Consider the following 72,089-nt stretch of genomic DNA (forward strand, 5'->3'; position numbering starts at 1 on the left):
GAAGGGTGTGCCCCTGATCTCCAGGTCATGGAAGGTTATCCATAGTGTTCTATCCTTTGAATTTGAATTCTTCCCATGTCTGACATGCCCCTGTTTGAGATTGCTTTGAGATGTGCCCCAAGTCGATTGAACCTTAGGAAGACTGCCCCTAGTTAATAGGATGTTCGATTGTATGCCCCTGTGCTCCTTGAAATTTTTGCCCCTGTTTAGGAGAACCCCCTAGATGTGGTTCCCCCGACTCCAGGGTCTTTATTAGAAATGATCACCTTTGATTAACCCATTTCGAGATTTCCTCGGTGCTAAGTGTATACTCGTAGATGGTGTTGTACTTTTTGAGAAGTAGCTCCAATGGAATGCGTATGCAAGTTTTGAAATCGAAGTCCGTTATGAATTAGGACTGGATGGTTTCGAAAAGAATGCTCGAAGAAGCATCGTTATTAGAAGTAGTTTTAACAAACATAGGAGTCAGTATAACAAATTCCTGCTTAATATGCTTTCGTAGTTAACCTTGCCTCAATTAGGACTTTTAAATGTTGTAACTTGGCCTGGTTCATGTTTTAAGAAACAATGGATATAAGGCTCAAAATTTTATTTATCCCACCCCTTTCTCCTTGATGTTCTCCAGATCCTAAAAATTCGCCTAATCCAATGGATGTGCTTTGTTTGCAAGAGAATCGTTTCAGTTTCGATGTTGAGCAGAAGCCTTAGTAGAGATCCAAACTTTGATGACATATGTTGTAAAGATCCAAGCATTGATGTGAAGCTTTGATGGTTTAGCAGTCACAAGATTATCCTTTGTATTTCGCCTTTGTTTTTATCCCTTATTTTTGCATGAACCAACTCCTTGAGTTTGATCCATCGGGATGCCCTAATTTTTGCCTAAGTCGTTCTTTTGTTTTCATGGAATTATCCATTTTGACTTAGCGGGCGTTTTTCTTTTGAAGGCTCCTTTTGCGATTTGACCATTGGATCTTGAATGTTGTAACTGCCATGTTGGTTTTGATTTGTAAGCTTCGACTTTGACACTTCCTCGATCTTGAATGATGTATTGAGGAAGAAGATTGTTGTGAATGTTATCTCCATTACTTCCTCAATCTTTGATGAATGCGAGGAGGAAAATAGGCTTGAACCTTTGCTTTGCTTGATCCTTTGCTTGGATTGAGTGATTCTCTTGACAACCAAAATACACCATTGAATTAATTGAAATCTACCCTGCCCCTGGTTGAAATCAAGGTTTATTTAAAAAGTAGAAGAAAACTCCAACTCCTGGCTCGAGGGGGTGACGAGGGATTAACATCCTTATATCTCCACTGTTTGGGAATGGAAACAATGCCTGTACATCCTCGGCTCGGTCTTACCTTGAAAGCATATATTTAGCTGGACTTAGTTTTTGTATTCGTCATTCTCCCTCAAGTTTGTTAATACTCTTAGATTTGAAATTTGAAATAGAATAGAAGTGTACGAGTGAAAACTCGTGGTAGTGAGTGAATGAATTGACTTCAAAACCTGCATGGTCATCCCATTAGAATTGCTAATCCGAAGGTACAGCTTTTTATCTTGAGTAACACTTAGCGGTTGTAAGGGTTGAGATAGTGAGCATGGTAAACACCTATTGATCCTAGGGATAATCTCCTTTGTAGATACACTGACCTTGTTTCACTCCTTAGATTCTTAAACTTGTAGAAGTGAGGGTAACCTCGAATTTTCTTTGGACATGTCAAACCTGGCGGGAATAAATCGTTAGCGGTGGGTTTTCGTCGTATCGGAACTTCATGAGTTTCCTTTGACTGAACCTCTTTTGCTTCTCCTGAGGACAGTATCACCTATGACCCTTTTTTTCTTTGGTGTGGGGCTGACATATGTCGCATTCCCTCCATTGTAGTCATGCATTTCTGCTCAGGGTATTGCCCCAGTTGGACTGACCCTTGCCCCTAGGTTATCGTAGAGCGTCCTCGAAAGTTTGATATGTTCTAAGATGAACCCCTTTATAACTAGATACATCTTAAGTGTATCTATGAGGGAACTCTTTATTGAACTAATCCTTGCTCGATGACAACCTTCATTGTATTCATAATCCTGTTATGACAAAGGCATGGACATGCGGCTGGCATGGCGAAAGGCATCTTTTTTTCTTTAGCAAGACTAAGATCTTTTATTCTCCTTGCTCCATAGTCTATGATCCTTTGATTTTTTTTTGAAGTTTCGGGAAACCGGCTAGCATGGTAAGTGTGGATGCGGGCGAAGATGCAAATGTAAATGCATGAATGCATGAAAATGAAAATGTACGCGTACGCGAGAGACTCCTTATATTGTAACTCCGTGTATGCAATGCAGACGAGTGGCATGTAATCCTAGGGATAGCCTTAGAGGCGACATTAGACCCTCTTGGAATCTTCGCAGGATAAATGTTATGACATGCTAAGGGAAATCCCTTGGATTCGAGAGTATGCGGGAGATAGCGGCTAGTGACCGTTCAAGATAGTCACTAAATCTCATGGCCGTCGAGAGGCCAATCAACATGTACCAATGAATTTGTCCCTCGTGGGAAGGTTCTCTATGCGGAACACAACCTATCTAAGGACGATATGGACGAAGAGAAATCCCTACAGGCTAGGGATGTGATGTGTAAACGGAGATCTAAACCCTACAAGTTAGAGGGTGCACGGGAATAAGCATGGAGTGACCGTTCAGGACAGTCACTAGATTTCATAGCCATCGAGAGGCCAATCGAACGCATGCTAGTGAAGTTGTCCTTCGGGGAAGGACGCGTCGTTGTGAAAACACACGGGTGTGAAAGAAAATCCCTATAAGCTAGGGAGTGCGTAGATGCGGGCGCGGAGTGACTGTTCATGACAGTCACTTAGTCTCATGGCTATCGAGAAGCCAATCGACGTGCGTAAGCGAAGATGTCCTTCGTGGGAAGGACACGTATTTGCAAGAATACGAGGATATAAAAATAAAATCCCCACAGGCTAGGGGATGCATAGATGGTGATGTCCTCCGTGGGAAAGACATGATCTTTAGAAATTAGAGTCCCTACAGGCTAGGGACCACGTGGGGATACCTGCAAAATCGAAACGCATAGATATTCGAAGTATATAAATTGCAAACACATAAAGAGCATAACAACACAAAAGTCCTAGGTTCATAGGTTCGACGTAGCGGCTCTTGGGAGCCAACCTTTTATAGGGGGGTTCTAGAAGGTCTCATGGGGTCGTTCGTAGCCTCCGAGACTTTTTGTCTCTTCGGATTTTAGAACAACTCATTTTATCCATGAGGTTCGAATTTTTGGGGTAGGTTCCCGGAGAGATCAGCTAAGTATCCAGTCCAGCCCTCCACAAAGTCAAGCTTCGTTTCGGACCTTTCCAAATACCTAACCCACTCCGAGTGGAGTTATCAGTGAGACTCGTAAGGCGATTCATGTCCCCTTTTGGTCTCAAAGTTAACCCCCACACTTAAGGTTTTAACACTACATAATATATCCAGCAGTATATAAAAATATAATAGTCAATAAAAAATATAAATATATTCACATAAGTGATCAGATATAAACATATCCTGAATAATTAAATATTTTTTAAATAAAAATGAATAAATAAACAAATTTAAAAAAAAAAGAAATAAAAAATAATTACAAACCCTGAAAAAGGCGCGTTAGCCAAACCCTAAAAAGTTGCCAAACCTAAATCCTGCCAAAGCCTAAAGCCTATAGGAGCATAGTAATTCACCGTTATAGTTATCCCCAGCAGAGTCGCCAGCTGTAGCAACCTACCTAAAAAATTTAACTTTAGAGTCGCCACCTATTCTGAAGGGCGAATAGGAAACCCTACGCAGTATAGAGATCAGGGTAAGATACTATATTCAGGTCGAGGGAAGGTGTTAGGCACCCTCAACCCTTTCCTAAAGGCTAACATTTCAAAGATAAAGGTTTATGGCAAGGTTTATAGCTAAGGAATTGAATAGGGGGGAAAATTGAGATTTTAGGGAGGGGGACTCGCCTTGTTGCCAAGTGCCTACGTATCTCCTTAGGGAGAATCAGAGTCAACGTAGTTCGGGGGACGGGTTGTACGCCCTTAAGGTTTGAAATTTGATTTGAAGGTTTGAAGGCTTTGAATAGCCTATCGTAGATAAAAATCTGTATTTTGACCTCGAAGTTTGAAAGGTGTTTGAAAAGTGTTTTGAAGTTGTTTTAGATGTTCTGGGCGTACAACCCTGATTTGGCACAATTAACCGCAATGATCAATAGGTTTGGTCACCATAGTTAAAAGATTGGGGTTTTGCATCATTACCAATTCAAATCGATTGATTCGATTATCACTAATAATGAATTAATATGTTTTATTATTGATTTATTAATTTATCGTTACCCCTCATAACCGATAGTTTCGATTACAAATAATAACGAATTGATAAGGGGAAATATGCTAATCATCATAACCAATAAGATGGTTAAAACCATTTAGCAAAATAAATTTATTTGAATTTTAATTTATAGGATTTGATTAATTAAATTAATCGATTGTTAATCATTGCGACCAATAGGTTTAGTCGGAACGAGTAACAAATTAAATCCAAAGACTTCGGCCAAGTGGCCAATGGGATTGGGCGAACCCTAATATTATGAACCTTTACAGGGTTTTTGTGATTTACAATAATTAAAATTAATTAAATAAATTAAATCGAGATGGTCGAAATAATCGGGAGAAAATTCTAAACCCTAATTAAAAGCCTAACCCTAATTTACCTAACCCTAAAATAAGTTAACTAAATTAAACTACATGTAATTTATCAATATTCAATCTAAATGATTAAACTAAATAAAAATAAAAAAACATGTTTAGAAAAACCTGGCTGGGATCGTATGTGACTGGGCTGAGCGTCCATAGTATGCATGCATCTTTCTGGAGCGCTGGATCCGGCCTTGAGAGGATCCTGAGGTCTTGATGGCAAGGCGTATGGCATTTCTCTAAAGGTGCGCAGCATGGGATTTCTGCATTGGTTGTGACAAAATACGTTAAGAAAATAATAGGAAAACAGGCGTGACCTGGGGATCGAACCCAGGTCCTTCTGCCTATCACCAAAGCGTTTCAACCACTTCGCCAAGCTATCCACGCTGATAGGGAAACGCATTCAACTCAAGAAATATGAGATAAACGTTTCCTAAAATTTAAAACGCAAGCTGCGCGCCCAGGTTCTTCATCCTCAACCTTGCGTTTCTGAAAACCTTTAAACCTATAGCCACGGTTTACTCCTGTTGCTAAAAACCCTGCAAATCCTCAATTTCACCAATACATGATATAAATCCAAAAGAGAGCCACGAATCAGATCGAAATCGCCCCCTAAGCATGAAGGAGCCCCTGGTTTTGTCCAATTTTGTCTAAATCCTAAAGCCCCAATTCGGAAGCTCTAAACCCTAACAATGGCACAAGCTTATCCCTGCATTCATTCTTCAATCAAACTATTCAGATAGCTTCAGAACACCCATAAGAACATAAATATGCAATCAAATTGGGTTAAACACGCATAATAAAACGAAATCGAGTTTGAAAAGAAAGCACTGAACCGTGAGCCTTTTCTCTAGCTTCTCGCGTCTCCGATCGATGGTGATGGCTGTGATAACTCCAGAACACTCCAACGAACCTGTTTGGATCCCTTGCTCGGCTTAAATCCCTCTGAAACTTTTTACCCGCGTCCAGCTTATTTCTTGAGTTTAATTGGAACCTGTTTACGGTTTTGGAGGCAGCCCCCTCCTCCCTCTGTGTCTGCCACTATTGTTAGTTTATATATCACTGTATTAGGTCAATGATTCTGAAGAAAACATTCTCTAATCCATCCCAAATATTGCCCATTCATGTCAAGATTTTTTATTGCAACTTCTATCAAATCTTTCCAAAAATGTTCTTTTCTTACTCTTGAAACTTGTGGACGAATTTGGCTCATTTATTTTTCTTTTTCTTATTTTAATTCTATTTTATTCTAATAGCTTAATAAAAATAATGATAATTAAAAAAAAAGCTAAAAGAATCCTAATAATAATAATGTATACATAATATAACCTTAGATAATATTAATAATAACATCACCTAATATTAATATTAATATTAATAATAAAATTAATAATATTAAATACTAATAGTTAGGAGTAATGAAAATTGCTAATAATAATCCAGAAAAACGCAAATGTTAGTAAAAGAAAATTATATTAGCAATTGATGAAACCTTTGAACACCTGTTAATCGCACCCCATTTATTTCTCAGGATATTTTATAAGAGGACGGGTTTGACAATAGGAATGTCAAACCCCATAACTCCTAATTTTGACCCTTGAAGAATTAAGAGATATAGATCTGATTGGGCAAATTTTGGGGTATGACACACGCATGCGAAGAGAATTTTGATGGTTGACTGGGCCATAAGACTGCTCCACTCGTAATCAAGCCTTCCTAGCTTCTGTTCATCATCATCCCCACGTTTCCTGCGGATTTTGTCACGATTTTGGCTGCGAGTTTACCCCTCCTGAATCCATGGGTGGTGTTCTTTTGTCCAAAAACGGCCTATATCATGAAGAACGAAGCTTATGTTCTTCAAGCCCTAATAATGGTGATTCTCCATTCACGCGCATAAACTCCGACCCAGTGGTTCTAAACTGCCCTAATGGACCTCAGGAACACATCAGACATGTTAGTTTCAATCCAAGCACCATATAATTACAAATACGAATTCAAGAAAAATATGTAAATGGTGTTTATGCATGGTGTGAATCAGAGTGTATTAACCATGGAAATTGATCCAATCTTACTCTATATTATCTCAGGAATACGATGGTAGGCTTGGAATTTCTTGGGGCAGGCTGCAAAATAGAATTTGATGGTGCAACTTTGAAGGGAACTTTTTTAGTTTCAAACCCTAATGCTATGGCCTCTTCTTTTCGTCCCCTTGCTTCTGATGTTGTTAAGTATATACAGGAGAAGGAATTAGGTCAATAACATTAGGAAAGAAATCATGTGATTGTTGATTTGTAAATATGAAAAATATTTGATTGAAAATTATGTGTAAATCTTTCTATTTTTATTCAATCTCTTTCCAATCAAGTTTGTATGATTGACTTGAGCCCCAAGAATGATCTTTGATTGAAAAATCAAATCATGCACCAATTTTGACATTTATTTTATCTTGATTTAATTTGCATAAAATCAAAAATAAACAAAAATATAAATCCAAACCATGCACCAACGAAATTCATTGGTCTCCAAGGTGATTCTTGGGCCTTCATATGACTAGTAACCAAGCCATGAAAATTGATCCATTTATTTTAGCATTTTACTTAATTTATTTAGCTTTTATTTGAATAAAATCTAAATAAATATGAATAAAAAGCACAAAAATATGAGGATGGAATTAGAGGTCTCTATTAGGCTTAGGATCATGTTTGAGATAAAAATCTTAGGCCCATTAGTTCAAAAATCCAATATTGGCCACTTTGTGTTTTATGCATTTCCTTAAAATCGCCCAACTTGTGCAAGCCATAACTCATTCAATATTTATCATATGGAGATTATCTAGGATTTTCCATTTGGATATTTTATCTTGATGATATAGCTCCTGACAAAAAACAGCTTTTTATGAGCTTCTAGAAGGACCTGTAATGTTTTGGCTCATATCTCTCAAATGAAGTATCTTTGGCCTTGGCTTTAGAGAGACAAAATTGTAGAGAATTAAATTTCCTTCAAAATAGGCTTCGGTTGGGATATTTCTGATGTTCCATGGGAAAGTTATGGCTGGTCAAAATTCAATTGACTTTTAGATCAAAAACCCTAATTTAGAAACTTTGAGTTTTGTGGATTTCTGAACTTACCTTGGTGAATGTTAGGAGTAAATTAATGGTAAATTCATGTGTTAATATAAGTGATTTCTTCTCTAAACCAATGCAAAAATGTGATGAATCCATAGGTTTTTATTAAGAATTGAACTGAATAAGTTTAGTTCGTGCGTAAAGCAAATCGAATCACTTGTGGGTGTTATTGTTGCAGGTTTTGAGCTGAATAAGAACTTAAGAAGAACATGATGAGGAAAGAAAGCTGGAAGTCTCAAAGGCTGAAGAAAAAGATGGAAAGTACAAAGGGCGCGCCGCGAGAGTTCCTAGGCGCGCCGCGAAAATACTTCTGTTTGAGGGGCGCGCCGCGCCAGCCCGTTGCCGCGCCGCGGCCTCGGCGTTAAAAGCCCAAAAGTTCTGTTTTAAAGCCCTAGTTTTCCAAGTGGTTATATACTTTTGTGGGAGCGAAATTAGGAGAGCTATCTGATTCTGAAGCTGAGAACAACAATTGAAGGTGGATTCTTTACCAATCGAAGACATTCCATTGATGAAGATGAATCCCTCCATTGATTCTTGTATGTTCTTCATGTCTATGGAGAGCTAAATCCCTCTTGTTGAGTCTAAGGTAGTAGTTAACCTATGAATATACATTACCATTGATTAATCCCTGTGAACAATTGTTTGAATTTATTATCAATAAGAAACCTTGCTTTTAATTTACATCATTGTTGAATCTTTGATCGAAAGAAAGGATTTAACTTTTGCCCTAGGTTACTATATTGATTCAATTGCAATTTGCAGAGATGGAATTGTAATTGGGTTTTCATAATTATCGTTCTTAATTACTATTATCGTTATTGTGATTTGGAGAGATCGAATCTCATACCGGTAAAAGTTATCTAATTTGATTTGCAGACATGGAATCTTATTTGAGGATAAGTGAAGATAATGATTCAAAGGATTGTTCTATTGTGAATTAATTGATAATTGTATAGGATTAGGTTGATGAACCCTAAAGACTCAACATCTTTCTTTATTTGTTAACACAAAGTCCTTTACTTGCTTTTATTTTATTATTTGCTTTTGATATTATTATTAGTATAAAACAAACCAAACCAAATTTCTTAACTCAAAATAAACAACTATAGAACGGCAGTGATATTAACCAATCCCTGTGGATACGATATATTACAGAAAATATTTACCCACAAATACTTTCAACAAATTGGCGCCGTTGCCGGGGATTGGTGTCAATATTGCACGCATTGCAATAGTTTTTTTTTTTTTGAGTTATTTCCTTATTTTTAGTTATATTATTTTTAGTTATTTACTTTAATTTTGGATTTTTAGTTTAGTTCCTTTATTTTAGATTTTTAGTTTAGTTCCTTTAATTTAGATTTTTTTTGTTTAGTTCCTTTATTTTAGATTTTTTAGTTAGTTACTTTATTTTCGATTTTGTTATTGCAATAGTTGTTTAATTTTAGTTTTTATTATTATTATTTTTTGTGTCGTGTTATTTCACTTGTTTGCTAGTTTTGTAGAATTTTCTTTGTCGACATGTTCGACCCAAATATAAACGCTGCAATTCATGCTCAAAACGAGATCCTATTTCAACAAATGGAGTATCTCATTCAAAGTATGTCACAGTTCACACCTCAAGTTAGTGAGTTTTATGATAGCAGATGGGGCACACCGGAAGATACGATAGAGTATCATATGGCTAACCATGAATATCAACAACAAGCCTTTCAACCTTACACTCAACCGTCGCCACAACAACAAGGAGGACAATCTAAGTTGGAAGAGACCATGAATCAGTTCATACAAATGTCAATGACAAATCAACAACAAGGGCCTTCACACTATAATCAAGGTTATCAAAGTGGACCCTCTGAGTTAGAGGAAACCATGAATCAATTCATGCAATTCTCTTTATCCATTCAACAAAACCGGGAAACGCAAGATGTTCAATTTACCAAATTCCTCACCGAGCAAAAAGTAAGTCATGCTTCAACTTTTCAAAATCCTATGACTTGTGTAGAAACTTGCAATGCTACTTCAATAAAGAGTGCAAAAGTGCTTGATGAGGAAGTTGAAAACAAGGATGTTGAGAAGGAAGATGATAATCGTGCAGCGGAAGATGAGGAAGATGAAATTGTTGTAACTGAGGTGAATAAAGAAGTGAAAAAAAGAGATCAATCCAAAAGGAAGAAAGCATGTGACAAGATGGCAAGCAAGGTGATACCGAGTCAACACCTCCCATACCCACATGCACCATCAAAGAAAGATAATGCTAGGCAACATGCAAGGTTTATGGACATATTTAAACAACTTCATATAAATATTCCATTTGCCGAAGCGTTGGAGCAAATGCCCAAGTATGCTAAATTCATGAAGAATATAATCACAAAGAAAAAGAAATACACAGATGAGGAGACCGTGCTGCTTGATGCCCAGTGTAGTGCCATAATCCAAAGAACTACTCCAAGAAAGGAATCCGATCCGGGACGAGTCACTTTGCCATTAAATATTGGAGGGAACTTCACTGGTGCCGGGTTGATTGATCTGGGGTCTAGCATCAACTTAATCCCTTTATCCATTGTCAAGAAATTAGGGAATATTTTGATGAAGCCTACTAGGATGACATTGCAATTAGCCGACAAGTCTATCACCTCACCATATGGAGTGGTTCAAGATTTGCTAGTAAAAGTAGACAAATTCTTTTTCCCGGTGGATTTTGTGGTAGTTGACATGGAGGAAGATCATGAGGTACCATTAATTCTTGGAAGACCATTCATGAAAACCGCCCGAATGATGATTGATATGGATGCGGGGATCATGAAAGTAAGGGTGCAAGATGAAGAGGTAAAGTTTAATCTTTTCGAAGCCAAGAAGCGTCCTAAGAACAAGAAGGATAGTTTCCAAATCGATGCCACCGAAGAAGAACTCAAAGATGCTGAAAATCAAGTTAAAAAAGACAAAATGAAAGCATCTCATGATACAAACATTAGCCACAAAGAAATTCAAGTTGGAAAAAGGGTGCTCTTGTGCAAACCAAGACTCAAGTTATTTCCGAATAAAGGGAAGTCAAAATGGTCGGGACCATTTGTGGTAAAAGAGGTATGCAATTATGGAGCCATTGTGGTAGAGAATCCTAAGACAAATGAGAGTTGGACCGTTAATGGAAAACGGTTGAAAGATTACTTCGGGGGAGTGGAGCAACATGCACAATTTTTCGTTCCTTGAAAGCATGAACCGTCGAGCCATGCGACGTTAAACGAAGCACTTTGTGGGAGGTAACCCACACTTCTAATGTTTTGTTTTGTTTAGCTTTTATTTCAGGAAATAATCAGGGAACCCGTCTGGTGAAAGCTAGGAGGCAGCAATCGATATTGCGTTACTCTCTGTAAGTCACCCTCTCGGACTTGTTACGAAACATTGAGGTCAATGTTTAGTTCAAGTTTGGGGGGTGGAGCTATTTATTTTTGAATTGTTCAAATTTTCTGTTTTTATTTAATTTTGTACTCCCAGTTAGAGTAGGTAGTCCCATAACAAAGCGGGAATCTCAAGCGAAGTATCAGCAAGGAAGCAACATGTATGAAAAGTGGTAGGAAGTGAATGTTCAAAATTTTTCAGTTTCACTTTCTTTTTCAATAAGTAACAAAGCAGGTATGAATTTTCAAACTCAAACTCTTAATGTGTGCAATGAAACTTAAGGTGTTAGTAAATACTGTCAGAAGTTCTTTATGGTACATTGTTTGTTGGATCGGCTTAGCCTTAACCATTGTGAGGAAAGCTTTCCATTGTTTACTATATGCAGGAGACCATCAATTATTTTGACGTGTTTGTATCATGCTAAACCGGTTGTTGCATCGTCTGTGGAAATCTGTGGAAGTGATTTAGGCAATTGTTTGAATTTGAGAGTTCTTTGAGCCGACTCCACCGTAAAAATTATCTTCTTCTGTGAGAGTGTGATCCTTTGCTAACCATTCTTTGAGCCTGAGGTCAAGATAAGCATCATAATATGCACCAAGGAAATACCTGGTGAGTTTGATCTCAATAAAAAGTTTTGTTTTGGACCATCAACCATAAAATTTGGTGATGTGTTTTCTCTTTGACCTTTTTTAGAAAGTAGGGGAGCATTCATATAATCTAAATACAGGTTGATCTCCAAGTTGGGGAGATTCACTCTCAAAAGAAGAGTAAGTATATGTGGTAATTGGTGAAAGGCTAAAGAATTCGTAGCTTGAAAAAAAAAGGAGAAAATTGATGGAAAAAGAACAACGTTTGAATACAATAGTTGTTGAAAAAAAAAAGTGAAAAAGAAGAATCAAGCTACGAATGAATGAGAAAAAAAAAAGATGTGGAGTTTTAGAGAAAAAGAAATAAGTTATGAATTGGATGCTTCCCTATATTAGGAACAACCCTCGATTATCTTCTTTTCTTTGAATCTAAACCACATTACAACCATAGAAAGACCTTCTGATTCTCAGATTCCACAAGACTTGATGCGAGCAATCCGGTAAACGTATGATATGGATTTTTGTTGATTTAATTGTGTGGATGAGTGTTTAACCCCTCGTTTATTCATCATGCTTTTTGATGAGAGTGATTAGTGCTGATTCAATTACAATTGTGTAGTGTTTTGAACTTCTGGAGGTGATTTGCTTTCAAAGTTTGTTTCATGTGTATGTTCTGAGTTTGCAGGTAGAAGAGGAGTATTTGACTTGGTTACTAGATTGAACCACTTGAGAAAAAACTGTTTGAAAAACTTGTTGCTTAATTGTCGGTAAACTTTGCTGGAGGTAAGTAATTTTGCTTAGGGACAAACAAAACTCTAAGTTGGGGAGAGTTTGTTAGGAGTAAATTAATGGTAAATTCATGTGTTAATATAAGTGATTTCTTCTCTAAACCAATGCAAAAATGTGATGAATCCATAGGTTTTTATTAAGAATTGAACTGAATAAGTTTAGTTCGTGCGTAAAGCAAATCGAATCACTTGTGGGTGTTATTGTTGCAGGTTTTGAGCTGAATAAGAACTTAAGAAGAACATGATGAGGAAAGAAAGCTGGAAGTCTCAAAGGCTGAAGAAAAAGATGGAAAGTACAAAGGGCGCGCCGCGAGAGTTCCTAGGCGCGCCGCGAAAATACTTCTGTTTGAGGGGCGCGCCGCGCCAGCCCGTTGCCGCGCCGCGGCCTCGGCGTTAAAAGCCCAAAAGTTCTGTTTTAAAGCCCTAGTTTTCCAAGTGGTTATATACTTTTGTGGGAGCGAAATTAGGAGAGCTATCTGATTCTGAAGCTGAGAACAACAATTGAAGGTGGATTCTTTACCAATCGAAGACATTCCATTGATGAAGATGAATCCCTCCATTGATTCTTGTATGTTCTTCATGTCTATGGAGAGCTAAATCCCTCTTGTTGAGTCTAAGGTAGTAGTTAACCTATGAATATACATTACCATTGATTAATCCCTGTGAACAATTGTTTGAATTTATTATCAATAAGAAACCTTGCTTTTAATTTACATCATTGTTGAATCTTTGATCGAAAGAAAGGATTTAACTTTTGCCCTAGGTTACTATATTGATTCAATTGCAATTTGCAGAGATGGAATTGTAATTGGGTTTTCATAATTATCGTTCTTAATTACTATTATCGTTATTGTGATTTGGAGAGATCGAATCTCATACCGGTAAAAGTTATCTAATTTGATTTGCAGACATGGAATCTTATTTGAGGATAAGTGAAGATAATGATTCAAAGGATTGTTCTATTGTGAATTAATTGATAATTGTATAGGATTAGGTTGATGAACCCTAAAGACTCAACATCTTTCTTTATTTGTTAACACAAAGTCCTTTACTTGCTTTTATTTTATTATTTGCTTTTGATATTATTATTAGTATAAAACAAACCAAACCAAATTTCTTAACTCAAAATAAACAACTATAGAACGGCAGTGATATTAACCAATCCCTGTGGATACGATATATTACAGAAAATATTTACCCACAAATACTTTCAACAGTGAATTATGATCAAACCTTGATAAAATGATGAATGTTACCTCAAAATAAGGATGTTGACAAAAAATCAGGAATTTTGACTGTATTTTGACCACAGTTGACTTTTAGGTCAAACTAGTCGACTCTTGACTTTCTGAGCTTTTGACTGAGCAATCTTGGGAATTGAGGCTTGAAACCTGTCATGGGGTTAATTTGAATCATAAGAGGTCATATGAATCCTAATTGAGACCTTGATTCACCCATCTTCCTTAAGAGATTCAAAACCCTAATTTGAAGGCCTTTGATTAGGAGAGTGTGCACTTAGTCCAACCTTGAGCCTTTGATACTTGAATGAGCTTATAGTAAAAATATGATGGGCAAATTTTGGGGTATGACATTGTCAAATGATCTTGGGGGTTTCGATGATGACAACACATAATGTCAAATGGTGTTTGGTGAAGTTCATGATGATCTATGGTCTAAGACGTAGCTAATGTCATTGAAGACACTCCAGATCCAGAATCATCAAGCTTTGTGAGTCATGGAAAGGCTAGTCCGTACTGGACTTCTGTCAACATCTCTTCAGTTACTCAAGGCGTAAGAGTGTTATGTCGGGCTAATTAAAAATAATTCCTTTTGCTCCGCCCAAGGCACAAGTGAACCTATGTAGGGCTTTGGTTCAGATTATTAATAAAAAGCGGTTTTGCTTCCATTTTGTTTATCTTTTATTATTTTTAGAAAAATGGTAACACATAAAGAACCCAATAATAAAAATAATCAAAAACAGTTCTTCAAAATATGCGCATACACTCTTGCATTTCTATCTATTTCTAAAACAAAGCACAAATCATGTGCAAATTGCCTCTTGTTAAACCCGTTGAAAACAATGATCATAGATCTTCTCCCAACTTTGAATACCCTGTGTATGAAGCTGAAGGACAAAGTGATGAAGAAATCCTTGATGAGATCAACCGTCTACTTGAGCACGAATAAAAGATCATTGAGTTGTACAAAGAGCCTTTGAAAATAATCAATTTGGGTATTGAAGAAGAGATAAGATAAGTGTGAATTGGGGCATTACTTGATACAAGTGTCAAAGAAAGAATGGTTGAACTGCTTAAAGAATATGTGGATGTCTTTGCTTGAAGATATCAAGATATGCCCGGGTTGGATACCAGTATTGTAGAGCACAGATTACCGTTAAAACCAGAATGTCCGTCAGTCAAGAAGGAGTTGAGAAGAACTCACCCAGATATGGCAGATAAGATTAAAGAAGAGATGCAGAAGCATATCAATGCTAGTTTCCTAGTAACTTTAGAATATCCTCAGTGGTTGGCCAACATAGTTCCTGTTCCCAAGAAGGACGGTAAAGTCATAATGTGTGTTGACTATCAAGACTTAAACAGAGATAGTCCAAGAGATGATTTTCCATTACCACATATTAATATGTTGGTTGATAGTACTGCTAAGTTTAATGTCTTATCATTTATGGATGGATTCTCTTGCTATAATCAAATCATGATGACACCAGAAAGACATGGAGAAACTAACATTTATCACACCATAGGACACATTTTATTACCGTGTGATGCCTTTTGGTTTGGAGAATGCTGGGATAACCTATCAAAGGGCTATGACTACTCTCTTCCATGATATAATATACAAATAGATTGAGGTATACGTGAATGACATGATTTCAATTTCTACAACTGAAGAAGAGCACGTGGAGTACTTCTTGAACTTATTCCAATGTCTGAGAAAGTATAAACTTCATCTAAATCCTAGCAAGTGCACATTTGGTGTCCGCTCTGGAAAACTCTTAGGTTTCATCGTCAGCCAAAGATGTATTAAAGTTGATCATAATAAAGTCAAAGCTATTCAAGAAATCCATCCACCAAGAACAGAGAAACAAGTCAAGGGATTTCTTGGACGGTTGAATTACATCTTCAGATTCATCTCTCATATGACTGCAACTCATGGGTCGATCTTCAAACTTCTCCGCAAGGACCAAGATTTTAAATGGACGGAATAATGTCAGAAAGCTTTTGATAGTATCAAATAATACCTGCTGGAACCTCTAATTTTGATCCCTCTAATAGAAGGAAGACCATTGATCATGTATTTGATCGTGCTTGAAGATTCTATGAGATGTGTCCTGGGTCAGCAAGACGAGTTTTGTAAAAAGAGTATGATGTTTATTACTTGAGCAAAAAGTTTACCGACTGTTAAATAAGATACTCACTAGAAAGATGATGGATAAACACGAAGAATCATGTCAAGTTGCAACTCCTTCATCTTCATGAACTTCTTGCATTAACAAGTCTGCTTCATCCATCTCTCTAGCTATGACATACCCAAAAAGAATCATTACTGATAATGGTTTCAACTTGAACAATAAGATGATGAAGGAGTTGTGTGATGACTTCAAGATTGAGCATCATAATTCTTCTCCCTATCGACCAAAAATGAATGGTGCAGTAGAGGCAGCTAACAAGAATATTAAGAAGATCGTCCAGAAGATGGTTGTGACTTATAAAGACTGGCATGAAATATTCCCACTTGCTCTGCATGGGTATCGTACATCCGTTCGCACTTCAACAGGGGCAACTGCCTTCTCCTTGGTATACAACATAGAAGTTGTACTGCCTATAGAGGTTGAAATTCCCTCTATAAAGATTTTAATGGAATCCAAGTTATCAGAAGCTGAATGGTGTCAAGCCAGATACGCTCAGCTAAATCTTATTGAAGAAAAGAGAATGGTCACTTTGTGTCATAGTCAACTATACCAAGAAAGGATGAAGAGAGCGTTTTACGAGAAGGTTAGAATTTAAAGATTCAGAGAAGGTGATCTCGTGCTCAAGAAGATATTATCTTTCAACTAGATTCTAGGGGTAAATAGACTCCCAATTATGAAGGCACATATGTTGTTAAGAGAGCCTTCTCAGGCGGTGCTATGACTCTTATGACTATGGACGGTGAAAATTTCCTGCGTCCTGTGAATGCCGATATGGTCAAGAAATACTTCTCCTAAAGAAAAAGAGAGAAAAAACTCGCTAAGTTGAAAACTCAAAAAAGGCGACTTAGGCAAAAATGAGCGTCTCAAGGGACTGAAAACTTGAAAGGGAGGTCCAGGCACAAATTAGAGACGTAAAAAGAAATAAATATCCCGATAGATCGAAAACCTACAAAGGAAATCTATGCAAGAGTTAGGGATTATGGCAAGTAACCACATCTGATATGACCTGACGATCCTGAAGATGCATTTCGAATACTTTCAAGTGATGTCAGTGTACGCTCGATATTTAAAGTTGTTAGGGAGAACATTGATCATTATATTTTGATGCAACCTTTCTCTTTAAGTTACCATTTTCTAAACTTTGTAATACTCCATGGAGTCATGTCGTTCGCATCTACTATTTCATTAATAAAATTTGAGCCTTATCTCAATTTGTTGGAATTCTTATCTTATATTCTATCCTGCAAAATTGCTTTTAAAATTAAAAAGATTTGAAACAAAGTTAAAGTCACACTTTCAAAATGAAAAAAAGACAACATTTTCTTAAAACTCATGAATACGAAAGGAAGTGTTGACCTTTGTCCCCAGGGAAATTAGTCCTCGAAGTGTGAAACCAAGCATTGACAAATGTTATCCCCCGTGAATCAGCTAAGTCTTGATGCAAGTGTCTCTGACTAGGTGCAATTTTTATTCTCAGAATGTGTTCCTTTCAACAGGGTTTCTTCTCGAAATGAATCCCTTTGATTTTAAAGATTGATTTTGAGAGTTTTATCTCTCCCCAATGAGGTCTATGCCTCCATAAAAGATGATACTGACAATTGGCCGAGTACCTGGTTATACCCTGATGTTGTCATCCCTAGTGTTGTCATCTCTATTATATATGTCTATTTTGTTAGCATATGCATAACATTCATTCATCCATTCATATTTTCTCTACATACATGCACATTTGTTGCCATCTTTTGATATGAGAAACCTTGTTATGATTATTCCCCAAGTGATGTCTTTACTCCCTCCATTTAAGCGTCAGATTTAGGCAGAAAGACCCGTATCCTTGTGTTTCCTTAAAGAGTTTCTTTCTCATGGGAGGATTTTGTTTAGCTCATACATTAATCTCAAGATCGGATGAACCCCCAATTGATCTTATTTCTCATTGGGAAGTGTCTTGTTTGGACATCTCTCTCCAACTCAGTCTTGGATTGAACTTTGTCTCCAACAAATATGATTATTTGGATAAGCGAATCTTGGATTAGAAGTGCATTTATTTGCATAGTCGAAGACTTTGTCTCCTTAACAAGAACTTGTTTGTGGTTCCCTAGAAAGTTGGATTTATTCTCAAAGATGGTTATTGCACATACTTTCAGATTTTTGTTACCCGACAACAAGTGGTGGTCTCTTTATTTGAGAAGCTTGTATGTCCCATAATTCCTTCTTGGAAAAAGATGACAGTCTCTATGAAGCAGTATGTTAATTCCCAATGAAGAAGCTTGTGAATGGTGAGTCTCTCTAGCGATAGAGATAGTTTATGGTTAAGCTTATTCTTTTCCAATGGATGGTGTGTTTTCTAAAAAATGATGAAGACATTTTTCGTTGAGAAATATGATGTTTATTCATTATGAATGGCGAGTCTTTCCAACGACAGAGACAATCCATGAAGGAGCTTATGAATGATGAGTCTCTCCAGCGAATGAGATAGTTCATGACAAAGATTATCTTATCCCTTATGAACGACGAGTCTCTCCAGTGACAGAGACAGTTCATAATGAAGTTTGCTTTTTCCCAATGAATGGTTTGTCTTCTCAAGATGATGAAGACAGGTCGTTGTGAAGCCCAATGTTTATTCCTTATGAATGATTTGTCTCTCCAACGATAGAGACAATTCATAATGAAGTTTGTTTATACTTGTGAATGGTTTTTCTCTCCTTTTTAGTGGTAGAAAACTTCAAAAAGTTGATTTCCATTACATAGTTGATCAATTAGCCATGAAGTTTAATAGCGGGAAGAAAAACTGTCTTTCCTTGGCAGGTAGAATCACTCTTGCTAAGAATGTGATTGAAGCTATACCTTTGTATTTAATGATGACAAATATGCTCCCTAAATCACGCATCGATGAAATTCATATGTTGCAAAGGAAGTTCATTTGGGGAGAGAGTAATGAGTAGAGAAGAATTCATGCTATAGGGTGGGAAACATTAAAAAAGCTAAAGAACACGAGAGGAAATGGTTTGAGAAATCTCCATAATTTGAATTTTATTTGCCTGATGAAGCTGGGTTGGAAGCTTTGTACAAACTCGAAGGATCTTTGGTGCTAAATTTTGAAAAGCAAGTATCAGGTGCATGAAGGAATGAATCTTATGAAGGCCAAAGTTATTGATTTTAGTCTTTGGAAAGATATCACAAGAACGATTCCGATGATGCTTGACACGGGTATGTTGACTGTTAGTGTTGGTAAAAGCATTAGTGCATGGGAAGAGAATTGGTTTACGAAGGATTATTGTTTGAATATCCAAGACATAACCATTCTAGAAGATCTATGTGGGGCTCGAGTGTGTGACTTAGTAGATCAGTATGATGAATGGAATATGCAAATTCTTCAAGATTGGTTACCCGCACATTGGATTGACAAACTCTGTTTCTTGTGTGCCTCCTTGCACATGACAAACTCCTGACGCATTTTATTTTACAAGTACTAACTCTGGAAATTTTTTCAGTGCGTCACATGTTTTGAGAGGTCAAAGGGTACAATAGCCAGGATGAAGATGAAGAGTGGAGTTTGATTTATAAGCTGGACATGCTGGAGCGATGATTGAGTTTCTCATGGTTGCTCAAGCATGACCGCCTACTTACAAACTATAGTAAGAGTAAGAAAGGCTTAGGTGATGCTAGTTGTGTGCTATGTGGATCAGTCTGCGAAACAAATTTACATGCAATACATGACTGTTCCAAATGCATGCAAGTGTGGAGGAGTTTGGTTCCTAGTGCAATTATGGAAGAATTATTTACTTTGGATCTTCAAGGATGGATAGTTCTCAATCTTAAGTTTTGTGGTTTCGGGAATGAGAACTGGAGTATAGTGTGGGCTATAACTTATCATACTTTATGAGGTTGGCGAAACAAGGAAACTCATGTCGATGGTTTTGAGCGTCCTTATGAGCCGATAATGCATATTCTCCAATGAAAGCATGAGTATGCGAAAGCTCGAAAATTGTATCTTACTTTGAAAGGAGGAATGAGGGAGTTTAAGATGACAACCTCTAGTGTCAAACATGGCGAAGTTAAATACAGATGGAACGAGCAAAATTAACAAGGTAGCTGGATGTAGAGGGTTTGTTAGCGATCACTTAGGCGTTTGGAGGATAGATTTTTCAAAATTTTTAGGGTTGTGTAATGCATTACTTGCGGAGTTATGGGGTGTGTTTGAAGGTTTCAAGTTAACAAAATCTTTGGGTTTAAGAAGGGTGGAGGTGAATATGGACTCTACTTTGGTGATCATGGCAATTGAAGAAGGTACGATAGATATAAACTGTGTTGCCATTCTTCGAAGTATCAAACAACTTATTAATGATCATGAGGTTGTGATAGTCTCCAATACTTATAGAGACTCTAATAAATGTAGTGATGGTGAATCATGGATGCATGATAAAAATTTCTTCTATTTTTAAAGAAGCCCCGGGTTTTTTAAACCAATTCTAAATGATGATATTTTAAAAATCTTGAACTCTAAAGACTTTATTTTATAGTTTTCTTATTTTTTTTTAGGCCTAGGCTATCTTTTTAATAAAAAAAGCTTAAATTTATTTTTTAAAATTATAAAAATAAAACTCATCACAAAATTATTATATTGTAGATATATAAATATTCAAACTACAAAACAAAGACATAAACTTAACTAGAAAAAATCAAATTAAAAAGTATGAGTATTATTAACACGTGTTTTAAAGGCTGAAATCAAAGAATTCAAACGTAAACTTTATTATTAAAAGAAATATTAATTTACTTTTGAAAATTCAAATTTTTAAGATGAACGTTTGTACATTAAATTACTTACAAGTTGACATCATCCAAATAATATTATGAGAATCAACGGATATAATAAATCATAAACATTTATATCATATCTTTTATTAATACTTAGAGACTAGTATTTTAGTAAAGTCTTAATTTTCAAACCATTTTTTTGGAAATTTTATTCTAACATACCCATGTTTTTATAAGCTTATCTTATTGTTCTTAAATTTTAAAGATACTACTTACCATTTTATTATCATAAAAATCTAAAATAATTTACATTGTTAATTTTTTATATTAAATAAGTTAATAATTTATCATATAATATTTGATAAAAAAGAATTTAATTAATTAATGTGTTCTCCATGCTTAGATGCAAATAGGAATGGAGGCATTAACCAACCACCAATCATTCATTCATATATGAATATATGAATATCTTTCCTTTCCCTTTTACCTTTTTCTTCTTACTTATTACCCTTCACATCCCACTTGTGTTTATCAAAAGCACGCGCCTACCCTAACTTTCTTTCTCTCTCTCTTTCTTTCTTCAAAGATATTTTTATTTATTTTTATTTATTTTATTAATTACTGTAATATTTATTTTATGGTGGTAATAATTTTCTCTCACCTCAATACTCCGTACTTGAGAAAGCGACCGGTGAAGGATGGTGGCACATGCTTGGTGTCACATCAAGTAAAACCAACGGTCAAGATATTCACGTACGGATAATCCAACGGCTGAGATGAATTCACCGTCCCATATCTCTCAAACATGAGTTTTCTCTCTCCTACTCTTTCTCTCTCTACTGTGCCCATGTCCAGCTTGGTCGGGGCCCCCTTATATATGCAAAGAAAAGAAATGACCCCTTCTTTTAATTCTCTCTTTCTCTCTCTTCTGTCATCACACTCACTCTGACTCTCTCTTTCTCTCTCTTTCTTTCTCTCTCACCTTCAATCGAAAGTGATAGGCCACAAAACAGGCCCTTTCGTTTTGTTTGGTTTGGTTTTCATAACATAAAACACTTTCATGGCGATCTTGAACAACGTGTCACTCCTGCAGGTTGTTTCCAACTGGGTCATGTTTCTGGGCCATGAAGGCTTTGCTTGAAATTCTCAAAACTCGAGTAAAAAACATAACTTTACTTCTTTCTTCTCGGTTTACTATCAAGGGTTGCTTTAGGGGCTATTTGTTTGGGATGTTTTGGCGGTGTGTGGATTTTGGTTTTGTTTGATTCTGTTTTTTTTTGTTTTTGTTTTGTTTGTTTGTTGGTTTTGAGTGTATGGAGTAGTGTTGTAGTGCATTGGTTAGGTAGAAGAAATGATTGGAGAATGCAAATTGAAATGGCTTGAAGTGAATTGAAGTTATTGAGTTTGACGAGTTAGATGAGTTAGGGTTTCATTTTTCGTTGCTAAATTTGTACTACTGTGTATTTGAATGAAAGAGAGAAATAAAGGGAAAAGGATAAAGCTTTGATGATATGAAGCTTTCAACATCAGGGTTGGGTCATCAGGGACATGAAGGTTTCCATTTCAATTCTCTCTTTTTGCTTTATTAACGATTCTTAGTATTAGTTTTGGCTTTTAGTAGTATATGTTTATAATAAACACTGTGTCCCTATCATAGTACTCCTTTTGTGTTGGTTCAACAACAACAGCAACAACCTTAGTAAGATTTTTTTTCTTTCCTTTTCTCTTTTTTGATTATGGTAGGAGGAGGAGGGGAGAAGAAGTGTCTGAATTCTGAGCTATGGCATGCGTGTGCGGGGCCCTTAGTGTCCCTACCAACTGCAGGAACTCGTGTGGTTTACTTCCCTCAGGGTCATAGTGAGCAGGTTTTTTGCTTATTTAATCTCTAGTATTCTATTCCTGATTGTTTCAATTTCCTCACCATAGACAATAATGCAAAGTTTGTTTTGGAAACAATTCAATAGATTCTATGAATGGACATTGATTGAGCTGAACATTTATATTGATTTCAGGTATCTGCCACAACAAACCGCGAAATCGATGGGCACATACCGAATTATCCTAGCTTGCCACCTCAGTTGGTTTGCCAGCTTCACAATGTCACTATGCATGTGAGTACGTTTGTAATTTTTTGCTTATGATTGTCATTAGCGTAAACTCGGGGAAGAAATTGAGCTTGTTTTGATTTTCAGGCGGATGTTGAAACAGATGAAGTATATGCTCAAATGACACTACAGCCGTTGACTCCGGTATCGTGATGTTTTCTTTGACATGTTTGAATTCTGTGTTATAAATCTCTCTTTAGAATTGAAATTTTCTTTTTTGACGATGCATGTAGGAAGAGCAAAAGGATACGTTTCTTCCTATGGAATTGGGAATTCCAAGTAAGCAGCCCTCAAACTATTTTTGCAAGACTTTAACAGCCAGTGACACCAGCACACATGGAGGATTCTCTGTTCCGCGTCGTGCAGCTGAGAAAGTTTTTCCTCCGCTGGTAATGATTATATTTTGCTGTTATGGTTAGTTCTGGTTTGTTATAGATGCATTTCTCATCAAATTTGGGTTACACAGGATTTCTCTCAGCAACCACCAGCACAAGAACTAATTGCTAGGGATCTCCATGACGCTGAATGGAAGTTTCGACACATTTTTCGAGGTAAGAATCTAATTTATGATCTTGTTATTTATACCAGGGTTTTAAATAGTATTCAACAATATTTCGGCGAAGTATGTATTTATTTTGAAACACATGCCTTTTGTGCCTTTGGCTTGTGCATATTTATTTCATAGGATAGCTTAAGTTAAGATTCTTCTGTTTAGAGGGAGGGAGACTTGCATGGAACTAAGGTATTTAGTAGTCAGAACTGTCTGGTTTTTCGGGTCCCTATATTTGTATGTATCTTTAACATGTTTTTATAAGTTAAAGGCTATAAGCGAGTCCCTATAACTTTTTTAATAATCAATGGCAATTTTTAAATAATTTGTTGCACAGGGCAAGATAGAATTATTGTCAATATCAATTTAAGAGAAAGTCGGGTTATCTCCCATTGTAAAAATGATGGTAGAGTTGGGTCTTTTATGGTTTTGGACATGCATGGAGAAGACCCGCATACACTACGGGAAATAAGGCTTACTAGATGGAATGGCATTCATAGTTAGAGAGATCCTAGGAAAACAATAGGTCTAAATATTGAGAGATTTAGATTTAAATGGTCTATCACTAGATAGATTAATCATAAGATACTATGGAATTGCTCAACTCATGTTGCCGGCATCATAATGAGAAAAAGCATTGTTTGGTATTGTTGTTGTTGTACATTAAATTGCAAATCAAAGGTACCTATCATAAATGACCATCATTTGGGAAGTCTCCTGTTTGTAAATGCACTGGATATATTTTGCTAACTACTCACCAGCATTTGTCTTTTGTTGCTTTCATGAGTATCATCAATATGTATGGAAATTCACCTACTTCTAGATTAGACCCCAAACCCTGAAATGAACTAGCAAGAATTGTTGAATTTGCATCGGCGCCCTACATTGTCAAGGTTCCTAGGTTGTTAGATGTACTTATGTGGTTGGACACTGTCATCCTTTGAGCTAGTTATTGATAGTGAGATCCAAGCTCATTATTTAACACGGTCTCAGAGCCGGGTTAAGGATGCCAATCCGAGAACAGGACTTGGGACACCCGCTAGACGTGAGGGTGGATAGTGAAATTGTATTGGAGTCCTATATTTTCAAGATTCCCGGACTGTTAGATGTATATATGTGGTTGGACACTCTCATCCTTTGAGCTAGCTTTTGAGAGTGATATCCAAGTTCATTTATCAAGAATAAAATCAGCTAACCTTTAAACTTCTGACTGTCTCCTATAGTAGCCATCCTTGTTGTATGAGGAGCTTGAATAATACTTTAACTTGAGCGATTTGACCATGGATTGTGAGTGATGATGGTTGCCTGAATAGGAGGGATCAGGATCGGCTGCAGTAAAATAATGACGCAGTTTCATAGTTTCTATTTCATCCTTTAGATTGTTAAAGAGCGGTCTTGATCTCAACTTTGTCAAACCACCATCTCACAGTATAAATTGATCCAACGATTCAAATCAAAACAGCCTTAAAAATAACTCCATCGAATCCATTTCCAAATAGGAGCTTGTGTTAGAGAAGCTTATGCATCAACCCTCTTCCATTATTTCATAGTTATATCATTTAAGTGAAAAATGAGCCAGTAAATGTAGTAACTGTACTTTCGAATGGTTCAATTCCTTTACTTTACCTGCTGTTTTCAGTTAATCTCACACGATTACTTATTTATGTTTTGGTTTCAGAACCATTCTTTCTGCTACAACAGAAGCACAAACTTTTACCCCTGCTAATACGTTTGTTGCTTACATGTCATTTCAGGACAGCCAAAACGACACCTTCTTACTACAGGCTGGAGCATATTTGTTAGTGCCAAGAGACTGGTTGCTGGAGATTCCGTGCTTTTCATATGGTGCTTGTTTCCCTTTTCTCTTTCAATTACCTTTTCTTGCCCATGAAAGCTGAACATTGATTCTTTTATGTTTGTCTCATGTATTTTTCACTTTTAGGAATGAAAAGAATCAGCTTCTTTTGGGAATTCGTCGAGCCAGTCGACCTCAAACTGTTATGCCATCATCAGTTTTGTCCAGTGACAGTATGCATATTGGACTTCTTGCAGCTGCTGCTCATGCTGCAGCAACTAATAGCTGTTTTACCGTGTTCTATAATCCAAGGTTGTCAATATTGTCTTAATTGCCATATATTAACCCGTTATGAGAAATTATAATGCTTCTTTTGACAGTTACGTAAATTGGCAGGGCTAGTCCGTCTGAGTTTGTCATACCACTTTCGAAATATATCAAAGCCGTGTACCATACACGCATTTCTGTTGGTATGCGCTTCAGGATGCTTTTCGAGACTGAAGAATCAAGTGTCCGCAGGTACATGTAGACATCAGATACTATTTTTTCTTGAGCTACTTGCTGAAGAATCAAGTGTCTGCAGGAAAATTACTTGTACTGCACCATATTATTTTGCATTTACTTAATCAATGTCTTGCTTTTGTTTTGCAGGTACATGGGTACAATAACTGGGATAAGTGATCTGGATGCTGTTCGGTGGCCGAATTCTCATTGGCGCTCTGTTAAAGTAAGTAAAAATCACAATGCAATGTGTTATAAAAATTAGATACCAGTATCTATGATGCCTATTGTTTTTGTGCAAACTTCACTGCCACTTTTATGTAATGTATATAATGTAGATAGGTTGACATGCTTGATAAATGCACCTTTTTAGACTAATATAATCCTCTGGTATTTGATATTTACTTTTATCTGCCAAACCATTAGATTTGTTGCTGCTGTCTTAGAGTTAAGCATATCAAATTATAAATCGTAACTAATCAATATTCCTTCAACAATTTTCTCCTTGTGCGTTGCCTGGTTTTCAATGCTAGTAATAATGTATACATATGCCTTCAATCAATGTAACTTTGCAGGATTTTTGTATTTATACCTTCTAGTCCTAATTATTTTTCCAACATATTCTGTTTTGTATCGTTTATAAATCTAAACCAACCCTGGGAAGAAAATTAACTTCCATAATTCTATATGATTTTTGAAATCATAGGTAAAATTGCATATATAGTTTTATAGATTTATTTATTTATTTTGGGTCTACTTGTGATTGTACCAAAAGATACTGAAGCAACATTTTAATCTTTCAATAGGCATTTTTATGACTTGCTCTTACTGTCTTTTTATCCGCCGTAAATAGGTCGGTTGGGATGAATCAACAGCAGGAGAGAGACAGCCACGGGTTTCATTATGGGAAATTGAGCCATTAACAACATTCCCAATGTATCCATCATTGTTTCCCCTCAGATTGAAACGTCCGTGGCATCCCGGCACCTCGTCTTTGCTAGGTACATTTTTCTCTATCGTTCAATCTGTGCAACTTGATTTACAAATTTCATCTGTAAGTTTGTTGTTTTACTGTTAGTCGTGCTTTGAGGTATGACGTGTTATATAATCGAAAGCAGTTGACAGTTTGTGAAATACTGCATAATTTTTTTTGAGGGCTTCTTGTTTATATCCTTTACTTACTACATAGAATGTTGTTACAGATGGAAGAGATGACGTTGCAAATGGTCTAATGTGGATGAGAGGTGGACCTGCAGACCAAGGTCTCAATTCTCTTAATTTTCAAGGTGCTGGTGGCATGTTACCATGGATGCAGCAGAGACTAGATCCAACTTTGCTCGGAAACGATCAGAATCAACAATACCAAGCCATGTTGGCGGCAGCTGGAATGCAGAACATGGGTAGTGGTTATCTCATGAGGCCACAACAAATGATGAATTTTCAACAACAGCCTATCAATTACCTTCAGTCAGGAAACAATAATTCGCCTTTGCAACTTCAGCAGCCACACGCAATTCCGCAATCGGTGTCTTCTAATATGATGCAACCACAAGGTCAAGTGCTTACTGAAAATCTGTCTCAGCACCTCCTTCAGAAAACAAATAACAATCAAGAAGTCCAAGGTCAACAGCAGCAACATGGTTATCAAGATTCACTTCTTATTCAAAATGATCAACTCCATCAGCGTCAACAACAACAGTCCAATGTGCCATCACCATCGTACTCAAAACAAGATTTCCTGGATTCAAACTTGAAGTTTCCTGCTTCGGCTTCCTCCGGACAAAACATGCTTGGTTCGCTTTGCAATGAAGGAACTGGCAATCTCTTGAATCTGTCAAGTTTATCCAGAAGCGGTCAGTCGTTGATGACCGAACAGTTACCTCAACAATCATGGACTCAGAAGTATGGGAATATGCAGGTCAATGCATTTAGCAACCCAATGTCGCATGCACAATTTTCTGGAAAAGATTTGGCGATGGTGCCACATTGTGATTCAGATACCCAAAACCATACTCTCTCGGGTGTCAATATCGATTCATCTGGCCTTCTACTCCCCACCACTGTCCCAGGTTACACCACTTCATCCGCCGACACTGGTGCGTCTACAATGCAATTAGGGGAGTCGGGATTCCAGAGTTCTCTATACGCCTGCATGCAAGATTCGTCTTCATTTTTGCAAAATGCAGAGCAAAGCGACCCACAAAACCAGAACCCAACATTTGTGAAGGTATGATTCTCAAGTAATTCGCACAGCTTTTTTTGTCCTTCAATTGAATTTAGTAGTGTAACTTGTCTTTTCACAGGTTTACAAATCGGGTTCGGTTGGGCGTTCACTTGACATCTCTCGGTTCAACAGCTATCGTGAGCTGCGAGAGGAGTTGGGACAGATGTTTGGAATTGAGGGGAAGTTAGAAGACCCTCTTAGATCAGGCTGGCAGCTTGTGTTCGTCGACCGGGAGAATGATGTGCTTCTCCTTGGCGACGATCCGTGGGAGTAAGTACTAGACTTTTGTTACATTCGCGACCAAAAATTCCTTAGCCATTGATTTTTAATTCATCTAACATGCTGTCTTTGTTCATTCGCTGTAGATCATTCGTGAATAACGTTTGGTATATCAAAATACTTTCACCGGAAGATATTCAGAAGATGGGAGAAGAGGCGGTAGAAACGCTTGCTCTAGGTTCAGGACAAAGGCTTAACGGCACTGGTGAATCTCACCACATTGTTTCTGGACAACCACCATCAATTGGCTCACTTGAATACTGAGAATCGGATGATTCCAAAATTTACCTTTCAAGTTCCACGTTAAGACGATTTCTGTGTATTATTATTTTCATGGGATTGTACTGTTAATCTATTCCACGTATCATGTTTAGTGTTTATGTCGGGATTGAGAAGAAAGCATACATTTATGATAAGTTATTTAGGACAAGCTTGTGTGTCAATCTGAAGTTGGAACACTGAAAGCTAGAATTAGTGTTACTACTATTTTAGTATTTGATTAACTTATTGCATGTACTTCTGTACTCTAGATAGACAACTAGAGAAGTCTCTTTAAGCTTAAGCTGTCGTTGAAGTCTACATCATTTGAGCAATAGATGACTCTGTTATGAAAAATCACAACTATCCATTCATGAATAAGTATCTCAGAATTGCTAATATCTTATTTTGTTTTTGTTGAAATTAAATTTCAGAAGTTAGGTATAAGGTGGTTAAACATTTATAACTAACTTTATATAACTAACTTCATATGTAATTATAATTAACTACACATGTGGTTACTAATAGTAGCATGTGATTACTATTAATTAAGTATGTGTTTATTAATTAGAAATTAGTTAGTAAGTTAGTAGTATGATCATATATAAATGTATAGTATATAAATGTATATAATGTAACACATGTTTGTAAAAACAATTAAAGAAAATCAATTGGAAAAATAAACTCTCTCTTCTCTACTTTCATTCTAAGCTTCTCTAAATTCATCTATTCCCTTTATGTGTCAAGTTATCACAACAAATTGGTATCAAGAGTACTTGTTTGATTTTCTCTAAATTCATCTATTCTCTTTATGTGTCAAGTTATCACAACAAATTGGTATCAAGAGTACTTGTTTGATTTTAGCAAATGCTACTATGGTGTGCGAAAAATGAAGGTCAGTCGGATTTTAAGATGTGCTTAAAATTGTGAAGGATGGGCTTTTAACATTGCAAGTCAATGCAACAGATGCACAAAAGATTGCTCATCGCAAATTAAGCAAGGAAGACGGAAAAAATATGTTCTTAATATTGAATTCAAACATCTTTGAGAAGATCATAGAGGAAGAGATGACTAAGTGCGCATGGGATACACAAAAAGTTGTATGAAAGGTGATGAGAAATTAAAGAAGGTAAAATTGTAATTTTTGAGGAAGTAATATGAGAACATGTTAATGAATGATGTCAAGATAGTTGTAGAATTCTTTTCAAGATTCGTGTTGCTAACCAATCAAATGCAATCTTGTGGTGAAAAGAAAGATGAACTGCAAAAAATTGAGAACATGTTGAGAGCTCTAATTGCGAAATTCGATCACATAGTCGTGATAATTGAAGAATCAATAGACCTAATTGAGATGAAGCTTGAGGAATTGTAAGCACCATTGGAGGACCATGAGTTAAAGTTCCAATAAAGGAATTCTGAGAAGGTCATTGAACCAGCTCGACAAGCAAAGTTCTTCAAAAAGATGATATAATAACTCTTTACACACCTCAACACAATGAAATTGCTGAGAGAAACAAAATAAATATATTGAATATGGCAAGAAACACGCTCTTAAGGCAAGAAAATTGCCAAACTATTTATGGGGGGAAGCAACATCAACTAGAATTTACATCATTAATAGATGTCCAACAAAGAAGATGAGTAGAAAGACACCATATGAAGCATGGAATGTCTTAAAACCAAGTGTTCGACACTTCAGGATATTTGGCTCACTCTGCTACAAACACATATCTGACAAACTCAATAGAAAACTATAAGATAGAAGTTAAGTTATGATTTTAATAGGCTTTCACTCAACATGTGCAAACAAAACATTCTTATCAATTTAGAATAAGGCGATGAATACTAGGGATGTGTAATTTAATGATATCAATGGATGGAACTAGTTGAAAGTTTCAAACAATCCAATACAAAACAGTGTCAGCACTATTTTACAAGATGACCAAGGCACAATCTCAGGAGGTGAGAAGATCAACAAGGGCCAAAATTCTATCAGTTAGGTTAATTGACAATGAACGATTTCCTAATCAAGCCATATATGAAAATGGTGGAATGATTGAAGAAGCCATGACAATTGAATTTAAGCTAACCGACCTCAATCAAGCTCTGAAAGATGAAAATTAGAAATAAGCTTTGAAGGAAGAACTTAAGTCAATTGAGAATAATCACACATGGGAGTTGTCAATTATTCAAGCAAGAGAGCTATAGATGTAAATTGGGTCTATAATTGTAAGCTCAACTCAAATGGTGAGATAACTAAGTACAATTATTCAAGCAAGAGAGCTATAGATGTAAAGTGGGTTTATAATCGTAAGCTCAACTCAAATGGTGAGATAACTAAGTACAAGACAAAGGCTAGTAAGAAGGGGTTTCTTCGAAGACCTGAAATTGATTTTAATGAGGTTTATGCACTAGTCACAAACCTTAAAACAATAATAATTTTAATGGCCACTGCATCATACAAAGGGTGCAAGATGCATTAGTTGGATGTGAAGCCGGCTTTTCTCAATGGACCACTAGAATAAGAGGTGTATGTCAAGAAATCACCAGGTTTTGAGATCAAAGGGTAAGAAAAGAAGGAGTACAAGCTGAGAAAGACATTGTATGGATTGAAGCAGGAACCTAGAACATGGAACAATAGAATTGACAACTTTCTAATAAAGCTAGGATTCAAGAAATGCGCATAAGAACATGGAATGTATGTGAAAGGTTCCAATGAGCAAATCATATCATACTATGCCTCTATGTTGATCATTTATTGGCCACAGGTTCAAAAGAGACTGAATTAAATTTTTTCAAAACAACCATGAAGAATGATTTTGAAATGTTATATATAGGAAACTTGACCTATTTCTGAAGAATGAAATTTGTGAACACAAAGTTTGGGATTTTCTTGCACTAGTAGAAATATGCTGAAGACATATTGAAGAAATTCAAGAAGAGTAATTACAATCCTACAATCATTCCCAAGTAAACAGGTACAATCCAGAAGAAAGATTGTAAATGCAATTTAGTACAAGAAAATGATAGGATCACTATGATACCTATGCAACACTTGGCCTGATATTTTCAAAAGTGTTGATTTTGTAAGCATATTCATGGAGAAGCCAAGGACATGACACCTACAAGCAGCTAAAAGGATCCTCGGTTAAATTAAAGGCAAGACACACTATGGAGTACTCATGCCAAATCAGAAGAATTCAAGAAGGAAAGTATTATGGACCGACCACATCGAATCTGATCCACCACCAAGCAGAGGTCCCACTTCTTCCATAATCTTCCTAGCACACAAAGATTATCATCTTAATGATTATAAAAGATCTCAACTGCAAGTGCATCCAGCGACTCTCTGCAAATCACAAATAACAAATAGTTATCATTATTTCCTTATATATATATATATATATATATATATATATATATATATATATATATATATATAGAGAGAGAGAGAGAGAGAGAGAGAGAGAGAGAGAGGGCGCCAAATTAAGGTAACAAGTTTCAAATTCAATTTCATTTCAGTCTTCTTCTTCACACACTGACTTGAGCATTGGATGCTAACCTTGCAGCCCCCCCACTCCACCGCATCGGAAGCAGCAATCCGCCATCATCGTCGTTCCTCTTCTCATTTCTGGTTCTAGAACAGAATAGTAATGCCATATGTGGGGCTCGACTTATGATTCCTATGATTTCCACGGATTCATATTCTCTCCCAAAATTTGTTATTTATAACCTCCTCTGATTACCGGAGCGAAAGCATTTGTGGCCAAATGCGAAGATCCATTACGTCTTGATTCAAAAAGCATAACCTCAATTTTATTTCCTTAGATTTTCATATCTTCAGTTCTTGCAGTTTTTGGTGATGGTTGGATCTTAGGCTATCAGATCTGCCGCTGCGCGCGAAGCTGTTGTCGCTACTCTAGCAGCGAACAATCCTCCACCTCTCCCTCCATAGAAAATCATCGTAGATCCTCATACGACTGTTCCACTACATCCATATTTGATTTGAGCTTCATTGTTAGCCAGAAAGTCACCTTTTCTCAATGGACCATTAGAAGATGAGGTCTATGTCAAGCAATCAGGAGTACAAGTTGAGAAAGACATTGTATGGATTGAAGCAAGAATCTAGAACATGGAACAAAAAAATTGGCAACTTTCTAATAAATCTAGGATTCAAGAAATGCACATAAGAACCTGGAGTGTATGGTGGAAATTTTGAAGATGAAGATGAAATATATCATATTGCACAAGTTGAAGATGAACTTGCCATGTATGGTGGATATTTTGATTATTCTTATGATCTTCTTGACATGACAAACAACAATATAAAATGATTTTAATATTGATTTTCAAAAGCTTCTACGTAAAAGATTTGATGTTTGTGATAAAAAAAATTCATTGACAATTTCAACAAGACTTGATAAAATATATATATATGAGTGTTTTTGGTCAGAAGAATAATCACAATTAAAAATTTATTTAAATTTATATTTTCCATGTAGTTTGTGCTAAGATTTTATTTCTAAGTGTATCTATTTATAATGTATTTGTGTCATGTTTGTATTATTTTTAATATTTTTAAATTTACTTTAATATATTTAAATGTTATTTCATTTTTTTTATATATTTAATTTTTTTTTCAATTACATATGTTTATAGATTAATGTAAAATATAAGTGTGTGTGGTTCTATGGTGACAATAATTGATTATGATTGAATTGATTTTGTATTAGTTTTAATTAAAAATGAGTTGAATATAAAATGATTTATGTTTGGATACATTAACAATGAATTGAATAACAAATTTGAATGTACAAATTACGTTAAACTCAAAAACTACAAATTATAACTTCAAGTAGAATCAAATTCTGAAGGCAGAATCAATTATACTTTAGAAAAATCAAACACCTCAAAATTATTTCAAAATCAATTTTACACCTTTAAAATTGTTTTTGTCTTTTTCAAAAGATAAACGAAACTCATTGATGAGATTTACCCTATTTGCCACAACGCATGCTTGGATACTTTTGGAGAACATGCTATTCATTACAAAGAGTTTCCAGAATTCAAATACCGACATAATTTTGTTAGGAATGAACTATTTGATATATTTAGGCGTGTATGAAGAAAGATGCGCTTGTGAATTTCTTGACTGACCCACGGGAGGGGAGATCCACTCTTAGGCTAGCGGATGTTCTGGTGTATGAATGGGTAGGAGAGAAACATGCATGTGTAGATTTGATTAGAGTTTCTTCACTTGTGGAACTGAAGATTGGAGGATTCAATGTGGGACAAGCAGCTCTCAAAGCCGCTTCCAGTAAAGTGACCAAACATGAAAAAACATGTTCTGACAATCAACATGCTTTTATATTCTGATACTTTTGATTTACTAGCACTAGAAGTGGTGGATCTCTTATAATTATAAAGTGTAAAGATTCATGCATAACAATGTTGTGTCACCTAAGACAATGAATATAGTTTTTAAGAAAATTAATTTTACCATTAAAAAAATGAAATAGTGACACAATTTGTTGCCCGTTTGTTTACTATTTCTGTATAATCTTAATTTTACCTAAGTAATATAATGATTACTAAAAAAATACACAAATTATTTAAATAATTAAAAAAAATGAAGTAAGATTAAAAAATATAGTGGAGTGCATTTAACAAAAAAATAAATGAATATAATAAATGTGGGTGCTGATAACATAGTACTGTATTTGTGAAGCTAGAAGATAAGATTGTAATATCATATGTGTTTCCAACTTTCATACTTTTGGCTTGTAAATATCGAATCAATGAAATTTGAAACGGTTATGTATTGCAGCTATCCTAAGATTTGGAAGTTTTCAAAACGAGCTGCAATAATCGAAAAGCTGTTTTCAAACAAACAAAATACTAAAATAGGACAACTTTTGAGTTTTGACGCGTGACAACTGACATCCAACTCATTAAGCAACAATTTTACCATTGTGCTACAGTAACTGCAGATAGAAGTATTCATTTTCTATAAATAAATAAATAAATAAAAATGGAATTTAGAAAGAATTTGCCATCTTCTATTGTTAGTATTATGTGCGGATGTTTAAGCTGAAAAAACTAATGCAAAATGCTACCAGCTTTGCTCCAGAAGTCTGAGGTGGAAAGAATGATATCGCAAATTCTTGAAATGTGTATCTTTACACACCTAAATGAGGGAGAACAGCGCGAATCTCAACCCTTGAAGCTCTTTCTCCACTTTACTGCCAAAGTAGTATCGTTTATTCATTTGCTCACTAAATATTTCGATAACGTTTACCATCTAATTTAACTATCTTATACTATACAAAAACAAAAATTCCGGTTATATACGATTTTTTTGTAAAAATAAGCAGAGTTTAATTTTCAATTCTATGTTTTTTTATTTATATATCGGAATCTTAAATCATTATTTTTGGTTTATACGGTCATAGGTATGACACATCCATTAGTTGTTTGTGTCAACTAAGACCATTTACAATGGTTGTAAAACTCAACACCCACTTTTTCAACTCCCAACACTCCACATCATTTTCTCTTTCTTCCACCTAATAACTCAACACCCATTCAACTTTTACCCTCTCCAATGGTTTTTCACTCAACACCCTACCCCACCACTTTTTATTTTCATATTCTTATTTAAATTTTATTTTTATTTTTATGATTACATAAAATTACAATTATCGATTAAAATTAAATTAAAATAATAAATACTTAATAATTTATTTTTTAATTTTTTTGTAATAAAAACAAAATTTATTTAAATAATTGGATACGATACAAATCATGCCACCAATAGTTAGTTGTGTTGAAAACTCGGGAAATTCAGGTACACCACCACTTGAAAAATTTGCATTTGCCATTGTCACATAACCATTAAACGGGGGTGTTTGAGATGGATTTCTCGGCATAGATCCATAATATGTTTGAAAGTTTGGAACAGAGGATGACTGGTTGAAATTTGGTAGAAAACCAAAATTAGGTATGTTTTGAGGATGTTGGTTGGAAAATTGATTTGGATTTTGATAATAGTTGGGATTTTGATAATTGTTGGGATTTGGAAAATTGTTGGGATTTTGGTTAAATGGAAAATTAGCAGAATTTTGAGTGTTAAAATGATTATTGGGATCCATTTCACTAAAAAAAGACACTTAACTTCAAAATAAACACTAATAATAAAATTAAGATAGTGAAAAACTTGGTTTTTTTTTCGGTGTCCAAATCAAATGAACCAAGTCTCTATTTATAGAGAAAAAAAAATCATGAATTTTGGTAAAAAAAAATAAAAAATAAAAAATTAATTTGCAACGAAATAATTGATTTCAAAGTATTAAATGGATAAAAATCTGGCCAGCCAATCAAACACAGCCACGTGGCTCCACTTATCCCTTTTCTCTTTCTCTCTCTGCGTGGATTAAGCCCCACTCTCACACCAGGCGAGTGGACTGCACGCTCCTGAGGCAGACCAATGGAGCGCTGCCACGTCAGCCCCTCGGTCAGATTCATTGGTGTTGAGTTTTCTCAACATCTCTCTCCTCCAACACACACTCAACACTATACTACACACCCCATTGCACATGTTTTTGTAGTGTTGACTTTAAATAAAGAGATATGCTATGTGTACACCGGTTTTTGTACACCGTATGATATTTACACCGTAGGCATGTAATTATTCAGTGCTGCACAAAAACCAAAGCATGCAAAAAAATTATTAAAAAAACAAAATGTATGTCTAATAGTATTTTTATACGGTGTTAGTGTATAGTTTAGTGTACACTTAGCATTTCTGTTAAATAAATGATCCATTGCACATGGTCTAAGGGGTTGTGCGTCATTTTCAAGTGAGCGTTCAATAATGCTTGAAGTGTCAATGTATGTATGTGACTCGTTAAATGTATAACTTGATATACAAAATAAATTAAATTTATAAGACTAAAATGAGTACAAGATACCAAAACAGTTCTTCAAAAACAGTAAACTGAGTAGTTTTCTTCATGAATACGCTTGTATTTATCTTTTCCATAATATCAGTATAAATTATAAACAGAATAATGGAGGAGCAACAAATAGAGAGAAAATACCACTCTACACATCACTCAGATACATAGGACGAAAACCTATGAGGAATTTCAATACTGAACTTTTTTCCGAGAGTCTTATAAATGAATTTTCCTCAGAATCTCACCCTTTAAACACTATCATCTCTTTCTGCTATTATCGACCAGTCCTGCTACCTTAACATTGCACAGGAAAGTTGGAATGGGGTCCCAGAGCATATATTATTGTATCCACAAGATTTTGCACTTTTATCATTTTTCCCCACTTTTATTATCTTTATTCTGCTGCTGATGATAATGTAGCCTTTTCAAACAAGTGTATAGTGTGGTATCATTTAAGATATAAAAGTGCCCTGATTGGGAGATACTAACATGAAGGTTTAGTCTACAAACAAAGAAATGGATCTCCCATAAAGGCCTACATAAATCTTTCTGTCTCTTATCCTATTTAAGTCTACAAGACTGCAAACCCAGAGAACTAATGGAAACAATTTACCATCAAATACAGTTTACTTGAAGTTACTATTAATCTAAACGAGAAGCGGGGGTGATTCTTTGCTATCACAAATCTATCCTACTGAACCACTAATCTAAACGAGAAAAGGGGAGATTCTTTGCTATCACAAATCTATCCTACTGAACCATTAAATCAAAATTACCTCACACAATACAGTTGTGTTCACAGATAACTAATAGTTCCTTACCAGTCACCCCTTTTTAAAATAATATAATTCATATCACTGGTTAATTCAAAATCTGAAAGAAAACCCAGAGACAGCATCTAGAAATATGCCTCTTTAGCGCAAGGCTTTAACAAATTCCCAAATCCCTGGAAAGGATATTAGAAGAATACTTGATCTTCAGTACAACCTCAACAGGCAATCATGAACATTCACTTTAACAAATTCCCAAATCCCTGGAAAGGATATTAGAAGAATACTTGATTTTCAGTACAACTTCAACAGGCAATCATGAACATTCACTTATACCGTTTAAATCTCCTTGATTGTAATAATACTATAGTACATGGTGAATGTGTCGCATACATTACAGTTTCTATTTGCATAAAAGTATCTGTTTACCCCATTCAAGTTTTAAGAAATTGCTCAGACAAGAAAAGCAATATAACAATTAGGCGTAGAATATGATTCAAACAAATAAAAAAGATAGAATAATTTAACAAGCAGCAGATCATGGTGTATGTGAGACAGGAAAGGTAAAGCCCACACCTATGAACCACAGACACTGGGACACGTCACGGACACTCTGACACCAATAATGTCAGAAACATAGGACACCAACACCGCGCTATATATGAGCTTATTTGAACTTCATTGATCCATTTATTATTAAAAGAGTTAAAAATATCTTAATAATAAATATTGTCTTTAATTTTCATTGATAATTTTGCTTCAATACATGTTGAATTTTTTTAGATGTGACATTTGTTTTAAAAAATTGTATAAGGTGGTTAAAGGAAATGAAAAAACAATATTCTTTTTAAAACACTTCTCTAAATTGTCCGACACATGTTGTTTTAGTGTCATACGGGTGTTGGACACCGATTAAAAGAGTGTCGAAGCAAAGAAAATAAATAATTTATTCACTTATCTGACTTTTCCGACACTACATACAAGTGTCGGACACTGCGACACATCAAGTCTTAGAGGTGTCCGTGCTTCATAGGCCCACACAAAACCCCGATCTCTCACTAACTTGATAATTGGATCATAGGAGTATAGATTCTTTTCATTTAAAAAGAAAAACAAACTTCATTGCTATAGCTTTGAGTGCATGTAAGTCTTACTATCATAAATTCTTGAAATGTGTATCTGAACACACTTAAAATTATAGTAAATGAGTGGAGTCATCAACAGACCTAAAATTATAGTAAATGATAGTAACATTGTCTTTCTAAGAAAAGGAAACTAGACTTGATAGAATTTGTTAAAGGTCCATCATTATCATTTGTACTATGAATCAAAATTAATCATAGAAACCTTAATCTGCATATAATACAGAGATGAACAAAAAAAATCTTCAAAATAAAACCAAGCTGTAACAAACTACTACCATAATTTATCATATATCACAATTACTTCCATTTGTAAGTTTAACATTAACATATACATATCACACATAATAATTTAAGGCTTCATCATTGAAACCATCAACACAGAAATCCAACATCACCAACACTAGGGTTTTGCAAGTAATAATCCTAAAACATTGCAAATACATAGAGTTCAAAAGTAAACATGTAATAAAGGAACAATCAAAGGTACATAGAAGAGTTTGCACCTTAAGGTGTTTCTTTTACATTAAAATTCGACTATAATTATTAACAACACATAAACCACACGATAATACTACGAATTACTAAATATCCATTTATAAATTCTCATACCGATTCCTTAGCCGGCGGTGCGGGAGCAGCAGCAGCGACTTCAGCCGCCGGAATCTTGACGTAACCAACTTTCTTAGGGCTTTCAATCTCGTCGTCGGAGAATTCTCCGTAAGCGGCGGAGCGGAATTCATGGCGGGCGGTGAAGACGGACCAGACCAAGTACATGGTGGCGGCGGTGAGGGCCCCACATCCAACTCCGAAAAGCAAGGCAAGTGCGACGCTGAGGATATCCTTAGTACGATCGCGGAGGGAAGAGAAATCGGCGTCGGTTGAAAACCCTAGAGGGCCGCGTGGATGCGACGCGTGAGAGTGAGATTCTAGGTTCTGGTGTTGGATCGGGCGATCCAGGAAGATTCCGTAGGGTTTGTCGTTGGTGATGAGAGGGGAGATGGATCGGATCTCGGTGATGGTGGCGAAGGTGTTGGAGGAAGGGTTGCGGAAGGAGTAGGAGGAGATTATGAAGGTACGGCAAGGGCGAGCGGAGACGGTGGCGGCGGAGAGAGCGAGGAGGAAGATCACGGCGGCGGCGACGGGGAGACGGAGGAGAGAAGCCATGGCTGAGAGAGACGGAGGAAATTGAAATTGAAATTGAACAGATGTATTGTTTATTTTTGTTGGTGTGAAGAAAAAGAGAGAATAAAAGGGAAAAATAAGAAAATTAATGGAAGACGACAAATGCTGACGTGGATTCCCAAAAATCTAGTCTACGTCAACAGCTGAATATGAAAAATACCGTTCAAAAAGCAATCTCCTTTTTATAAAAAAAAAAAACTTTCCTCCGCTTAGTAAGGGATTTTTTTATTTTAATATGGAGTAGAATAATATAAACAAAGATTGTTATAAAACGGATAGGGAACATAAACCAAAATCTTATCTAGGAGAAACAAATTTAAAGAAAGGCAAACCAAGCCTATTCTTTACAAAATCAGCCCTTAAACAAACAGGGACGAAGAAAAAGTAAGTAGTATCATTAAGACTAAGCCCTATGTTAGCAACACTATCTGCACAAGTATTCCCTTCCCGAAAAATATGGAAAACCACAAAATTTCAATTAGCAACTATATTTATACAATTCACCCATCTATTTCTAATAGTCCACGGCACAACAAAAGGGGACTTGAACGCTTTAACCACCATCGTTGAATCCGTCTCTAACCAAACAAAATTCCAATTATTCTCATAAGCGAACTCAATAGCAATCATTGCACCCGAGAGTTCGGCCATGAGCGAATTGGAAATTCCCACAGAAGAAGCAAAGGCTCCCAAAAACATTCCATCACTATTTCTCACAATACCACCGCAAGCTGACAAACCCGGAGAAGAAGACGAAACACCGTCACAGTTAATTTTTATCCAATTTCTTGGAGGCGGCTTCCAAATAACCTCCATAATAACAGGAGCTTTAGGAGGACGGATAGAGACTTTGAAGCTTTTGAGAATGATGAAATCATGCACATTCAAGTGCTTCGCCGTCGAAGAAGCACTACCAGCCAACGAAACCGCATCCATAATGTAAGAAGTGGCAGCAGAAAAATTCATCCCAGCATTATGGAATCTAAACTTATTTCTGGTCAGCCAAATAACATTTAAGACATAAATGACGGCAGCCCCAACAACCGATTTGCATTGACCAGCCCCATATTTATTGCAAAGACTCCAAACATCATTCCAGCTAAGAATAGGATAGGAGAAATTAAGTTTTAAACCTAACCAATTCCAAAGTTGAGAGGAGTAGTTACAGCCAAAGAAAAGGTGGGATATCGTTTCTTCTGCCTCATTGCAAAGATCGCACCGAGAAGGGAAAGCAAAATTTCTTTACCGCCATTGTTCGTCTGTAGGGACTTTGTTGTGTAAGAGCTTCCAAACAAAACACGACTTCAAGGGTGGAATTGATTTGGACCAAAGCCACTGCCACCAAGCCTTATGCAGCCCTTTCGGTCTCTTAAAGTCATAAGCGATTTTAGCAAAGAATTCTCCAGTAACAGAATGCATCCAAACTTTCGAATCGGGCCGAAGGTCGAAAGGTATGTGGCAGCTTAAAATTCTCTCCTTCAGCGCAATTGGAATACAAGAAACAAATTTAGAAAAATCCCATCTGCCATCTGTTATAATACTGCTGACTTTTTGATCGATGATAGCAGCCGCATACGCCAACTCAGTATGCAACGGGCTGCCACACCAAGCATCATACCACAAACTAATGCTAGTACCGCAACCCATAATCCAAGAGGTATTGTTCTCCATTGTCGACATTTCCGCTATAATGCTGGCCCAAATGGAAGAATAAATATGATGCTTGATGATTTTCTGATTTCTGAAGACTCTCTGCCTAAGCAACTTTGCCCAAGGTTCAACATAATTATGTAAATCCCAAGCCATCTTAAGGTTGTATGCATCATTTAAACTGATGAGAGACCGAATTCCAAGCCCGCTTCGGCTAAAGGGAAACACATATTCTTCCAAGCCACCATTATGATTTTATTCTTAGTAGTTTCGCCGCTCCATATGAATCTTTTCACCGCACGCTCAACATCCCGGATAAGATAAATCAGCCATGAATAAATAGCCATGGAATGAATGAGCATACATTGGATGACAAATTTCACAAGCTCCACGCTACTGGCGAATGATAAAAGAGCACCTTTCCAAGAAGCTGCATTTGAATGATTTTATCCGCAATAGGACGAAGATGAACCACTTTAGGTTTACCTTTAAAGATAGGAACTCCAAGATAAACAAACGGAGAAGTGCCAATTTTGAACCCCGACATGTTCGCCAAAATATTCAATCTGGAGACAGACAAAGAACCACCATAAAGGAAGGACTTATTACAGTTCACATGCTGCCCCGACACAGTAGCATATTCTTCAAAAGCATAGATTAGGTTCTTAATGTTTGAGAACTTGCCTCTACAAAATATGAAGGCGTTGTCCGCGTAAAGGATATGAGAAGGTACAATAATATTGTTAGGACCCTTGATAAGATCTAGCTTCTCCGATGAAACAAGAAGCAGAATTTTCTACTAATCACCTCTTCTACAAGACAGAAAAGCAGCGGCGAAAGTGGGTCCTCTTGCCGGACACCACGAGAACAATTCGAATAACCATACAACACTTCGTTGATATTAACTGACAGGTGGGCAGATTTCAGAATTTTGTCAATCCACAAGCAAAACTTCCCATTGAAATCGAATTTGTGCAACACTTTCATACGGAAACTCCAATCCAGGGTATCAAACGCTTTTGCAATGTCTACCTTAAGCGTCACATTTCCGCACCAAGCCTTAGAGTCTAACAAATTAAACGCCTCCGACGCCAAACCAATGAAATCATGAATATGCCTACCTTGGATAAAGCCTCTCTGCTCCTTTGAAATAAGAAAAGGCATAATGGAAGCCAAACGGTCTGCCAAAATCTTTGTAATAATTTTGAACTTGAAATTCGACACCAGAATAGGTTTGAAAAGATCCAATGAATCTGATCCTTTGACTTTAGGGATAAGAATAATACTGTTTGCGTTAAATCCAGGGAGCAACCAGTCGGAGATGAAGAACTGAATCACCGCATTTGACACATCTTGCTTGATAATATCTCAATAAGACTGAAAGAACACCGCTCTGAAACCATCAGGGCCTAGGGCACTACCTCTATTGAGATTGAAGACATCATCAGTAATCTCTTCTTCCGAAGGAATAGTAGTCAGAATTCGATTTGTTTTGTCATCCATTAATGAAGGAATAGCATCATCAATCATTTTAGAGTCTTGCAAAATAGAATGGTTAGCAGAAAACATCGATTTGAAATAGTTAACAGTGAAATTTGCAATATCCTTTGAGTCAGTAATAATGGTGTCTCCATTTCTAAGCATAGAAATCGGCCTAAATTGTTGCTTGATTTTAGTGACACGGTGAAATACGCCGTATTGCGGTCTCCCTCAAGATGCCAATTAACTCTGGATTTGTCCCTCCAAAATTGCTCCTCCACATCCATAGCTTTATTGAGAGAAGCTTGAGCATCAAATTCCTGCTGCTTCAGAGAGGCAGAAATACCATCTGTTTGGATGCACTCTTGAATCCTAATCAAATTATCTTCCGAATTTCTAACATTTTATGTGACATTACCAAACACAAATTTATTCCACCCTTTGAGATCTTTCTTAAGTAGCTGTAGCTTCTTATTCAAAACATACATGGGACAACCAACGATATTTTGCGACCAGGCCGAGAAGATCAATTCCTTGCAATTATCATGAAGCGACCAGGTGCGGAGGAACTTGATTTGGGATGTGACTTTAATAGAATGAATATGAAAATCCAGCAGGAGCGGATAATGATCAGAACAAATCTTTGGAAGCGTGGAAACAACAATGCTGCTACAAATATCCAGCCACAGAGAATTACCTATGCACCGATCGAGTCTTCTCTCTATAAAGAAGGGTGGGTCCCTTTTATTAGACCAAGTAAACTTGGCACCAATAGTAGGGAAGTGAAAGAGATTATTGCAATCAGTCCAACTAATGAAATCAGCCATCGGCTGCTTAGCCGGATTGTTTCGGCCCCGATGCTCAAACGCTCCCATAATAGCATTGAAATCCCCAAAGAAGGCCCAAGGAAGAGGATTAGAAACCTGAATATTATTAAGATCCTTCCATAACTCCATTCTTTTAATCATGCTGGTAGAAGCATAAACGGCAGCAATGGCCATCGAGCGGTTATCCAAGCAAACCGAAAAACCAACAAACCGATCTGTTATGGCAATAATGCTTAGAGTAATAGAGTCGTTGCAAAGGCACCGCATAGACGGCAGAGTTGTCGTACTCGAAGCAAAAAGATTAAAACCCAACCTAGAAAACCAATGTTGAGGGAAATTGGCGAAATCAATTTTAGGTTCCGCAATTATTAGAAAATATGGCTTGTGAATATTGATTATTATCTTCAAGGCTAATCTAGAAGAAGCATTAGCCACACCCCTTATGTTCCAGTAAACACACTTCATGAGGACACTATCTTTGGTCCTGCTTGAGACCTTGATGGCTGTTTCTTTTTTACTCTAGTTGAGTGCTTCTTTTTGTTGAGAACGGAGACCGCATGTGTGAAAGCTCCTTCTACATGTTCATCTTCCTCTACAAGGTTAGCCCGGGATTTCTGAAGGAACTCGACTCCTTCATTAGAGTTGGGAACAAAATCCTGTGTTGCATCTACAAAGTCTGAGAGTTGAGAATCGTTTTGCCGCGAGGGGTGCGTAACAAAGTTGAGAGAGTTATTAGGGACCAAAATAGGATCACCATCAACCAATCCATTCTTCAATGTTTTAGCTTCAGATACAACAACCACCAGATCCTGATTCTTCAAACTATTTTTAGGAGTATTTTCACCATCATCCGCTACAACATCTAAGCGAACATCCTTATCATGTTGGGAAACACCCTTGTCAAAATGAGTTGACTCCGGGGCATTCTTTTTCTGCAAAGGAGGTTCCTGCGGATTTGGAGCAGAGTGGTTGTTGGGGGATCTTAGCATTTTGCAATTTTGCACCACATGACCCGTTTTTCTGCAATGACTGTAGAACTCGGGTAGGTTTTCATATTCAATGTCCGAAAAAAACGTGAAGCCTTCTCTTTCAACTAAAACATTGTGATTCAATGTACGTGTCAGATCCATATCTATCAAAACTCGAACAAATTTCCCAAAGGTACGGTCCATTCTAGACTTAGATGCTGCAACATCCATACAAATCGGTGTACATACGCAGCTAGCAATAGCAAAGAGAATCAGCAGCCTCCAATATTCCTGAGCCAACCTATAAAATCTAACCCACACTTGAGCAGAAGTGTTGTTTTGGACGGATGGATTGAAATCCCTAGTCCAAGCAAACAACTTTAAAGAGCCTGGATTTAAGCTGATAGCTCCCAGTGTTCTAACCTTGCGCATATCTTCTACACCTGAGAAAGTAAATTCCTAGTATCCTTTGCCTAGTGACTGGACACCCCAGTTATTCACATCTGACCAAATAAGAGCAAGCTTTTTTCTGAGCTCAACAACAGTAAGTGGTGTAGTTCCCTTTGGCCATAAAACTCTCCCATGGAGATTGTTCTTGCATTCATCTATACCTGCTTTATACTCTTCCCCCAGAATGGTAATAGAAGAGCGGTCCTCTTTGACAACAGGTTGAGGTAGCTGTGATATGGGGATATCACAAACCCCTTTCAAAGCTTGAGCGAAAGACTTCACTGGATGAGGTGTCAGGGTGTTCGAGGGAGAAGGAGAAGTAGCATGTACCGCTTTAGGGTTGGGGATTGATTTGGTTTCTAGAAACAAAAAATCAAGATCCATGGCGAAATATGGGCAATAGAGCAGTGCCTTTGGCTAGGTCATTCTCGCTTGCAGTTCTGGCGAGAGTTTGTGTGGTCCACCTTCTTAACTTCCAATTAACTACAAATTCTCACTTTCCAAAATAATGAATTCACACCACAGTAGTAAGGGATTTCGATCCCCTCATTTAATTTTTTCTCTCAAACTATTTTCTTTATAATTTTATCTATGTCTCACTTTAGCATTTTCACTTTCTTTTTCTTTTTTTTATTCTTAATTTTATATATTCTATTACATTTGTTTTATTGGAGGAGAAAGAAGCATAAAAGATGATTCATGATCCTTTATAAGACATGTAGTTTTTTTTTTATAAAATAGGGTGTAGAGGTGTTATATACTACAACATCTTATTCATATATACAAAAAAAAAATTAAAAGGAGGGAAATAATTGTCAACACTTCAAGAAAAGATAAAACAATACTAGTAAAAAGAAAGATAAAAATAAACTTCCTAAAAAAATGGAAATGGATTCACTGACGTTTACGCGCGAACTACACAGTGCAATTTATTAGTTTTGGTCTGTTAGATAAATCTAAACATCTAAATAATTCCACGTGTCCACCTTGTAATTAGAAAATTGAAACACATCCGTCTCTCACCTCTCTTTCATGGTTGAAGACTCTTTTTTTTACCACCATATGAAATTGCTCGTCTTGAACGATTGGTTTTGCATCTTCATACTGTAACACCCTTATAAACCCCCGATAAATTAAATAATATTTTCAGAGTAAACATGTAATTAAGAGCGTTACAATTATCTCATATAAAATAAAACATCTGTCATGCTGTTCTGAGGAACATAAACAATTGCAAACATGTTTAAAACACAGTGGAATACTTTATTAGTTGAATATTCAAAACCATCATCTACCACGTTCAAGGCATAAACAACATTATTCAACAACAAAACCAAAACTAGAGTTATCATCCAACTCTAAACGCAAACGTCCCCCAGTGTTACAAGACCAGAGCATGACACCGACACAACCGAACTAAACGAAGTAACTCTATGAGTTATCCCCACCCAACACAAGCCGCTAATCCTTAATGTGAAAAATAATCAACAGTAAGGGTGAGTCTCATTCGCAATTAAACAATGTTATTAGTTCATAAACGATAAAACATCAACAGTATAATATTCATCCAACATCGACATATATTTAGGCTATACACATATACATCAAACACACAACATTATAACATTGGACAACTTCCATTCATGTTATAATGAATTAAACACCTAATGCAATGCAACTACATGCATGTGGTACCAATCATGGGTTTAACCCATCTCACCGATCCACCACCGTCAAGGATACAACTACTTCTCTCACTAATTCCACACAGTGGGAATTAGCTATCACTGATCCCTCTCCATCTGGATACAGTCTACATATGATTCAAACAAATGCATGTCTCATCTATCACATGCAAATCACCAATTTAATCATATGCACAACATTGTCATAATTCAACTCATCACACTGCATAATGACAATCACACAATCCACAATCGAGTACCAAGTACAACAAACCAACACAACAACAAGGAGGTACGTCATCACCATATCACGTAAACACACATGGAATAATCAATTCACAACCAAATGATACTCATCACAACATAATATATTCTCAGCACCTCAATATATTATCACCACAGTAATACCGATTAAGATGAACAACATCATCAAAACTAACTCACCAACATACACCGAATAGTGAATTCATATTTTAATATCATTCAACAATCATGTAATACTTACATCACACCAAACACAACATCAACATAGCAAATACATTGCTGCAACGCCACCGCATAAATGCAATTATCACTTATGCGTACAAGTATAATTCACCACCAAAAATACCGGGTTTTTAAAATAAAATCGAGTTAATGCTCTTTAATATATTTTATTAGATAGGAAATGAAATTATCGACCCAACGCCGAAAACGGCACCCAAAACGGATTTACGGTTCAAAAGATACGAATTTTTGAAAATAAATATTTTTCGTAAAAGCTGCAGTGTAACGGGTTACGAAAAAGTGTAACGGGTTATGAAAAACAAAATTTCAAAAACAGTTTCAGCCGTATCGGGTTACAGAAAAAGCGTAACGGGTTACGAAGAACAAAATTTCAAAAACAGTTTCAGCCGTAACGGGTTACAGAAAAAGCGTAACGGGTTACGAAGAACAAAATGGGTTACGAAGAACAAAATTTCAAAAACAGTTTCAGCCGTAGCCGGTTACGAACAATACCATAACCGGTTACGAACTCGTAACCAGCCCAAAAACCCCATTTTTCACAACCGTAACCGGTTACAAGCCCGACCGTAACCGGATACATCACCTGTAACAGCAAAAAAAAGCACTTTTAACAGCAACTTATTTCCATCCAACACAAACCAAATCGAATCATTTCGATCATACATGAAAAACAGAATCAATTCACAATCATTACATGTTATTTCATGCCTCAACAACACATCTAAACATAATCAAACATCACAACAAACATTTACACATAATTTATCAATTTGAACCTGAATGTCAAAACCCCAACCTAGAACGTACCTCTCTATTGAGTCAATACCATACAAATCTTAATCCTATCATCTACAACCCGATAATAGAGGTTAATCGGAAGAGTCACTCCTTACCTTAGCCAAGAATCTGGACTTTTCCCCTTCTTCTCCATCAAACCCGTAAGCCTTTTTTCTCCAAATTCAGCAAGAATCTCCAATCTTCAAACTCTCTTATCTCCCTTATCAAGAACTTCCCTGACACAAATTAATATATCAAATCGAAGGAAATTTCGTGTAGAATCCGAATCTTCAAGAATTACCTGATTTGAAGCTACGAGCAGAAAGTTATGACTCATTTTGTGAGGGCTGCACCATGAATACGAAAATGGCTTTTGTATATGAGTTCTTCTTCTCTCCCTCTTAGGTTTTCCTCCTCTCTTTCTCAATTTCCTCTTATTTCCTTGTTTTATGAAAACATAACATAATTTAGTAATGGGCTCAACAATTTAACACCCTCTCATTACTAAATATCACACTTGCCTCAAAGACCAATATTCCATAATTCCTCCAATTAGTTCAACGAAAATACTAAATAATTCCAAATAATAATTTAATTTCCAATTAAATTAGAATTAGAAAATATGGGGCGTTACACATACTCACCGTTAGTCCAATTTTTTTTTTGAAAATTTAATATCTTGAAGGACCATAACAACAAAATTTGAAACAACAACTAAAGGTTGCTCATTTTTTTATGTTGCATCTACATACTCAGAATCTTGTGAAAGTATCTTCATCTGTGAATTTTTCAATATCATTGTGTTCCTTGTTAAAATGTTGAACAAAAACCATCATATTTTGAGACACATTTCTATTAAGTTCAACCTAAATAATCTCATTTGTATTTTCATAGTTGATATTATCATTCTCAAAGATATTAATTTCATTCAGATTTATCCATAATGGATTCTATGTTACTTGTCACATTATTCCTTGCATCATACTTAGACTTTTGTTTTTAAATCGCTTATATCCCCTTTTCTAATTTTTTGAACTCAATTTTTTTCTAACATTCAACTGATTGCACTGTGTGATATGATGTCATATAGTGTGGCAGTGATTGCGAAAATTGAGAAGATTATCATATACAACACCTACATGGAATGCATAACCTTCCCCATTTCTCTCTTTCTCCTACTCTCGAACTGGTACTTAGCTTTTTATTAATATTTCAAGACTCTCTAATCAGATTCTGACCATAAAATCTAGAATCTGATTTAAGGTAAGTAACTTGAAGTAGATAAAAGAAATATCAAATTTAGAGAGTAAGAGAAAGAGAGAAACAAGCGATATATTTTGATTCCTCCCATAAATCAAGAGTAGTCATGTCCCCTTGCACTTCCAAGGGCTTCACTATAATCACAACTGATTACAAATGTTCAAGCATACAAGCAAGAGATTTTCTATGCTCAAGCACGCAAGCAAGAGACTTCAAATAAGCACATAAGAAAGAGACTTCTGATGCTCAAGCACAAAAGAAAGAGACTTCTTACAATCTAACTTAGATATGAGAGATTGTTTAAGAGCTACACTTGATATACAATTAGAGGTGTAAAAAGAATACAAAACAAAAGACTCTTTAGACCTAAGAATTTCTATAATATACAAGTGTTAAGAAATTCTAAGTTAAACTTGTGATTTTTATTTGACAGAGTAATAGCTCTTAGTCTTCACTAGCTTGTGATTGATTTTTTCATTGGAATTGTGACTTATTTTAAAACAATAAATGTGATTGGAAGTGTTTTGTTTATGACTGCGGTGATTGGTTGTGGGATGTCGACTTCCAAGGTATAGATGTCGATTTCTAGGAAAAAGTTGCACTGGGTAGTAATTAGGCGAGAAGTTGTAAATTAGGACTGTTTAGCTTTGAACTAATACTGCTGATAGTGGATTTCCTTCCTGGCTTGGTAGCCCCCAGATTCGGTGTTGTTGCACTGAACTGAGTTAACAATTCTTATGTGTTATTTACCATTCTGCAAGTGTTTTCTGCATATCTTTCTGTTTGGTAAATATGTGTCATGTCATCAGATAATGTCAAGACATTTGTCCTAGCATTGTAGGTTGAGTTGAGACATTGATCTTATCTTGTGATTTATGCTGGCTATTATTCTGAGATGTCTCTGTATGCAAAACTTCATATGAATGCTATTATTATGTATCATGAGAAGATGCCATAACATCTGTGTTGATGTCATGTTCTGATGTTGAAACATCAGTATTAACATGCGGTGACCCTGTACCAGAGAAATTTCAATTCCTGAGAAGGTTACTTCTCTGCCATTTCAAGTAGTAACAAAAGCGAGGAAGACGACACTTTGTGTTCATATGAAGATCTGGATACTTACCCTTAGATCTGTGGAAAATTCTTCTCCTCTTCCCCTTTTCATTTAGAATTTGTTGTTCGTGGCACTACTACAAAAAGTGCTTTTAACCTCGGACGCGAAATGGATATAATCTCGGTTACACATGCGAAGTAACGAATGGCAACATGAAAAGTTGTCATTTATCACCTCGGTGATTTAAAAACCGAGGGGAAAAGTGGCACTAGTTATGAGTTCGATTCCTAGCAACTGCATTTTTTGGATTTTCAAACTTGCGCTATGTTTTACCTCGATTTTTAACAATAACCGAGGGGTAAAGTCATGTTTACAAAATTTTAATTTTAACCTTTTTTTTACGTTTTAATCTGCAAAGCACTAATATTTTTGACAACTTCTAAATCTTCCTCACCATCATCAACAACACCTATAACAACAACAAAAATAAAATCAATAGAATCCTTAAACATTAAATCTCACAACAACAAAAATAAAATCAATAGAATCCTTAAACATTAAATCTCACAACAAAAACAACAATAACAAAATCCATGAAATCTTTAAATGTTAAATCTCAACAACAACAACAAATAAACAGAATCAATAGAATACTTAAACATTAAATCTCAACAACATAAGTAACAACAACAACAATAATAATAACAACAACAAAATTCATGAAATCCTTAAACATTAAATCTTAACAACATTAACAACAACGACAAATGAACAAAATCAATAAAATCGTTAAATACTAAATTTCTATAACAACAACAATATTACACATTTTACTTGATACAACTACAACTAACATTAAACAATTTTAACAAGGAAATACTAGATAAAAGATTACATTAAGAAACTAACCTTGAAATATTTTTCGTTCTCTTGCTTCCATTATCATTGTTTTCAATATGTTAAGTTTAAATTTCCAGCACTTTGCATCCAAGATGGATAGTTGTGGCATACACGTTTTGATAGGCTAGTGAGAGTTTCACGCGGATCACTAATGTTTCACGTGGAATGATAAGTTGGCAATGTCTTGACCATTGTTACTTTATAAATGGTCTGCAAAGATTCGTTACTTAATTTTTCATCAAATTGGTCATACATAAAAAAATAATAAAACACGCTACTTTACCCCTCAGTTTTTAGAAAATCCGAGGTAATATGCCATAAAAAATTAAAAAAAAATTAAAGGTGATATTGGTTACGAGCTCAATCCCTAGCAACGACATTTTTTGAATTTTTAAAACTACGCTACTTTTTACCTCGGTTTTTAACAAAAATCGAGAGGTAAAGTCATGTTAAAAAAATTAAAAGGTGATAAAGTTTAGTTGTTGGGATTCAAAGAGATGTCCTCTAAATACTTTACCCCTCGGTTTTCACAAAACCGAGGTAATAGATCATACAAAATTTAAAAAAAAATTAAAAGGTGATAAAATGTATTTGCTGGGATTCGAAGACGCGTCCTCTAAATAGTTTTCCCCTCGGTTTCCAGCAAAATCTAGGGACTATATGGTATTTTTTTAATTAAAAAAATTAAAATGTGACGCGTCTATGATTTACACTTCAAATTTTTGTTGGGTGAGGTGAAATATTCCGTCATCAAATGTATTATTTGTTATAGTGTGGGTTGTTGAACTTGAGTTGCGATATTTGTTGAGTTATTGTTGCTGGGTTGTTGTTAAGAATGATTGTTGAAGGTTTTTGTTAAAGATGAAGATGTGTGGTTTGAATGTTGTTGAAGGTTTAGGTTAAAGAAGAAATTTAGTTTGAAGGTTGTTGAATGGAGATTTGTGTTAAGGGAGAAAAATATAATTTTTTGTATGAATGGCTGTCATTGATGCCCATTTTTGAAGCTTCTAGATCTATGAAAAAGATGAAGATATAATGTACTATTTATTTTAAAAGACACAAAACAACTCATGCCACGCGAGGTCTTTCTTTCTCCCTATAATTTGTTTTTGCTCTCTATTTTTTTCAGTTGGATAATCAATAGTTACAAAAAGCAGTGGATAATGCAAGATAAAATTGTATTGGATGTTTGCATATTAAGAATGTTTTGTAAAATTCTTGTATTTTTTCCGTACAAATATGAAATTTGTTAACTTTACCCTCTATGCTTACTCTTTTTTTTCTTAATTCATAGTGTATTTAGCTTGAAAATGAATGAGATATATAGAATTTTTTTGAAGAGAATATATGAATTTTAATGAGAAAGATAGAGTTAGAAGAGGGTGGGTGAAGATAAAATTTCTAAAGCATACAACAACATAGAAAACTCATAGTTTAATTATTTTGTTCCTCATCATCACCATAAAATAAATTAGTTTAATCAGAGCATAATTATCAAATAAATTAGTTTAATTAGAGCATAAATATCGGTGCCTAGTCATCGTTCCTACTCATATACCAATGCCAATGCCTTAGAAAATAATGGATATTTGGTTAAAAGTCATATAAGGACACTAAAAACATACACCTTGATCCTACACCATAGCAACTATGTTAGTGTTTTAGTATATCCTATATTTGTACTTATTTCAAAAAACCAATAAAATATTAAACAAAGCTAAAACACCGTATATTATACCGTGCAGTATTACAATTCAATCAATTTAGCATTCTTTTATATATATATATATATATATATATATATATATATATATATATATATATATATATATATATAGTGTATTTAGCTTAAAAATGAATGAGATATATAGAATTTTTTTGAAGAGAATATATGAATTTTAATGAGAAAGATAGAGTTAGAAGAGGGTGGGTGAAGATAAAATTTCTAAAGCATACAACAACATAGAAAACTCATAGTTTAATTATTTTGTTCCTCATCATCACCATAAAATAAATTAGTTTAATTAGAGCATAATTATCAAATAAATTAGTTTAATTAGAGCATAAATATCGGTGCCTAGTCATCGTTCCTACTCATATACCAATGCCAATGCCTTAGAAAATAATGGATATTTGGTTAAAAGTCATATAAGGACACTAAAAACATACACCTTGATCCTACACCATAGCAACTATGTTAGTGTTTTAGTATATCCTATATTTGTACTTATTTCAAAAAAACCAATAAAATATTAAACAAAGCTAAAACACCGTATATTATACCGTGCAGTATTACAATTCAATCAATTTAGCATTCTTTTATATATATATATATATATATATATATATATATATATATATATATATATATATATATATATATATATATATATATATATATATATATATATATTGAGGTATATTATAGTGTTTAATGAACTCCATTTTAAAGTTATCAATAGAGTGTATGGATATTTATAAAATTTTGATGATGTTTAAATTATTAAGAAATGTATAGTATAAATATTTGATGGAGTCTATTTAGAACATCTTTAGCGCATGATGCTTTATGATAAAATTTTGTATAGCTCACGTTAGTTATAAGGAACTTGCAATGCAATAAGTATGACATGACATCTATTATAATATATAAAAAGTAAAGTACCTGATAATTACACTTTAAGCCCTCTGATTAAATAACTAAAACCGTTCAAATTCCATGGGTAAATTTGTCCTTTTGATAGATAAAGCCACCATATTCATTTGACATTAAATGCTATCTATTGTGTCACTTTTTGATTGGTTGATTTCATTTTTATTTATTTGGTTTTTCCTTTTTTTAATCTATTTTATATAATATTATTTTATATTATAGGTGAAATAATGTCAAAAGTTGCATTGAGAATATAATTGGGTTTAAATATCTAAGCAACTTAATGATGCATTGAGGACTGAAAGGTCTCATTGAGCTGAAAAGTTACACGGGTAATTGAACTATTCTACAATTTTAAGAAGCAAAATTTTATTAACCACAAAGCACCAGAACTATTCTCTCTCTTTGTGATCCTCCCCTTTTCTCTCTGAACCCCTTTATTAACCACAAATTTGTTTTAAGCTTTGAAGCTCTGAATCCATAACCCATGGCTAATCGAGAAAGGTGAAGGATGGGACACAAACCCTAACGCAAAAACACGAAACCGCGCTGATTCCATCACCAACTTCGAAAGCGAAGCCGTTGCAAGGTACTACACCATATTTCACTCTACTTCTCTTCTTTACCATAGTCACCGATTCCTTTTCTCTTTCCATCCCAAATCATCACTCTTAGATTCACACTCACACTCTTATTCTCAATTACAAACACAACAACAACCTTTCTCTTTTGCAAAATCAGTATTTCTTTGACACCTCTGTTTCAAACCACCACCGTCGGAGCCGCCACTGTAAAAAATAACACCTATGCCTCCGTCGCCAACATATGCGCGTCAACTGCCGCTGACCATATGCATCAAGGCCCCTCCAATAAAATGCAAGGTTTGTGTTGTGAAAGCTACAACCAGATCTGAAACCACAGAGTATAAGTTTGCCATTTTTTATCGTTTCTACACATAAGTATAAGTTTTCCGTTTCAGCACATGAGTATAAGTTTGCCATTTTTTTTTATCATTTATACACATGAGTAGAAGTTTTTAATTTAAATGTGAATCTAATATCTATCTTGATTTGTATGAGTTTTATGATTTTCTTAACAAGTTTCTCTTTTGGAGGCTCACACAAAGATATTTGTTTATGCAGTTGGAAAGGGCTTATTATGATGGATTGCTCAATCGCCTCCGTAAACACGCATTAACACCGCGTGACTCTAACCAAACTGTTAGAAAATTTATAGGCTGAAAAGTTTTTGTCAGGTTCTATTTAGCTGCATAATTCTAACTTGGATTATTGCATGGTACATGTTTGTATTTTTGCTTCAACGAGTCTCTTGCAGGAAAATTATACCCTGTCCATCTACTAATCCGGGTTGCATATCTATAAATCCAAAGTCATTGTCTCCATACAAATCCTGTGTTTTTGGGACCAAGAACAGGTAACCATATTCTTATATTCATTTCATATAAAAAAAAGTTTTGATCGTTACACTTCTCATGTTTTGGTCACACAATTTTTTACCTAAAGTTGTGGTTTTTACTTTCTGAATTATTAATTTGAAGTAGTATTTATTTGATTAATTAGTTGATTTAATATGTTGAGGTTAATTTGTGGTTTGTGATTGTAGTCAATTCTTGCAGGGAGTAGCTGTCTTTGTAATAATCTGATAAAATGAAAGTGATTCAATGGGTAGCAAGAACGAAGTTGGTCAGAAAATGGACAAAGAGTTATACCAATCTACTCGCACCTGGCAGAAAAATGTATATATATTTGTATTTATTAACTTATCTATGTTGTTGTCTCTAACAGAACTGTAGTTACTGTTAGTAATAAACCATTGTATCACATTTCCATTAGTAATAAAATTTTATGCGACAGTTAGTCTGTTCTTTATGCAGATTGATTTTTATTTCAACTGATGTTTGATTAAAAATGATGTTTTTATTTGATGGAGATTTGATTGTGTCTCTTATTGATACATGAAACAAAGGCATATTTTACCTGCAAAAAGTTTATTCTTTTGTTATGTTTCAAAAGCTTTTAAAGTTTGTTGATTGAGAGTTAATTTATGGGTTTTTGATTAGTTTGAAGGTATGTCTTATACATTTGCTGATGCAGTTTTTCTTTTAAGAAGTGTGATAATGTTTGAGTCAATAGCAAATGTTGGTCTTTTATATTTTCTATTCTTGGTTGGAGTATGGATGGATGCATCTACAATAAGAATGAAAGGTAGAAAGTCACTGTAGCAGTTTATGGTATGGTGTTACCATTCAGAACGAGAGCGCTATTCTCGACCGTTTCTTTTGTGTTAATTCTTGGTGATGTTCTTTAGTCACTGAATGTCCTGTTCTTTCTGGAATCCTTGCAGAGTTAAAAGCGGACAACTCAAAGTTGGGAAGGGTTGCTCTTTCAGCTGCAATCATTAACGATGTTCTGTCATGGATGCTTTTGGCTATAGCTATTGCTTTGACAGTATATGGAATAATCTATGTGGCTTCTATAATGGTTGTTTTGTTTTTGTTGCCTTTAATGATTTTGTTGTGCTTTTATTGTAAGACCTATAATCATGGGATAATAAGGAAAACACCTAAAGTCAAAAATCGTATGGTGATTTCTACTTATGTTTAATACATTGTTCAACTTTTAACTTTGTTTTCATTTTTGTATACATGGGACATCTTTTGATTCTATTTTGATTATTTTTAACTTTGTTTTCATTTTTGTATACATGGGACATCTTTTCATTCTATTTTGATTCTTTATACGATTTTTCCTCATTATTTAGAATATTCATGCTGTAATTAATTGAATGAATAAATATTGATCCATTGTAATTGATACACTATTGATTGATATGACTCAATTGTAACTGTTTTCTATTGAAGAGCATTGAGTGAAGAACCAATTAAATGTAAAGTGGCAAACCAAAAAGTGGCAGACCAACCAAATAGCACATATAGCTTTCTAATAATCAACATACTTAGTGGTGCTAATGTTTAATAATTTGATAATGAAATCTGCAGATGTTTGTGATAATAATTAATTTGATAAATATTTGATAATAAATAATCGACCTATATAGCTTAGTTTTTTTATATATTTGGCTTAATTTCAATGTTTTTATTGAATCAAAATGTTGAATAAGGAAATCTTCAATTTTTTGTTATTTTTAATTATACATTTTGTTCTTTAATTAAATTAAAAAATTTAATCTAATAAAAAAATTTAAAATTATGGGTTAAATATATTTTTGCTTCCTATAAATATCTCAACTTTCATTTTCAGTCTCTATTAAAAAAATAATATATTTTAGTTGCTATAAAATTTTTATGCATGTAATTTTAGTCCATCATGTTAAACCAAGGTGTATTTTTGAATGATTATTTTGAAGACATGTGTAGAACGTTATAAAAAGTTCCTCAAAAAAACTCAAAATTTGATTTCTAAGTCGAGGTTTTCATTATTTTTATTATTATCTTTTAAAATTTAAAAAATTTATATTTAATTCTTCTTAATTTAAAAAATTCTAAAATTTATATTATTAAAAAAATTTAAATAAATTTTAAAAAATTTTAAACAAATTTCAAATATAAGCAAATTAGTTGTATTATAAATAAATTTTAAATTAATAATTATGAAAAATTATTTAGTTTTCAATTCAATAATAATAATTTAAGATTTAAAAAAGTCTACCTTTTAAATTCAATTGAATGAAATTATTATTATTGAATTGAAAACTAAATAATTTTACATAATTATTAATTTAAAATTTATTTATAATACAACTAATTTGCTTATACTACTAATTTATGTTTTTATTTAAGTTTTTTATTAATATTAAAAGTTCTAAATTGACATAAAATATATTTTGTAATCATTTAGATTTTAGAAAAATGTTAATAAAAACAAATCAAAATCAATAGAGATAAAATTTATTACTTTTTACTACAACTTATAATTATTTTATACCAAAGTTAAATATTTAGTTTTTCATTATAAAAATATAAAAATAAGAATTATTTTGTAATTATTTAGATCCTTATTTGAGATAAAATTTATTTTGAAATTATTTAGACTTTTATAGAAAGGTTAATAAAACAAAACAAAATCAATTGAGATTCTGTAAACTTGTGAAATAACTAAAACTTCTCAGAATTTTTTCAAATTAACTTCATAATTGTAATCATGTTAAAAATATGTTAATGGGTAGTCATGAAAATTTAATGATAAATGATAATCATAAAAAATAAAAGATAAAATTTAATGTGATTATTTTAAATATATGAGAATAAATATATATTATTTATCATACATAGGTTTTAAATTTCTATTTTTTTTTATAATTCTACATATTCAAGATCTAATTACTCTATTAACATATTCACATTTTTATTATTTGTTTAATTTTTAAATATTTTAACTTTTAATATTTGACGGGAGATGTCATACATTTTAGGTTTGAAAAAAATGAGCTAATATCTCAAATAGGTTTAATAAATTTTATTCTCTAACTATGTTTAATTTCTTAATTAAAATTATATTTTTAAAACTTATACAATTATATTTTTTATATTATAATAATATACTTTAAATGTAGAAACTCTTAAGCATTTGACAGGAGTTGTGATACATTTTAGGTTTGAAAAAATGGACTAATATCTCACATAGGTTTAATAAATTTTTAGAATTAACTCATTTGGATTTAACTGGAATTGGTAAACTCATCTGAATTGACGGGTAGATGTGGACGTATCTATGAGATATCTGCTATTGACTGATCATTTTAATATTTATCTTTTAACTATTTCTTTTGTTACTGTTTTATAAAATTGAAGCAGGCCACATGTCAAAAAAATGTACTTGCAAAATTTGGAAGTGTAAACAATAATTTAGTTTTTCAATTTAAAATATTTTTTCTAAAGTAATTTAAGAGTTGTATTTTTAACTTAATGTAATAATACTTACTAAGGTTAAATATTTAGTTTATTATTATATTTAATAATACTTACAATGTAATTATTTAGATCCTTATTTGAGATATAATATATTTTGAAATTATTTAAATTTTTATATAAAGGTTAATAAAACAAAATAAAATCAATTGAGATTTTGTAATTTTTGTAAACTTATGAAATAACTAAAACTTCTCAGAATTTTTTCAAATTAACTTCATTATTGTAATCATGTTAAAATATGTTAACCGATAGTCATGAAAATTTAATGATAAATGGTAATCATAAAAAATAATGATAAAAGATAAAGATTTATTAATACAGTTAGTTTTATAAATTGAATAATCTACGATTGTTTTTATAAACGGAAATAAGTTACAAAGTATTTTAAATTTGAGATTTTATATTTATTACACTATCCAATTGAGACTAGTGATTATTTTAAATATATGAGAATAAATATATATTATTTACCATACATAGATTTTAAATTTCTATTTTTTTATAATTGTACATATTCAAGATCTAATTACTCTATTAACATACTCATATTTTTATTATTTGTTTAATTTTTAAATATTTTAAGTATACATTAAACGTAGAAACTTTTAATGTATAAATATATTAATATTATCTAACTGAAAATATGATGTCATATTTAATAATTTAGTCATTGATACGTGTAATATGAATCCATATGTTTATTCTTTATACTTAAAGAGATAAAAAATTTGATATATTATTAGCTCTTTCATTGTTAACTATTATGTTTTTTTGGGATTAACATTGACTAAAATTTGTTTGCATTTTGGTTAAATATATATGGTTGATTTATATAGATGAACTTTACAAGTGATATTTGGATACATGTAATGTGAAACCTCGACCAGACCCGTGCAAAAATTATTTCTGGCAAGAACATAGGTAGCCTTTTTTACATTTCTCGAATGTTTATGTCACCTTCTGAGTCACCGTGGCCATTTAAGTTGATTATGAGACAATTTCTGATTATTGTCTCTTACGCAATGACAATTAATAAGTCTCAAGGCCAGTCTCTTGATAGTGATAGTGTTGGTTTGTATTTGCCTTTTTTTCGTGTTTAGTCATGGACAACTTTATGTTGCAATCCCAAGAGTTACTACAAAAAGTGGTCTTAAAATCTTAATACACGACAAAGAGAATGTTCCGTGCTCCACTACCACAAATGTTGTATACAAGGAGGTTTTCCAATCACTTTGTTAGATGGTAAACTTATTCTTCTTTTCTATCTTTGTATCTGTATATGTAACACACAATATTTATATGCCTTAAAAGTTTATTCTGAATCATATATTGTTTTATACATTTTATAATGTAGGTATACGATGCATGTTGTTGGCTGGTTGCAATCATACAAGAAGATAGCATCTGATATTTATACCAGCAAATATGTTTATTGTTTTTATTTAAAGACATAAAAATTGAATGTATTAATAGTTTTTTCATTGTTTTACCGTTGTGTATGATGTGTTTAACATTTATTAATATTTACTAAAACTTGGAAAACACTTAGGCTAAATATATGTCGTTAATTTATATAAGGGAACATTACAAGTGATAGACTGATTCATGTAATATCATCCCGACCAGACCCGTGCGATAGCACGGGTTTCCTACTAGTTAAATGAATTAAAATTTAGTTTCCATCATCTATTGAAGCAACGTAAACTATTCAATTTCAAACATAAAATATTATTACTTTATTTCATTAATTGTAAAATTACTCAAATCAAAATTAATTACAAATAAAATATATAAAATTTGAGATCAAGTTTTGGTTCCTTATAAACAACCACCATTAAAGTAAAAACTACTCAAATCAACTATATGTATTTTTTAAATCTTATAAATCACTTTGGCCCCACAAAAAGTATTTTAGTTTATCCACTTAGTTTACTTCCACTAAAGATGCTCTTTTAAAGAATTCAAATGGATTCTTTAAAGTAGATCAACATGAATAGAAGTTGTTATTCACATTGGATTGGATGAAAATGACCAATATAATATGTTTGAAATTTTGAGAAATTCAATTAGTTTTTTTGAATAAGGCTCATTCATATAAAAGAAAAGGAATTACAAAAAGAGCCCAATAAAAGAGATGGGGAACAAGGAAAGCCCCATCAAAACCTATCAAATCTAAAGAAAGGTAATCCTAACCTATTCTTTACAAAATCTCCCCTTATCCCTATGGGAATGGAGTCAAAGAAAACGGTGGAACTTGTGCCAAGCGCTAAGTTAGCCAAAAAATCAGCACAAGAATTCCCCTCCCTATGAATATGAGTGACAATGATGTTAGAAAAATTACAAGAGTTAAAGCTTCTATTCCATCTATGCAGAATCTTCAACGGAACCAAAGCAGGATTGGTGACGGCGCTAACAACCATTTTACAATCTGTTTCAATCCAAATCCTCCGCCAACCCCTGAAAATAGCTATGTCCAGAGCAGTGAGAATAGCAGAAAATTCTGCTAACACCGACGACCCCTCGTTAAGATTTTCAGCAAAAGCAAGGATAAAATTGCCCAAGTGATTTCGAAAAATGCCACCACAGCCTGTCGCCTTCGAAACAGGATTGAAGGAGCCATCACAGTTGCATTTTATCCAACCCGAAATAGGAGGACACCAAAGTACCTCACGAATGTTAGGCGCACGGGCGGGGGGGGGGGGGGGGGGGGGGGCGGATAGTTGTTTTAAAATTTAAGGGATCAAATTGGATCTTAAAGTAAAATTAAAAGTCAAAAAATAATGTTTTGACAAAAAAAAAATGGTTTACATATGCTGTGTAACCTGAAAAAGAAAAACAAATGAAGAAGAAATTTTTTTATACGTGAATAAAATGTGAGTAAAAATATATTAAATTTTTACTTATTCATATAAAAGTTGGATAAAATTTCTATTAATTAAAATATGATAAAAATTTTAAAATTTAAACTAGTTAATAATTTAATATATATGGTAAATTAAAATGGAAATAATTGATTGATTAGGTATTTAACTTTTTTTTATGGATAGAAAACTTTTACCCAAAAAAATAGTTTGAAATAAGTGAACCAGTGGCATATAGCTGTAAAGACTGTTTTATTCAACTAGTGCTGTAAAAATTGTACAAGCAAGTACTCTCATAGCAGACTTTTTTTGTCAGTAAAATAAACTAAAATTCAGATTAAAAAAAGTGAAAGTAAAATGAATCATCACTTTTAAGATTTTTAAATAGAAATAATATTTAAAAAATATATATATTTTAAAAATTAATTATTTTAACTTCCAATACATTGAATATAAATATTTAAAAAAACCTTATATATATTTTTAAAAATAAATTATTTTTCATTTTGAATACATTGAATACAACTATTTTTTAAAAAATTCCTATTTTAAACTTTTAACTATTGCTTCTTAGCACTCGTTGGCATTTACCCTATTTAATTTCTTCATCTCTTTCACTCTTCATCTTGGCAAAACATTAAGATGGGAGTTATTTCCAATAAGATCGATAGGAAACAATTGAAACCAGGCGATCACATTTACTCTTGGAGGCAGGCTTACCTCTATGCGCATCATGGTCATTTCTGATTCTCTCTCTTCTATCGATCTTTGATTTGCTTTGATGTCACATTTTTTTGTGTTAATTTATATGTTCTTCTAAGATAACAGGAATATATGTTGGTGAGGGAACGGTAATCCACTTCACAGCTGGAAGAGGAACACAAACAGGAACAGGAACAGGAACACCAACTATTGTTGACAAGCTCTTTACAAGTTCAGCTCCTTCTTTTGATACCGACATCCCATGCCCAGGATGCGGTGCTTGCAATCAAACAATGACTGACGGTGTCATCTCATCTTGCTTAGACTGTTTTCTTTCTGGAGGTGAACTCCATCTCTTTGAGTATGGTGTCTCCAAAGTTCATTTTCTAGCACAAGCTAGAGGAGGCACCTGCACTCTTGCTTCTTCGGATCCAACTGAAGAAGTCCTTTACCGTGCTTTTTATCTTCGTAAAAAAGGATTTGGTGCCTACCATTACTTCAAGAATAACTGTGAGGATTTCGCCGTTTATTGCAAAACAGGCCTGCTTGTAACGAGCAGTGTAGGTGGTGGCGGAAGTGGACAGGTTGCATCTTACGCGGCTGCTGTCAATTCTATAGCTTCTATATCGCTTCGAGTTGTGAACAAAAGTTTTTACGGTATGGTATTAGTTAGTTGTGGAATGTACTGCTATAGAAGAGTGGTTTCTGATATTGGATTTCGCAGTGGGGTAACTAAAGTTCCTGTTGAAAAAATTGCTGAGATGGCTAGGTGGGAATACTAGTGTGGTTTCAAAAAAAAAAAAACTCTCTTGTAGAAGGTCTTTGTTAAGTTTCAATTATGTTCTTCATAGTTATATGCTTTTAATGTTGTCTTTGTTCAATATTAAATTTGAGTTGTAATAAATATGGACTTGTGTTGTATTTTCTGATATTGTATGTCACTAAGAATAGTTGTAATCCTCGATAGGGTTAAACCCTATTTTGCCCCCTGCCATTTGGGGCGAATCCGACAAACAACTCTGTAAAAAAAAAATACAGATTCCGTCTCTGCCATTTGTAGATTTTTATATTTTACTCCCTCATTGAATTTGGTCAACAAAAATGATTATGTGACACTATTTTTTTAATTATTTAATTATTATATTATGACGTGGAATGCTATAGGCTGACGTGGAATTTAATTTTTTTTATTTTAAATTCTTTTTAATTCCACATAGTAACTAGGGGTGGGAATAGGCTAGGCTGGACTAGGCTTTATAAGGCCTGGGCCTGGCCTACGATAAACTTACAAGGCCTGAGCCTGGCCTATGGCCTACTATAGGCTCGTTTTTTCAGCCTGGCCTTTTTAAAAGCCTGTCCTGGCCTGAAAGCCTATTTAAAAGCCTCTTTCTTATTAATGTTTTTAATTCATTCATATTACTTAAGATGCCTTATAGGTCGCATATATATGAACATTTAGACCGACCTACTTAGAATTTTTTTCTAATATATATGCATATATAGACCAATCTATTTAACACTTTTTCTAATACATATGTATATATAGGCCAACCTATTTAGACTAATTTTAATATATGAAAATATAGGCCGGCCTACAAGGCTTTATAGGCTTTTTTAATAGCCTAGGATTGGCCTATTTTATTAAATAGGCTTTTAAAAAAGCCCAAGCCTGGCCTTTTTATCAAATAGGCCTGGCCTGACCTGGCCTTAAGAAGGCTAGGCTATAGGCCCCTGTATGCCGGTCTGGCCTATTCCCACCCCTAATAGTAACCCTTTATTTTTTATTTATTTATTTACTATTATTGTTACATTGTTAACATTCAAAATATATATATTTAATAATTCTTAAAAAATTGTCTCATGTGTGGCTTGAACCCAAGACCTCCCACACCATCCTACAACATCCTTGTCAACTAAGCTATTTATTTTCCTTATCTATTAAATGCATCAATATCTATATCTTACATATATATTATTCAACCATATATTAAACTGAAAGTATTTTTTCAACCATAAGTATTATTCAACCCAAATTTATTATTTAACCATATATTAAACTGAAAGTATTATTTCTATAAATAAATATAATTTTCAAATATATTATATATAAACGTTATTAAACAAACAATTTTAATATTTACTATTTAAATACTAAAAATAATAAAATAATAATAAATTGAAAATAATTGAAATATAATTTCAGTTTATTAATTAAACGTAAATATAATAAACTGAAATATTTAAATATAATACTTTTACGTTTAATATATTAATTATTTTAAATTGAAATATTAAAAACAATTAAAATTTTAAGAGATAATAAATAATATTTTAAAAACAATTAAAAAGTTAATAATGCTACAGGAAAATTAATTCCAGTTTAATTTTAGTTTATTATTATAGTACACTAAAAATTAATTAACATTATTATATTAAACTGGAAATAAATATATTTTAATATTTTAATATTTATTCACCACTTTGTCTTTTTATGTTTTTTTATATTTAATTTATATATTTTAGTTTCTTAATATTTCCTTTTATTTGAACGTAAATAAAACTAATATTAAATATATTAAACTAAAAAATAAATATATTTTAATATTTATTAATAATAAACTGAAAATAGAAATATGTCTTATTAATGATTGAAAGTAAATATTAAATATATCTAATTAATATATCAATTTTATATTTAATTAAATTTTTATGTTTTACAATATAACATATAAATACAAGTGGAGATATTATTCATATATAGCTTGTGGCCTAGCAGTTTAGTTACTTGTAATGAGGTGGGTAACCTGGGTTCAACTCTTCCCTCTTGCATAAATTATGATGTCTTAATATTTAAATGTTTCAAACTTACAAATATGAAATAATTGTATTCTTAATAATTTAATAATAATAATAATAAAAATTAATTTGGCCAAATACGTGAAAATAAAAAAAATAATTAATATTTAAAAAATAAATAAATTAAAAAAATTAAAATAGTCTAGTTGGCAGCCACATCAGCAATAAAAAAATCAAAAAACTCCAACACAACACGCCACATCATCATTTTTGTTGACCAAATTCAATGAGGGGGCAAAATAGAGGAATCTACAAATGGCAGGGACGGAATCTGTGTTTTTTTTTACAGGGTTGTTTTTCGAATTCGCCCCAAATGGCAGGGGGAGAAATAGGGTTTAACCCTTCTCAATATCTCGCAAAAGAGATTCAAGTGTATGTATGTCTTTCTCATGTGCATGATGCAACTTAGGTTAATTTGTTTCTTATGATTGAGAGGCTTTCACTCAAAGTTTGTGGAATGGAAGCGTCAATGAAGTTGTTTTAATGTTGCTTCATCTTGTTATAAGGATATAAAATCAGGTTGCAACTAAGCACAAGAACCAAAATCTTTTGGCAACCAAGTAGAGTTGCTTCTTCAATATGTGCAAGTGTGACAATGAAAACCAACAAAAGAATGTCAAATTGTAATTGTAAATACAATAAAGGGAGGGGCTTGGTATATGTTGAATCTGTCAAAATTAGTGATTGAATCCTTTAACATTTGTAACTCGAATATTTCCATCCTTTTGGATGTGTATGTTTTATTCTGAATACTAAAGATCATCTTGGTAAGTTTGATTCTAAAGCACAAAAGTGTTTCCTTCTTGGATATTCTGAACGCTCTAAAGGCTACAGAGTATACAATACTGAAACATTGATTGTAGAAGAATCAATCAATATCAGGTTTGATGATAAGCTTGGTCTTGAAAAACCAAAGCAGTTTGAGAATTTTGCAGATATTGATATTGATATCTCAGAAGCTGTAGAACCAAGAAGCAAAGCTGCAGAAGCTGATAGTCTCAGAAGCAATGGATTAGAAGATCAAGTTGCTGCATCTTTAGAGAATCTCAGGATTTCTGAAGAGCCAACAGTCAGAAGATCACCTAGACTTGCTTCAGCTCATTCAGAAGATGTGATCCTTGGGAAGAAAGATGATCCCATCAGAACAAGGGCATTCCTTAAGAACAATGCAGAATGTCAATTAGGTCTTGTTTCTTTGATCGAGCCAACTTCTGTTGATCAAGCTCTAGAAGATCCAGACTGGATAATTGCCATGCAAGAAGAACTCAATCAGTTTACAAGGAATGATGTATGGGACTTGGTTCCTAGACCAAAAGGATTTAACATCATCGGCACTAAATGGGTATTCAGAAACAAGCTAAGCGAGAAGGGAGAAGTGGTAAGAAACAAAGCCAGACTGGTTGCTCAAGGTTATAGTCAGCAAGAAGGGATTGACTACACAGAAACCTTTGCACCAGTGGCCAGGTTAGAATCTATTCGTCTATTAATTTCTTTTGCCACTCAACATAACATCACTCTTTATCAGATGGATGTCAAGAGTGCCTTCTTAAATGGTTATATAGATGAAGAAGTTTATGTCCATCAACCTCCTGGTTTTGAAGACTCCAAGTCTCCAAATCATGTTTTTAAATTAAAGAAATCATTATACGGATTGAAGCAAGCTCCTAGAGCTTGGTATGAACGCTTAAGTTCTTTCCTTCTGGAAAATGGTTTCACTAGAGGAAAAGTGGACACTACTCTCTTTTGTAAAACATTTAAAAAGGATATTTTAATATGTCAAATATATGTTGATGATATCATCTTTGGAACATCTAATGCTACACTTGGAAAGGAGTTTGCTGAGTCTATGCAGGCTGAATTTGAAATGAGCATGATGGGAGAACTCAAGTATTTCCTTGGGATTCAAATCAACCAAACTTCTGATGGAACATATGTTCATCAAACGAAGTATGTGAAAGAACTTCTGAAGAAGTTTAATCTTTCTGAAAGTAAAGAAGCCAAAACTCCTATGCATCCAACATGTGTCCTAGGTAAGGATGAGGTAAGTAAGAAGGTAGATCAGAAGTTGTACAGAGGTATGATTGGATCTCTTCTATACCTAACTGCTTCTAGACCTGACATTCTCTTCAGTGTTTGTTTGTGTGCTAGATTCCAATCAGATCCGAGAGAATCTTATTTAACTGCGGTTAAGAGAATTCTGAGGTATCTGAAAGGTACTACTAATGTTGGTTTAGTTTACAGAAAATCCAAAGACTACAACTTAGTAGGATTCTGTGATGCTGACTATGCTGGAGATAGAATTGAAAGGAAGAGCACTTCTGGAAGTTGTCAATTTCTTGGAAGTCATCTGATCTCATGGTATAGCAAGAAGCAAGCTACTATTGCCCTCTCAACAACAGAAGCAGAATATGTTGCTGCTGCTGGTTGTAGCACACAAATGCTCTGGATGAGAAGTCAGCTAGAAGATTATCAGATATATGAGAGTAACATTCCTATTTTCTGTGATAATACTTCTGCTATATATTTATCTAAGAATCCTATCTTACATTCAAAAGCTAAACATATTGAGGTTAAACATCATTTCATAAGGGACTATGTTCAGAAGGGTGTTATATCTTTAAACTTTGTGGATACAGACCATCAATGGGCTGATATCTTTACAAAACCCCTTGCTGAAGATAGGTTTAAGTTCATTCTGAAGAATATCAGTATGGATTTATGCCCAGAATGAGAAGATGAGAAGATCTTATGTATGAGTGTCCTTTGAAATGAGATTGGATTAGTCTTTTATAAGAAGTTCTGATTGTGATCAATTAGAAGTAGTGATTCTGTTATTACTAACGTTTCATTGTCTAAGTTGACTCAGAATCTCTTTAAAAGTAAAACAGCTGTAACTGGCTATCCAGATGGTAAACACGTGTTCACTATCTCTGGACAAGCGTGCGTGCAGTTGAGGGGACGCCTACTTAGGAATTGAAGATTATCTTTAAAGATCAACATGAGAAGCAACAAGATGAATCAAGCTCCTGGATTCATGAAGCAAGCTGAGTGCAATGAAGCTTCAGAATCAGAATCAGAAGCAAGAAGGAAGAATGTTCAGATATTCTGATGATAGAATATGATCTGAAACATTATGTCTATTTGTTCTGATACATTCTATATGGCTCTGATACATATTATGTGTTCTGAAACATATTCTATGTTCTGACTCATTCATGCTGACTGTTGTCGTTTAGTTTTGTTCTGTAACATTTCAGGATGTAGAGATGCTCTGATGATGCTATGGTACATTCAACAATGTTCTGATACAATCTAGCATGAAGTGATGTAAGAAGAAATTCAAGCTCTGAAGCTGTCCAAATGGAAGCAAGAATCAGAAGATGTGGATGTTCTGAAGATCTAAAGAAATTCAAGTTCTGAAGCTGTCCGATGGAAGCAGAAGTCAGAAGCTGTGAATGTTCTGAAGATCAAAGAAATTCATGTTCTGAAGCTGTCCGATGGAAGCAGGAATCAGAAGCTGTGAATGTTCTGAGGATCTAAAGAAATTCAATGTTCTGAAGCTGTCCTATGGAAGCGGAAATCAGAAGTCATGAATGTTCTGAAGATCAGGCACTGTGAACGTCTCTACTGAAATACTCAGGGAAGTCTTTTATTTATAAAATTCTTCTAGTATTAATTTCAGGGGGAGATTATTCATCTCAGGGGGAGATTGTTAATCTCAGGGGGAGACATATTCACATGCTTATGTTTTTGTCATCATCAAAAAGGGGGAGATTGTTAGAACAAGATTTGTTCTGATCAATATTCTTAGTTTTGATGATAACAAGGATATGAATTTTGTGTGAGATAATGTGGTACTCTAATACATTGCAATTTCCCTTTCAGGAAATATATAAAGAGTATTGTCATACCCCAAATTTGTCCTACCCCTAACTTCTAACTGGCTTATGCATTTCATAATCTCATGTACATACCTCCACTTAGGGCATCTAACTCATAGTGCATTCTTTCATTAAGAATAATCTTGGTTCATTTAAATTAGAAGAAGATGGCACGAAGATATTAACTGGATTAGGGTTTATTTCCCAATAATTGAGTTAGAAAGATCAGCTGGAGTTTGGTCCTACAATCATCGTGTGCTCTTTCTCAATGACCGAGCATGGTCGTCGTACAAGGATTGGTTCATGTTGTTACTTGTGTTGCAAGACATTCACTTTGGATTGTGTGCAAGGTGAAACTTGGAAGATTGATTTTTGGGCCAAGGTTTTTCTTAAACCTTCTTGGGCTTCATATCATGGCTCATTCAAAAGCACACACGAAAAAATACAAGTGGAGGAAAGAGGAAATTCAAAAGAGATTTGAGAGATTTCATTCTAAGAGATTACCACACCACATCAACTCATTTTTAATCTCATTCAAAAGGGAGACAAGGAAAATCAAAGCTACATGGGAATCAATATTCATATGGGGAAATCAACACTTGCATTCAAAAGTCAAACTACATTGATACCATCATCAAATTTCATTATATTTTCAAAACCTGATTCAACTCCATCACATACATTCAAATCCCATGCAAAATATACTTCCCATTATACTTCCAAGTCCATTACAAAAAGTCTACAAGAATGTCCAACATCCATTACAAAAGAAAGTTGTCATACAAAGGGAGACATTCCATTACAAATTACAACATTCAAAGTTCATCCACAATTACACAAAAATCAATTCAAAATCATTACACCGAGACATTCATGCCAAAAACTACAAAGAAAGAGGAATTTAAACTTGTGCTACAAGGGCCAGGTTCCACTAATCTTCATTCATGATCAATTACTTCCATAAGCCTCTTCAAACTCTTCAAGCATTTTTAATCTTTCAAGATACCATATATTTTCTTCACTTCCAATGCTTTACAAATACCTGCTGCAGCCCTGCATAAACAAAAAAGAAACAGCCACAGTTCAATCAAACGATCTTACCAAACTCATTGAACCATGTATATCCAAGCACCAAAACAAACCAAAATCCAGCCATTCAAACAATTCTGCACATCCACTACAAAAAAGAACCTGCAATCCAAATACCTAGCCAATTATCTTTCACTAACAGTTGATTTCTAACTGTTTTTACCTTTTACTAACTGACATTAACCTAGTCAACTTCCATCTACACCATATAGCCTTGCATCAAACATAAACTAACATCACTCCATACCATTTCAAGCTAAATACATACAACACTAAATTAATTCAACAGTCAGGTACATAAACACTAATGTCACGGCAACTTACAGCTCTTAACCGGTTCGATCCCGTCCATTCGCATTTGTAACAAATTCCAAGCCACCACTTTAACTTCCTCTCAGCAATTCCAACTCGGCAACAAAATCTAATCATGCCCTCACCTCCCATGGAATCCTGCATCTGTTCAAAACAATACTGGTTCAGCTCTATATTAAAAGAAAAACTCAAGGCTGTACTGCAGTTCAAAAATCAGAACATAAACAAAAAAAAGGGAAGACCAAGTCAGCCCCATCAGCAAAGCATTATCAAACCTGTAACTAACTTACCAGCCTGCATACAAATTCAAGAAGAAAACCAAATAAAAATCCACAAGCCAAATAAGTTCACAAATTATACCAACTGCCATTTAACCTCCATAACTAACCATATTCCTATTTCAACCAACAGCTTCCTAACAACCATTAAAAACAGAATTAACTAACCTGTAACAGAAAAGAAACAACATTTTAACAGACCCTAGTAACTAACTTTCAGAGTCAGTAACTACCTTCCAACAGAAAACCATAACAGAATTTTCATCAATACCTAACTAACAACCTATAACTACTAAACTTCCATCCCTAACTGTCATAACAAACTTCTCCTAACCTATAACTACCATTTGCAACTAACTGCTAACAGTTTGTAACAACCTAACCATCTCTCAACTAACTATAACTAACCTAACAAACTTCTAAACTACCTAACGGAATTATTCAGAATCAATAACAAAACTCACCTTAGAACCTGAGCTTCTCTTCATCTTCAAACGCTATAAAACAGATCCGGCTCTCACCATTGTTCAGACGCTCATTCTCACCTTCATCATCTTCATCTACTACACCATCCTTCTTCATCCTTCACTTCTCAATTGTCTCTCAATCTTCATCCTCTTCCTCTCACTCTCCCATCTTCACCACTTCTCACCATTCTCCATTCGTCCCCTCCATCTCAATCCTCGCCAACCTTCATCTTCCACTCTCTCCGAATATCTTCAATCTTCAACACAAAAACAACTCTGCATCTTCATCAATCATCTTCAAGAAAGCTCTCGATCTCTGAAAATCACCATCACCAAATTGGAACCGCATAACAACAAAAAATTAGCAACAGAAAAGGGGAAGATTCAGAAACTACAAAACAGAAAATGAAAAGAGAAATTTAGAAGGAAATTCCAGACATTGACCACACCTTCAAGGTAACCGAATCGGATAGCCTCTCCAATTTCATCATCATCGTCGAACCACCATCTTTCATCAACCTTCACTCTCTCATTCATCTTCAACACGAAGCTTCAACCTCTCGCTCTCTGAATCCCCATCGATTCTCTTCATAATCATCATCACGATTCCATTGCTCTTCACACCTCAAGTCACCAGAAAATATCCAAACCTTCAACAAATCTTCAACGCGCCTCTTCAGCAAAATTCCATCGTTCTTCTTCGTCTTCGTCGCATCATCAATAAGCCGCATCAAACAACAACGACTCATCAACACGCAAATTCGAGAGTCAAACGGGGAAGAGGACTTGGAGGGGGAGAATGTCGTCGGTAACGAGATGAGAGGGGGTGTCAACTCCGTTCGATGGTGTTAACGGCGATGATATTGATCGGAGAAGACACGGTCTCAGGCGGCGCGCCGTT

The 72,089-nt window shown here is 34.4% G+C and overlaps 7 protein-coding genes and 1 long non-coding RNA gene across 8 annotated transcripts; 4 read left to right on the forward strand and 4 right to left on the reverse strand.

The window, feature by feature from the left end:
• Positions 1-20,099: 20,099 nt before the first annotated feature.
• On the forward strand, positions 20,100-20,495 carry LOC131658447 (uncharacterized). The gene has a single exon (XM_058927739.1). The coding sequence runs from the start codon at positions 20,100-20,102 to the stop codon at positions 20,493-20,495; it is 396 nt and encodes a 131-aa protein (XP_058783722.1).
• Positions 20,496-21,711: 1,216 nt separating this feature from the next.
• LOC131662111 (auxin response factor 8-like) lies at positions 21,712-28,905 on the forward strand. Its single transcript, XM_058931806.1, has 14 exons — positions 21,712-22,365; positions 22,555-22,676; positions 22,824-22,922; positions 23,004-23,060; positions 23,150-23,305; positions 23,383-23,467; positions 25,221-25,311; positions 25,409-25,573; positions 25,658-25,780; positions 25,913-25,988; positions 26,616-26,763; positions 26,965-27,989; positions 28,066-28,256; positions 28,352-28,905. The coding sequence occupies exons 1-14, from the start codon at positions 22,323-22,325 to the stop codon at positions 28,527-28,529; spliced, it is 2,559 nt and encodes an 852-aa protein (XP_058787789.1). The 5' UTR covers positions 21,712-22,322; the 3' UTR covers positions 28,530-28,905.
• A 9,826-nt stretch (positions 28,906-38,731) lies between these two features.
• Positions 38,732-39,634, reverse strand: LOC131662112 (uncharacterized). The gene has a single exon (XM_058931807.1). It carries the CDS (start codon positions 39,558-39,560, stop codon positions 39,000-39,002), a length of 561 nt encoding a protein of 186 aa, XP_058787790.1. The 5' UTR covers positions 39,561-39,634; the 3' UTR covers positions 38,732-38,999.
• Positions 39,635-40,052: 418 nt separating this feature from the next.
• Positions 40,053-41,249, reverse strand: LOC131658448 (uncharacterized). Its single transcript, XM_058927740.1, has 2 exons — positions 40,825-41,249; positions 40,053-40,677 (listed from the first exon to the last, which is right to left on the reverse strand). The coding sequence occupies exons 1-2, from the start codon at positions 41,247-41,249 to the stop codon at positions 40,053-40,055; spliced, it is 1,050 nt and encodes a 349-aa protein (XP_058783723.1).
• A 358-nt stretch (positions 41,250-41,607) lies between these two features.
• Positions 41,608-43,801, reverse strand: LOC131658449 (uncharacterized). The gene is made up of 4 exons (XM_058927741.1): positions 43,194-43,801; positions 42,956-43,103; positions 42,036-42,557; positions 41,608-41,994 (listed from the first exon to the last, which is right to left on the reverse strand). The coding sequence occupies exons 1-4, from the start codon at positions 43,799-43,801 to the stop codon at positions 41,608-41,610; spliced, it is 1,665 nt and encodes a 554-aa protein (XP_058783724.1).
• A 194-nt stretch (positions 43,802-43,995) lies between these two features.
• Positions 43,996-44,934, reverse strand: LOC131658450 (uncharacterized). Its single transcript, XM_058927742.1, has one exon. It carries the CDS (start codon positions 44,932-44,934, stop codon positions 43,996-43,998), a length of 939 nt encoding a protein of 312 aa, XP_058783725.1.
• Positions 44,935-54,251: 9,317 nt separating this feature from the next.
• LOC131656253 (uncharacterized) lies at positions 54,252-55,674 on the forward strand. Its single transcript, XR_009300042.1, has 3 exons — positions 54,252-54,380; positions 54,934-55,225; positions 55,415-55,674. It is a non-coding gene; the product is annotated as an uncharacterized LOC131656253 (long non-coding RNA).
• Positions 55,675-62,232: 6,558 nt separating this feature from the next.
• LOC131656254 (protein LEAD-SENSITIVE 1-like) lies at positions 62,233-63,396 on the forward strand. Its single transcript, XM_058926004.1, has 2 exons — positions 62,233-62,339; positions 62,432-63,396. Exons 1-2 carry the CDS (start codon positions 62,246-62,248, stop codon positions 63,085-63,087), a joined length of 750 nt encoding a protein of 249 aa, XP_058781987.1. The 5' UTR covers positions 62,233-62,245; the 3' UTR covers positions 63,088-63,396.
• The last annotated feature ends 8,693 nt before the right edge of the window (positions 63,397-72,089 follow it).

Source organism: Vicia villosa, linkage group LG3 (assembly GCF_029867415.1).
Source record: "Vicia villosa cultivar HV-30 ecotype Madison, WI linkage group LG3, Vvil1.0, whole genome shotgun sequence".
NCBI classification, from domain to species: Eukaryota; Viridiplantae; Streptophyta; class Magnoliopsida; order Fabales; family Fabaceae; genus Vicia; species Vicia villosa.

Coding starts and splice junctions, on each gene's coding strand:
- LOC131658448 (XM_058927740.1), bottom strand. CDS start 41,249: ATGGAGAACAATACCTCTTGGATTATGGGTTGCGGTACTAGCATTAGT. Junction 40,678..40,824: donor CCTACAGACGAACAATGGCG/GTAAAGAAATTT, acceptor TCCTATTCTTAG/CTGGAATGATGTTTGGAGTC.
- LOC131656254 (XM_058926004.1), top strand. CDS start 62,246: ATGGGAGTTATTTCCAATAAGATCGATAGGAAACAATTGAAACCAGGC. Junction 62,340..62,431: donor TTACCTCTATGCGCATCATG/GTCATTTCTGAT, acceptor CTAAGATAACAG/GAATATATGTTGGTGAGGGA.
- LOC131662112 (XM_058931807.1), bottom strand. CDS start 39,560: ATGGCTTCTCTCCTCCGTCTCCCCGTCGCCGCCGCCGTGATCTTCCTC.
- LOC131658449 (XM_058927741.1), bottom strand. CDS start 43,801: ATGCGGTGCCTTTGCAACGACTCTATTACTCTAAGCATTATTGCCATA. Junction 43,104..43,193: donor AATATCGTTGGTTGTCCCAT/GTATGTTTTGAA, acceptor ATAAAATGTTAG/AAATTCGGAAGATAATTTGA. Junction 41,995..42,035: donor TTTTCTGTCTTGTAGAAGAG/GTGATTAGTAGA, acceptor TCATCGGAGAAG/CTAGATCTTATCAAGGGTCC.
- LOC131658450 (XM_058927742.1), bottom strand. CDS start 44,934: ATGCGCAAGGTTAGAACACTGGGAGCTATCAGCTTAAATCCAGGCTCT.
- LOC131662111 (XM_058931806.1), top strand. CDS start 22,323: ATGAAGCTTTCAACATCAGGGTTGGGTCATCAGGGACATGAAG. Junction 25,989..26,615: donor CTCATTGGCGCTCTGTTAAA/GTAAGTAAAAAT, acceptor CGCCGTAAATAG/GTCGGTTGGGATGAATCAAC. Junction 27,990..28,065: donor AGAACCCAACATTTGTGAAG/GTATGATTCTCA, acceptor GTCTTTTCACAG/GTTTACAAATCGGGTTCGGT.
- LOC131658447 (XM_058927739.1), top strand. CDS start 20,100: ATGGCGAAGTTAAATACAGATGGAACGAGCAAAATTAACAAGGTAGCT.